A 72089-nucleotide genomic window follows, 5' to 3' on the forward strand; every position below is an offset into this window, starting at 1 on the left:
CTCGGTCATTGAGAATGCGAGTATGCTTCTTGGGTCGTTGTGCAATTGTGCTATCGGTGGCTTCAGTAAGGGCAGGATGTGGTGCACGTGTAGTTCCAGCCAAAGGATACACATGAGTGACTGCTTCAACTCCTTCAATGTTTTGAGAAAAACTTTGATGCTCCGCATTCCGAAGACTTAGAGGTTCCTTGGCAGGCTCAGGATAAATGGCTTCAATGGACATATCCACATCAGGCAGAAAGATCCGATGATTGCGAGCAGATGGCTGATATGAGATAGCGGAGTGGAGTTTGATCAGCCGCATCATCCATGGAGCGTAGAATTTCAAGCCAAAAAGATCAGAGCCTGATGCAGCAAGTTGGCAGATGAAGAAGTCATGTGCATTGAAGCATTTGCCATGAAGAATATAGAAGACCAAAGTCTTCATTGCACCTTCCAGCTTGGCATGTGGAGAATGTCCTTTGATGGGCCAGAGAGTTCGCCTTATGATGTGATAAATAGTTCTTGGTAGATACTCAAGTTCTTCAACAAAGAACTCCTTGGGATATGCAGCATCTTGGGGCAATGGCTTCATCACACTGAGCATCTGACTCATGTTAGGTTTAGGCTTTTGAAAGATGCTCTCCACAGCTTCATTGTGAAGCTGACAGCCATGTTTGTAGAGATCGCCAGGAGTGGGGAGACCAGTGAGCTCAATGATATCAAAGGCTTTGGCTTCGTGATGAACATTTCCTGTCATCCACTCTAGGACCCAAGTCTTCGGATCTCTGTTGTACCCACGGATGTGAAGTGTGGCATAGAATTGGAGCAGCAACTCTTCATTCCAGTGCTCTTGGTCGGTGACAAACGACAGCAATCCAACCTCTTTGAAGCAATCTAGAGCTTCTTCCAGACAGGGCAGGCCAGCTATTGCTTCAATGTCAAGACGCTTATGTGGGAAGATGCGACCTTGATTGTATAGAATGCAGGAGTAATAGCTTCACTGCGGATAGCTCCAGAACTGATCAGAAGATATTCTTTCCCTTGAGTAGGGGTTCCTGGAGCTATTGAAGAAAGTGGTGTCTGCTTTGAAGCCATTGACATTGGAGGATCCAGGTGCTGATGCAGGACCTGGAAACCTGGGCAATCTTGGGATTGGCTTCTGTACCTGAGGCCTGTGCTCAACATGATAGTCAAACTGAGGACTAGCAGTAGGCGCAGGAACAGAAGTAGTTGCATTAGTGGCTTCGCTGACTTCTGGTGCTTGGGTTGGTGAAGGCTCCACATTGGCTTCAGTCATGACAGTGTCAGTGGCGTCGGTGGCAGCCTCAAGATTTTTAACCTCCACTTGATGAGCTAGAGGGTCGGTCATAGTCACGTTCTCCTCGAGAACAGCTTCTTGGTGAGACGAGGGTGTAGCAGCGCTTGGGGTTTCTTCTTCATCGACTGATGCAGCCGGAATGTCTTCAGCAGTATTTGCTTCAGACTCAGAGATTGGAGGCCTTGGTCCTTTGCGAAGCCTGCATAACACTGGCGACGCCTGTGGAGTTGGAGTTGGCTGGGCCTCAAAGTCTTCTTCCTCTTGTGCTTGTGGGCGATCAACCCATGATGCATCCTAAGAAATTGGCGTCAGAGGACGACCAATGCTGATGAGCTTGCTGTGCGTTAGCACAGGCGATGATACCTGTTGGTGCTCGAGCTGAGGAAGAACTGCATCATCTTCAACATGGTCATGGGGACCAATGTCTTCAGCAGCAATGGGATCAGCTACTGGAAAGTCTTCAGCTTCATGAGCCTCTATGAAAGCAGGCTCATGGACAGTCAGTTGGCGCTCCTGAGGTTCAGCGTCAGGGCGAACCATGGAGATGGGTTCAACAATCAAGGGCTCTGTGGGAGCAGCCCGTTCTTCTTGGTCTTCCACTTCTTCTTGGAGGGAGCAATAGCAGAGGCTTCAGGATGTTTCCTCTTTCTAGCTTCAGCCTCAGCAGTCCTCGTCTTCTTCAGCTCTAAAGCGGTTGACCAGGCTTTTGGCTTCGAGCCAGTCATGCTAGTTGGGAAGACAATGGGATCTGCTTCCAGCCTTGGTGCGTCGGGTTCGGCCATAGCGGGCTTCTTCTTCTTCTTTGCAGCCATCCGAGGGTCGATGCCAGGACGCCCAAGGGCCTTGCGCTTCTCAGCCTCATTGTAGGCTTGCACACATTTGTCAGCCAGGCTCTTCATGCGCTCACGAGAACCCTGAGCTTCTGCACGTTTCTTGAGAAAGGCTTCTTTGAGCTCGTGCAACATAATCTTGAAGTTTTTCACCTCTTGCACGCTGAGCTTGGCCATATGCTTCTTGAACTGAGCTTTTTCATAGTCAATCTTTTGCTTCAGTTCAACAATGTGTTGGGCGATAGCTAATTCTGAAGCAATGGCGCCATGGAAGGCGACACTGAGACCAATGGGAAGTTGCAGATCTTCGAAGCTGAGGTTGGGCTTGTCAAACCACTCATCAATGAAGTTGTGGATGATTGCCACGTCAAAGAGAGGCAGATCATTGAAGATTTCTACCTCTTCTTTGCTCTTGATCAGTTGCTCAAGAGCGTCATCTGCAAGATCATCATCACTGGACAGATCAATGGCATCGTTGCACAGGATAGCAGCAGCTGTCAGTTCTTGGCCAGTGTGTGGCAGAGGCATCTTGACCTTCTGGGGCTTGGAGATGCGTGACAAATCTTCAGACTGCACACTGTCTTCAGGAGGTGCAGTGGCTAGTGGCTTCGCCCGTGAGATTTTTGGTGCAGAGGCAGGCTTTGAAGCTTTTGGCTGCTTCTGTTTCTTTGGCTTCGACGTTGCAGGCGCTTCATCTAATTCAGCATCATCGGCAAGCTCATTCACGGCAGTCCCTTGAACCACGATATGGGCAATGAGACCTTCAAGGTTGTAGAAAGGACCGATGACATTGGGTTCTGCATCGCGTGTGCCGTCAACCTGGGGAGCAGAAGGACCAGGGTTGAAGTCTAGTCCCAATGACTTCTTGTTTTCCTTGGTCGATGCCTTTGCGTGCTGGAAGTTGCGCTTGAAGAGGTTATCATCACGACACCATAGCAATGATGATGGGTCGGCTTCTTCAGGCTGAGGTCCACGGACCATACACGGATAGGAACCCTGAGCAATATCTTCAGCTTTGTTCTTGGGTGGAAGGCCTCGGAAGAGAATATCACCCCAAGGGCTTTTGATAGCACTCTTCTCAGCATATTCCTTGGTCACGAATCTGTATTTGTACCACTGTTCTGCCCAATATCTTCGAATCCACTGGATTCGGGTATTGCGCTGATTATAATCCTCTTCAGGATCTGTCTTGTAAAGTTCTGAGAGGTCATCAGGCAAATCTCTTGATGTTCCCCCACGACGCTGTCTGCCTCCCTTCCTTGCAGATTTATCTGAAGCCATGAACTTTAAACTGAAAGGCTTCAATACGTTCAAAGGCTTCAAAGGCTTTCGCTTGTTGCACAAACAGGAACTGGCTTCGGGAGAATTTATATGATGCTGTAAGAATTCTACAAATGAATGCAAACTATGAGAACCAAGGGATTCTCCCACGGACATGTACCTGTGACAGCATTAAGGTGCGAGGGAAGGGGAAGAGGTCATATGCATTCTCAGAAGATTTTGAAGATAAATCAGTTTAGAAGACATTGACCTCATCGTGCGAAGACATTCACTCATAGATAAAGAGTTGGTTCCAGATTTGTATGAATCCGGAGATCAGTACAAGTGAGGAATCTAACTACTTTGTGAAGCATAAGTGAATATACTAGGCACGTTATGAGATGCAGAATGAAAGAGATCCAACTTGTGTGAATAGAAACTGCTTGTGGTAGAAAGTGACGAAGCTATAGGATCAAAGGGGTCGTAAAAAGGAAGTTTTATTTACCACACGAAGAACTGCTAGACGGAGTGGAAGAGGAGGCCGAGCAGTTCGATCGTCCGTGCCCTAACTTGGTGACGGAGAACACCTACGGCGACGGCGGAGAAGACGATGTCGGCGGTCGGCGTGAAGACGGCGTCGGAGAGGTTGCAGCAGCGAAGCACTTCGTCGCTGGCGTCGTCGAGAGCTAGCTGTGGCGCTAGGGTTCGTGCGAGAGTGGAAGAAGAGATAATGATTGTGGTGAGGCGTGTATTTATAGGGACAGGGGCGGCTCAGTGTTATTACACAGGTGCCCCTGGCGATTCACATCTGAGGAACACGTGGCCATCATGCAGCATATCGGGGATTGTTCCACGTCCCACGCATGCCTGGATTGTCGGGTGGTCGTTCCCACTTCTCCGGGTTTCAGGTGAAGGAATGAGCATTGAAAACGGACTTAATGTTTGTCTCTGTACCTTCTGCTGCGAAGGACGCAGAGAAGACATTCGACAGTTTCAATAGAATGCATGTGATTTGGAGAGATAGAGTTTGAGATAGAAAGCATAGAGAGGTTAGGGTCCGATCACATTCACTTAGTTCAAAAGATTCAACAAGAAGACATAGCTATAAGTGAATGCTGTAGAGGACAGAACACTAGTATATATATATAATCAACACGGCGAAGATAATCATGAAAACATGTTGAGATTGAAGCCAAACCAAATGTGAAGACATAGCAAATGTAACGCCATGAGTGAAACACTTCAAACAGAACCTTTGGTGGTGGTGTTACCCACCGTATAGGAAGTATTAGACCCAGACACGGCGCACAATTATCGTGGCGCTCCGAAGTCAAATTCCACATTAATGTATTCACACTTAGAATGTATGTCTTCATTGATTGAAGATATACTTTACTTCGTGCGTTGCACATCTAAGTCATCAATATGCATAAGTGTTAGGATATGAGCCTGATCACAGGACATTTGAGGATTCCAAGATATTTAGCTCACACCGTAACTTGCAAAATCTCTTCTCATCCAAGGGCTTGGTGAAGATATCTGCCAATTGCTCTTCAGTGTTGACGTGTATGATATCAATGTCTTCCTTCACAACATGATCTCTGAGAAAGTGATGATGAATTTCAATGTGCTTTGTCTTCGAGTGCTGAACTGGGTTGTTGGCAATCTTGATGGCGCTTTCGTTGTCTCAGTAGAGTGGCACTTGCTTCAGATGAATGCCATAGTCCTTGAGTGTTTGCTTCATCCACAGAAGCTAAGCGCAGCAAGATCCAGCAGCAATGTATTCAGATTCAGCAGTGGAGAGAGATACATGGTTCTGCTTCTTTGAAGACCAACATACAAGTGATCGTCCCAGAAAATGACATGTGCCTGATGTAGACTTGCGATCCACCTTGTCACCAGCATAATCAGCATCCGAGAATCCAACCAGATCAAACTCTGAGCCCTTTGGATACCATAATCCTAGAGTTGGGGTGTGAGCCAAATATTGAAGAATTCGCTTCACAGCTAAGTGATGCGACTCCTTTGGTGCCGCTTGGAATCGAGCACACATGCCAACACTAAGCATAATATCTGGCCTAGATGCACATAGATAAAGTAAAGAACCAATCATGGAGCGATATACCTTTTGATCGAACTCTTTACCATTGTCGTCGGGACCCAGATGATGTTTGGCTGGCATTGGCGTCGTGAAGCCTTTGCAGTCTTGCATACCGAACTTCTTCAGGCAATCTTTGAGATACTTCTCTTGAGATATGAAGATGCCATTGCATTGCTGTCGTATTTGAAGACCGAGGAAGAACTTCAGCTCTCCCATCATGGACATCTGATATTGCTCTTGCATCATATATCCAAACTCTTCACTGTACTTCTGATTGGTGCAGCCGAAGATAATGTCATCCACATATATTTGGCACACAAACAGTTCACCATCATATGTCTTGGTGAAGAGAGTGGGGTCGAGGGAACCAGGTATGAAGCCTTTGCTCTTCAGGAAGTATTTGAGTGTGTCATACCAAGCCCGAGGGGCTTGTTTGAGGCCATACAATGCCTTGTTGAGCTTGTATACCATGTCAGGATGTTTTGGATCTTCAAAGCCAGGTGGTTGTGCAACATACACTTCTTCTTCAATCTTGCCATTGAGAAAGGCACTCTTCACATCCATTTGATATAGAAGTATGTTATGATGATTTGCATAGGCCAGCAGTATGTGTATGGCTTCAAGTCGAGCCACAGGAGCAAATGTTTCATCGAAGTCAATGCCTTCCACTTGAGTATATCCTTGAGCAACGAGATGAGCTTTGTTTCTGACAACTTGACCATGCTCATCTTGCTTGTTGCGGTATATCCATTTGGTGCCTATTATATTGTGCTTTCAAGGATCAGGACGCTTAACCAGTTCCCATACATTATTCAGCTCAAATTGTTGAAGCTCTTCTTGCATAGCTTGAATCCATTCAGGTTCCATGAAGGCTTCTTCAACTTTCTTGGGTTCTGTTATTGAGACGAATGCGAAGTGCCCACAGAAATTTGCTAGCTGAGTTGCCCTTGAACGAGTGAGCGGACCGGGTGCATTGATGCTATCAATTATTCTCTCAATCTGCACTTCATTGGCAACACGAGGATGTACAGGGCGAAGATTTTGCTCTTGCTGATCATTGTCATTGTTAGAGGGATTGTCTTCAGGCTGAGCATTGTCTTCAGGTTGATCAGGTGCGGAGATGATAAGTTCCTCTTCAGGTTGAGCTTCAGAGGGTATGATTTCTCCAGTTCCCATTAGCTTGATTGATTCGCTGGATGGAACTTCATCTAGCACATTTGGCAGGTGCTCTCTTTGTGAACCGTTAGTCTCATCAAACCGCACATCCACTGTTTCAACCACTTTATAATGAAAGAGATTGAAGACTCTGTAGGAGTGCGAATCCTTTCCATATCCAAGCATAAAACCCTCATGTGCTTTTGGTGCAAATTTTGAAGTGTGATGTGGATCCTTGATCCAGCACCTGGCGCCAAATACTCTGAAGTAACTGACATTTGGCTTCTTGCCAGTAAGGAGCTCATAAGATGTCTTGTTCAGAAGCTTGTGAAGATAAACACGATTGATTGTATGGCATGCAGTATCAATGGCTTCAGGCCAGAATTTTCTTGGAGTCTTGTATTCATCAAGCATCGTTCGGGCCATCTCAATGAGTGTTCTGTTCTTGCGTTCGACGACGCCATTCTGCTGTGGCGTGTACGGGGCTGAGAATTCATGTGTGATGCCCAAAGTATCAAGATATGTATCAAGGCCAGTGTTCTTGAATTCAGTGCCATTGTCACTTCTGATGTGCTTTATCTTGGCGCCATAGTTGTTCATTGCTCGATTGGCGAAGCGTCTGAAGACATCCTGCACTTCAGTCTTGTAGAGGATTATGTGCACCCAAGTATATCTAGAATAATCATCAACAATGACAAAGCCATAGAGACAAGCAGTAGTAGTAAGAGTTGAGTAATGAGTGGGACCGAAAAGATCCATGTGGAGCAGTTCGAAGGGTCGAGTAGTTGTCATGATTGTCTTCGAGGGATGTTTGGCCCTCGTCATCTTTCCTGCTTCACAGGCACCGCATAAGTGATCTTTCTTGAACTTGACGCCCTCGATGCCTATGACATGCTTCTTCTTTGCAAGGGTGTGGAGGTTCCTCATGCCAGCATGCCCTAGCCTCCGATGCCAGAGCCAGCATTCTGAAGCTTTTGCTAGAAGACATACGGCAAGCTGTGGTCCTGCTGAGAAATCTACCACGTACAAATCATCTTTCCGATACCCTTCAAACACTAGAGACTTGTCAGATTCCATTAGAACAAGGCAGCGATATTTTCCAAACATTACGATCATGTTCAAATCGCAAAGCATTGAGACAGACATTAAGTTGAAGCCAAGGGATTCAACAAGCATGACTTTATCCATGTGTTGATCCTTTGAGATTGCAACTCTACCTAGACCCAATACCTTACTTTTACCAGTGTCAGCAAATGTGATGTGACTCTTGTCGGATGGACGTAAGGTTGAGTCCATAAGAAGGCTTCTTTTGCCAGTCATGTGATTGGTACACCCACTATCAATAATCCATTCTGAAGACGCTGGTGTCGTACCCTACAGTGCAGTTAGGGGGATAGGCTTCACGAAGAGAATTGTGAAGCAAAAACATTTGACGAACCAGTGGGTTATGAAAGCTTAGATCCAGATTAGGACTGATAGGGAGAGTAGCAAGCGATTCAGGAACGAAGTACATAGTAAGACCATTCGGGCATTTGATCTTGCGCCCTACAAGATGTTTAAGGTCCCCAGCAATAGCGTCAGACGATTTTGGTTTTCTGCTGGAGACCTTTCCCTGCAAAAGAGAGTTAAGCTTTCTTAGCCACCCACATCTTCAAGGGTGGCTTAGAAGCAATAAGTCTAAGTGCAACGTCTGAGAACTTTGGCTTTGGAGCCCTAGCAAAAAGTCTTGCAGGCGGACAATAGTACTCATAAGAATAAGCAGAATAGTTCTTGGTCTTATGAACATGGCGGTTCGATGAACCGCGCTCATATTCATAGGCCTGAGTATGGTTTCCCTGCAAAACATTTGCGTTAGTGCGACTCAGGTGAGTCCTCTGTCTGTATGAAGCCTTTGGACCGTATGAAGCCTGTGGTCTGGGGTTTGTCTTCTTCACTTGTGGTGTCATGATGACATTCACAGGAAGATTCTCCAAACACTTTTTCGGCACCCAGATCTTCTTCATAGGCGGCCCATTCCTGCAGTTAGTACCAATATACCTGGCAAACACTTCACCATTCTGATTCTTAAACAGTTTATAGTTTGCATCAAAGGATTCATCAATGACAATGGGGTTAGCACACGTGAAGCCAAATAGAGTGGATGGATCTGCTGAAAGTTCCTTTGCAGCAACCCACGTGGTTTTGGGGTACTGCTCAGGTTTCCAGTAAGAGCCATCATCATTCATTTTCCTTACGAACCCAACACCCTCTTTCCTCGGGTTTCGGTTCAGGATCTGCTTTTTGAGGACATCACATAGTGTCTGATGCCCTTTAAGACTTTTGTACATCCCTGTTTCAAGCAATGTCTTCAACCTAGCATTCTCATCAGCAATAGCAGTGGTATTCTCAGCAGAGGGGTTAGTTCCCACATCAACAGTTGAAGATATTGCAACAGTAGCAGCAGTAGAACATTCAGCAACAGAAGTAGCATTATCACGCTCAATGCATTTAAGACATGGTGGTTCAAATCCTTCCTGAGCGGAACTGATCTGTTCGGCGCGAAGTGACTCGTTTTCCTTTTGAAGATCTTCATGAGCCGCTCTCAATTTCTCAAGATCTTGCTTCCTTTGAAGATAATCATAGGAAAGCTTTTCATGAGATGTTGAGAGCGTTTCATGACGACTTTCAAGTTCCTCATACTTAACGTGAAGATTTTTTATGTCTTCAATTAAGGACTCAGATCGAGTCATTTCAGCGCCTAACAGATCATCGCTTTTGTCTAACAGTTTTTGAATATGTTCCATGGCTTTCTGTTGTTCAGTTGCAATTTTAGCAAGTGTTTTGTAGCTGGGTCTTGAACCACAATCAGAGTCATCTTCACTAGATGTTTGATAGTGAGTAGTGCGTGTGTTTACCTTGGCACCGCGTGCCATGAAGCAGTAGGTAGGAGCGGAGTAGTCCTTGTCATTTGCATCGGTGTCGGTGATGAAGTCATTGTCTTCAGTGTTGAAGATGGACTTGGCAACGTATGCTGTAGCCAGACTTGCAACGCCAGAATCGGACTCCTCCTCAGACTCCACCTCCGCCTCCTCAGAAGCGGACTCCTCCTCTGAATCCATTTCCTTGCCAACAAACGCACGTGCCTTGCCAGATGAGCTCTTCTTGTGTGATGAAGACTTTGAGGAAGACTTGGAAGAAGACTTTGAGTATTTCTTCTTCTTCTTGTCGTCAGAGTCATATTCCTTGCTCTTCTTCTTCTTTTGTTCTCATTGTCCCACTGCGGACACTCAGAGATGAAGTGGCCAGGTTTCTTGCACTTGTGACATGTTTTCTTCTTGTAGTCATGAGCAGAAGCTTCATCATTCCTTGAGCTTGATCGTGAAGACTTTCTGAAACCTTTCTTCTTGGTGAATTTTTGGAACTTCTTCACAAGCATAGCAAGTTCCCTTCCAATGTCTTCAGGATCATCAGAACTGCTGTCAGATTCTTCTTCAGATGAGGAGACAGCTTTTGCCTTCAAGGCACGAGTTCGCCCATAGTTTGGACCGTAGATATCTCTTTTCTCAGAAAGCTGAAACTCATGTGTGTTGAGCCTCTCAAGTATGTCAGACGGATCGAGTGTCTTGAAATCAGGACGTTCTTGAATCATCAGGGCTAGGGTGTCAAACGAACTGTCAAGTGATCTCAGTAGTGTCTTGACGACTTCATGCTTGGTGATCTCAGTAGCGCCGAGGGCTTGAAGCTCATTTGTGATGTCAGTGAGTCGATCAAACGTGAGCTGGACATTCTCATTGTCATTTCTCTTGAAGCGGTTGAAGAGGTTGCGAAGGACACTGATTCTCTGATCTCTCTGGGTTGAGACGCCTTCGTTGACCTTGGAGAGCCAGTCCCAGACTAGCTTAGATGTTTCCAAAGCACTCACACGGCCATACTGTCCTTTGGTCAGATGACCACAGATGATATTCTTGGCAGTAGAGTCCAGTTGAACGAACTTCTTGACATCAGCAGCAGTGACACCTTCTCCAGCCTTGGGAACGCCGTTCTTGACGACATACCATAGGTCGACGTCAATGGCTTCAAGATGCATGCGCATCTTATTCTTCCAGTAGGGATATTCAGTTCCATCGAAGACGGGGCACGCAGCGGAGACTTTAATTATCCCTGCAGTCGACATAGCTAAAACTCCAGGTGGTTAAACCGAATCACACAGAACAAGGGAGTACCTTGCTCTGATACCAATTGAAAGTGCATTATATCGACTAGAGGGGGGTGAATAGGCGATTTTTATGAAAGTCTTCAAAACGTGGAAGTTTCGAAGACAAACGATAGAAATAAACCTATTACCATGCAGCGGAAGGTAGACTACACTAGGCAAACCATAGTCAAGTATTCAATGAAGTGAAAGCACAATGACTAATAGCAGCAATGTAGTAAGGATCAGGTAGGAAGATATTATGAAGCCAAACAGAACACGCAGTCACTCAGTGAAGACAAAAGATAGTGCAATCATACAATGACTTCACAAGGACCAACAGTAAGTAAAGGGAAGGGAAGGATGAAACCAGTGACTCGTTGAAGACAATGATTTGTTGGACCAGTTCCAGTTGCTGTGACAACTGTACGTCTGGTTAGGGCGGCTAGGTATTTAAACCTGAGGACACACAGTCCCGGACACCCAGTCCTGAACACGCAGCTCAGGACACCCAGTCCTCACCGTATTCCCCTTGAGCTAAGGTCACACAGACCTCGCCCAATCACTCTAGTAAGTCTTCAAGGTAGACTCCCAAACCTTCACAGACTTCGTTCACCGGCGATCCACAATGTCTCTTGGATGCTCAGAACGCGACGCCTAACCGGCTGGAGGATTCACAGTCCTCAAGTGTAATAAGTCTTCAGATCACACAGACAAGAAGACTTAAGTGATGCCTAACTCTCTTTGGCTCTGGGTGGTTAGGGCTTTATCCTCGCAAGGAATTCTCTCTCAAAGGCTTCGAGGTGGGTTGCTCTCAAACGACAAAAGCCGTACTCTAACTCTGAGCAGCCAACCATTTATGGTTGTAGGGGGTGGGCTATTTATAGCCACTTGGCAACCCGACCTGATTTGTCTGAAATGACCCTGGGTCACTAAGGAACGGACACGTGTTCCAACGGTCAGATTTCAAACTCACACGGCAACTTTACTTGGGCTACAAGCAAAGCTGACTTGTCCGACTCTGGACAAGATTCGCTCTCATAGTCTTCACTCGAAGACATAGGTTTTGGTTAAGCATCACTTCAGTCATTCTGACTGGTTCTCTTGGACCCCACTTAACAGTACGGTGGTTCCTATGACTCAACAGAGAAGAAAAAGAACTACGAAAGATCTAAGTCTTCGAGCTCCATAGGTTTCATGCGATGTCTTCTCTTGTCATAGTCTTCAATGAGAATATCTTCATAAACCACCTTTGACATCAATGTCTTCATACATTTTTAGGGGTCATCTCTGGTAGGAAAACCGAATCAATGCGGGACTTCTACCTGTGTTATCCTGCAATTCTCACAAACACATTAGTCCCTCAACTAGGTTTGTCGTCAATACTCCAAAACCAACTAGGGGTGGCACTAGATGCACTTACAAAATTATATATATATATATATATATATATATATATATATATATATCGGGATCCTCGCAAAAGCCAGGATCCTTATCGCGATTATGATCCTCCGGCTGAGGAGCAGGACAGTAGACGTCCTCAATCATCCTCTTCTATGACTAAAGGTGGTGGGAATGAAAGGCACATTTGATTAGTGTCTGTGATGCAGTAAAATAAGCATAGATGAATCGAGATCTTACCCATTCAATAGGGGTGTACATTGAATAGGCCTCCCAACAGTTTAAACAAAGAAAATCTTCTTTTCCGCCCTTATACAGATCGGCCAAAGTAGAGGCCAGTTTGGCTGGGGTATCCGGACCCTGCCGTCTGTAACGAGACGCATCGTCTTCTCCATTGTAACACCATAAAGGAGTTACTCTGGATTGGAGGGGCTGCACACACCTCTTTATTGCGATCACCATGACTTCGACTATTGAGAGTTCAGAGTGGGCCACCAGCCTGACCTTGCTGACCAAATGTTGTATCTCCGCGCTATCATCTTGTTTGGGACTTCGGGGACGCCAGTTGAGGCGCTTCCTTAAAGGAGCACTGGAGAATTCAGGGAGGCCACTATGAACTGGGTCTGGCAGTGGGACATCGTCCACATAAAACCATTCCGAAGTCCACTGCGGGTATACCTCTTTAGGTGTTCCTACAAGGTATCCGGACCTAGCTATATGCCATACTTCAGCACCGCCCACCTCAAAAATAGAGCCTCCTTGGTGGCAAGGAATGAGACAAAATAACTTCCTCCATAATTCAAAGTGGGCTTCAATACCCAAAAATAGCTCGCAAAGGGCAACAAAGCCTGAGATGTGCAAAGTCGAACCTGGGGCGAGGTTGTGTAGTTGGATGCCGTAAATTTCCAATAACCCCCCTGAGAAAGGGATGTATTGGAAATCCTAGGCCCCGCAACAAGAATGGGATGAAGCACACCCTCTCCTCCTTATTGGGGTTAGGGAAATTCTCGACCATTGTGTCGTTGCCTACTGAGTACAATCCCACTCGAAAGGAGACTAGATTCGCAGGAGGGAGGTAGCCTTGCGTCTGGAGCCGGCTTAATTGAAGAAGAGGCATGGAGCAACTCTGCCAATCGCCCTCTTGAGGGCCATAGGGACACGAGGAGGAGCCTAGGGTGCTGGCCATGGTGGAAGGCTTTGCTCGTGGCTGGATTTCGCGATTTCCTTTCTGCGCGGTGGGGGATGCCATTTGGAGATCTATATAACTTTATATAGATGCCATCCGAGCGTGGTAAAGGACTTATTTCCAAAGAGGACATGGACCGTTCGTATTCATCCTGCGCACGAAAGTCGAAGCGCCATCGGGGGGAATTGTGAAAGACGTTAAGGTTGTCACCGTATTATCGACAGTCCGGATTGTAATGAAGAACCCACCTTTCAAAGCCGAAGACTATGTCGTCATTAAAGGCGAGTTCGGGGGCTACTGAGGGAGTCCTGGATTATGGGGTCCTCGGAGGCCGGGCTATGCGGCATGGGCCAGATTGATGGGCCAAGAAGATACAAGATAGAAGGCCTTCCCCCGTGTCCAGGTGGGACTCTCCTTTGCATGGATGGAAAGCTTGGCGTTCAGATGTGAAGATTCCTTTCTCTATAAACCGACTATGTATAACCCTAGGTCCCTCCGTGTCTATATAAACCGGAGGGTTTAGTCTGTAGAGGCAATTACAATCATACAGGCTAGACATATAGGGTTTAGCCATTACGATCTCGAGGTAGATCAACTCTTGTAACCCCTATACTCATCAAAGTCAATCAAGCAGGAAGTAGGGTATTACCTCCATCAAGAGGGCCCGAACCTGGGTAAACATCGTGTCCCCTGCCTCCTATTACCTGCAATCCTCAGACGCATAGCTCGGGACCGCCTACCCGAGATCGGCCGGTTTTGACACCGACAACGATGATTGATCCAAAGATGAAAGAATGGTAAGAACTAAAATACTAAAACTTCTGGAAGCAAGTATAATCTATCCCATAGCTGATAGTAGATGGGTAAGTCCTGTTCATTGTGTCCCTAAGAAAGGAGGTATAAATGGTGTTCCTAATGATAAAAATGAACTTATCCCACAAAGAATTGTTACTGGCTATAGAATGGTAATTGACTTTAGAAAATTAAGTTAAGCTACTAGAAAAGATCATTACCCTCTGCCCTTTATTGATCAAGTGCTAGAAAGACTATCATATGCTAGTCAAGAGAAAGCCATGTTTACTTGTCCTTTTGGAACTTATGCTTATAGACATATGCCCTTTTGTTTATGTAATGCACCTGCTAACTTTCAAAGATGTATGACTAACATATTATCTGTTTTTTGTGAAAAGATGAGGTTTTCATGGATGATTTCTCTGTTTACGGAACTTCTTTGGATGATTTCTTAAGCAACCTTGGTCGAGTTTTGCATACATGTGAATAAACTAATATTGTCTTGAACTGGGAAAAGTGTCACTTTATGGTTAATGAAGGGATTGTCTTGGGGCATAAAATTTTTGAACGAGGTATTGAGGTGGATAAAGCTAAAGTTGATGCAATTGAGAAAATGCCATGTCCTAAAGACATTAAAGGTATTCGTAGTTTCCTTGGTCATGTTGGTTTCTATAGGAGGTTCATTAAAGACTTCTCTAAAATTACCAGGCCTCTTACTAATCTTTTAAAAAAGGATGTTCCATTTGTTTTTGATGATGATTGTGTAGAAGCCTTTGAAACACTTAAGAAAGCCTTAACTTCTACACCTATTGTTCAACCACTTGATTGGAACTTGCCTTTTGAAATTATGTGTGATGCTAGTGATTATGTTGTTGGTGTTGTTCTAGGACAAAGAGTTGATAAGAAATTAAATGTTATCCATTATGCTAGTAAAAGTGTAGACAGTTCCCAAAGAAATTATGCTACTACTGAGAAAGAATTTTTAGCAGTTGTGTTTGCTTGTGATAAATTCAGATCTTACATTGTTGATTCTAAAGTAATTGTTCACACCGATCATGCTACTATAAAATATCTTATGGAAAAGAAAGATGCTAAACGTAGACTCATTAAGTGGGTTCTCTTGCTACAAGAATTTGACTTACATATCACTAATAGGAAAGGAGTTGAGAATCCTCTAACTGATAACTTTCCTAGGTTAGAAAATATTCTTGATGACCCACTGCCTATTGATGATAGGTTTCCTGATGAATAACTAGCTGTAATAAATGCTTCTCATAACATTCCTTGGAATGCTGACTATGCTAATTACATTGTTGCTAAATTTACACCATTTAGTTTCACATACCAACAAAAGCAAAAATTCTTCTATGAATTATGACCCACATCTTTATAAAGGAGTAGATGGTATTATTAGATATTGTGTACCTGAGCATGGAAAGGAAAATATCGTACGAAAATGTCACTCTATAGCTTACGGAGGACATCATGCAGGAGATAGAACTGCGCATAAGGTATTACAATCTAGTTTTTATTGGCCTACTCTTTTCAAGGATGCCCGTAAGTTTGTTTTGTCTTGTGATGAATGTCAAAGAATTGGTAATATCGGTAAGCGTCAGGAAATGCCTATGAATTATTCACTTGTTGTTGAACCATTTGATTATTGGGGCTTTGATTATATGGGACCTTTTCCTTCCTCTAATGGGCATACATGCATTTTGGTTGCTGTTGATTATGTCACTAAGTGGGTAGAAGCTATTCCAACTAGCAATGTTGATCATAACACCTCCATTAAAATGCTTAAAGAAGTTATTTTCCCAAGGTTTGGAGTCCCTAGATATTTAATGACTAATGGTGGTCCACACTTTATTCATGGTGCTCTCCGTAAAATCCTTGCTAAATATGATGTCAAGCATAGAATTTCATGACCCTATCATTCTCAATCTAGTGGTCAAGTTGAACTTAGCAATAGAGAAATAAAATTAATATTACAAAAAATTGTCAATAGGTCCTGAAAGAATTGGTCAAAGAAACTTGATGATGCACTTTGGGCCTATAGAACATCTTATAAAAATCCTATGGGTATGTCTCCATATAAAATGGTTTATGGAAAGGCTTGTTATTTGCCTCTTGAGTTAGAACATAAAGCATATTGGGCAATTAAAGAACTCAATTATGATTTCAAACTTGCCGGTGAAAAGAGGTTATTTGATATTAGCTCACTAGATGAATGGAGAACCAAGCTTATGAAAATGCCAAAATATGTAAGGAAAAAGTTAAAAGATGGCATGACAAAAGAATCCAAAAGCGGGAATGCAAAGTTGGTGAACATGTTATATTGTACAATTCTCATTTCATATTATTTGCAGGTAAACTTATCTCCAAATGGGAAGGACCATATATCATCGAAGAAGTTTATCGTTCTTGACCTATTAAGATCAATAATGCCAAAGGCAGTTAATGGGAAAAGAATTAAGGACTATATCTCAGGTACGCCTATTAATGTTGAAACCAATATTATCCAAACCATGACACCGGATGAACACATAAAAGAAACCTTCCAGAACACTCCAGAACCCTGAAAAGGAAGAGGTACGTGATATGGTATGTAAACAGTCTCCAAAAAATCTGCAAAAATATTTTCTATGAGTTTTGGAATATTAGAAAAAAGGAAATTAAAAAACAACCGGGAAGTTAACCTAGGTGCCCACAAGACACCAGTGCGTGCCCTAGTGGGTAGTGGTCCCCTCGAGCACCTTCCCGACTCCGTTTTCCTTCCGTATACTTGTTTCCCAAGATAAAAAAATCTTTATATATACCCCCGGACGATTTGACCACCGTATCACGAAGAAATCCTCTGTTCTTGTTTCGTGCTGTTTTTCTGTCACATCTATCAAGCTAAGAATCATGTCTTCTCCCTCCTCCAACAATGTAGAAGACGATTCTTGGTTTCTACAGGTGGAGTTAAGGGGAGAAGGAATTGAGGAGGTTGCCATGGAAGAAGATGAAGGAAACTCTCTTGGAGACCAGCCCCCGGCCTCCAAGCGGGGCACATTGGCTGGCATCCCCACCCTTCCTAATCCCCATCAAGCGATGAGATCAACAACCGATCAAGATAGCCCTGAAGAGCAAGAAGGACTCCCTCCAAGGAGGCCATTACACAGGTTACATCGAAACAATTTTCACAATTTCATTCACAACTACGGGTTCGAAAACACTCCTCATATGCACATACCGTCCAATTGGGACATATATCGTCCAAGAGAAAGTGATGCAGGAACAAACTCTTGGGGACCAGAGAATAAACATATCATGGCTAAAGTGAAAAATAAAACTGAGTTGCTTCATCGAGATTTCTGTGAGATTCAAAGTTTAAATGAGACACTCATGGATATGTTGGAGAACAAGCACACTCCATCACCACCACCACCACCATCATCACCAAAGAAGGAGACTTGAGTACACGGGTATGGGCATTACCCTTGGATTGTGCCAAGCTTCGGGGAGATGCCCGGGTATCGTATCACCATCACTTTTATTAACTTTACCTATCTTAGTTTGATCCTTAGCTATTTCGTGATTTAGCTGAATAAAAGTTTAGTATGATCTATTTTTGAGTGCTAGTTTTGTGATCTATCTATCTATGTAATTGAGTGAGAGTTATATAATAAAGTTTAGTTTGAGTTTTTTCTCCTTTACTTTTAAGTTTCAATCAAAATAAAAGGAAATAATGAAAAAGGTCATATGCTAATCTTATGGTAAGTAATGACACCACATAAGAAAACATATAAGCGGCAAAATTTATTGAAGGTTGACAAACATAGCATTGTTCAATGATGCAACTCATGAAAGAATTAATAAGGGAAGGGAAGATTCACATGAAAATATACTATCTTGGACATCTTTTATGATTGTGAGCCCCCATTAGATATTTTATGCCAAATTTTTGAAGTTGGACAAGGAAGACAACATAATGATTTATGATTGTTCATATTCACATAGAAGTTATATTGTCATATATCCTTGAACATGTGGTGCTTGCCCAAAATCATTGCTAGCCAAAAATCCGCACCAAGTAGAGATACTTCTTGTGCATCCAAAATCCATAAACCCAAATCAATGTTTTGAGAGTCCACCATACCTACCTATGGCTTGAGTAAGATCCTTCAAGTAAGTTGTCATTGGTGCAAAAAGGGCAATATAAATTGCTCCTAAATGTGTTTGATCTTTTAGTGTAAGGGAAAATAAGCGTTGTATGAACTTGTGATGGCAAAGTAATAAAAGCGAAGGACTGCATAATAAAGGTTGCTATCATAAGGGGCAATATAACGTGCTGACCCACAAGTGTAGGGGATCAATCATAGTAATTTTGATAAATAAGAGTGTTCAACCCAACGAGGAGCAAAAGGAAATGACAAGTGGTTTTCAGCAAGGTATTTTCTGCAAGCACTCAAATTGTAGGTAACATATAGTTTGATATCAAGATAATTTGTAATGAGCATGTAATCGTAACAGCAAATAAAGTGCAGCAAGGTAGCGCAATCCTTTTGTGACAAAGGATGGGCCAAAACAGTCTCTTATGATAAGCAAAGTGTTCTTGAGGGTACACGGAAATTTCATCGTATCACTTTCATCATGTTGGTTTGATTCGTGTTCGCTACTTTAATAATTTGATATGTGGGTGGACCGGTGCTTAGGTGATGTTCTTACTTGCACAAACCTCCTACTTGTGATTAACCCCCTCGCAAGCATCCGCAACTATGAGAAAAGTATTAAGATAAAATCTAACCATAGCATTAATGTTTTGGATCCAAATGAGTCCCTTAAAAAATAGCGCATAAACTAGGGTTTAAGATTATGTCACTTTAGCAACCCATCATCTAATATCTACTCCACAATGCATTCCCTTAGGACCAAATATGGTGGAGTGCCATGTAGTCGACGTTCACATGACACCATTAAGGGAATCACAACATACATATTATCAAAGTATCGAACACATATCAAGTTCACATAATTACTTGCAACATGACTTCTCTCGTGACCTCAAGAACAAAAGTAACTACTCATAAATAATAATAATGCTCAAGATTAGAGGGGTATTAAATAGCATAATGGATCTGAACATATAATCTTCAACCAAATAAACCATATAGTAATCAACTACAAGAAGTAATCAACACTACTAGTCAGCTGCAAGTACCAATCTACGATTCTGGTACAAAGATTGAACACAAGAGATGAACTAGGGTTTGAGAGGAGATGGTGTTCTTGAAGATGTTGATGGAGATGGCCCTCCCAAAAATGGGGGAGTTGTTGGTGATGACGATGACGATGATTTCTCCCTCTGGGAGGGAAGTTCCCACGGCGGAATCGCTACGCCGGAGGGAAAAAGTTCTCCTGCCCAAGTACCGCCTAGAGACGGCATCGCTTCTTCCCGAAAGTCCTCTACTTACTTTTTCTAGGTAAAGTTGATTTATAAACCAGAAGAGGGGCACCGGAGGTGTACCGAGGAGGGCACAACCCACAAGGGCATGCCTAGGCTCCCTGGCGCACCCAGGTGGGTTGTGCCCACCTGGTGGGCCCCCTCTGGTAGTTATTTGCTCCAATATTCTTCATATGTTCCAAAACAATTCTCCGTAAATTTTCAACTCATTTCGAGATGTGTAGAATAGGTAAGTCTGACGTAGCATTTTTAGGTCTAGAATTCCAACTTTTGGTATTCTCCCTCTTTGTGTAAACCTTGCATATTATGAGAGAAGAGGCATTAGAATTACTCCCAAAAGCATTATTATGCATAAAAACATTTTAAATAGTAGTAGGAAAACATGATGCAAAATGGACGTATCAACTCCCCCAAGCTTAGACCTCGCATGTTCTCAAGCGAAAACTGAAATCGAAAAACATGTCCACATGCTTAGAGAGAGAGAGGTGTCAAAAAAATACAGACATAAAAGCATCATGCATATTATTATAATCAGCTAAGAACTTTAATATAAACTTTATGAAACAACTTTTATCAGATAGCTTCTCATGAACAAGTAACAATTCATCACAACACTAAAGTATAAAGCATAAACCTTATTGAAAACCAACAAACTATGTTCTGGGTCAACTTTGCAACTACAACTCATCATATTCTTAGGAAGGGTCACATATCGGAGCCTTTAGGCAAGTCCACATACTCAACCATCATTTAATATTCTATGATTTCTAACACTCACAGCATACCCATGAGCAAAAAGTTTCAACCAGATACATAGAAAGATAGAGGCTTATAGTTTTGCCTCCCAACGTACTCACCTCAAGGGTGATGGCAACAATAATAACTCATGCCTACACATATCCAAATGGATATATGTGCCTAGATCTTTCCTCACCACATGATGCTTGCAAAAAGATAAAATAAAAAGGAATAGGGAAGAAAACTTTTGACTCTTACATAAAAGTAAAGGCATAAAAGTAAAAGATAGGCTCTTTGCATAGGGAACCAGAGGTTGTCATGCACTTATTTGTTTGTATGCCAAATCCCTTAATGCAAAAGAACGTCACGCTATATTGCCCCTTATGATAGCAACCTTTATTATGCAGTCCGTTGCTTTTATTACTTTGCCATTACAAGTTTGTACAACCCTCAATTTTATCTTACACTAAATGATCCAACACATTTAGAAGAAATTTTTATTGCCTTATTGCACCGATGAAAACTTACTTGAAGGATCTTACTCCATCCATAGGTAGGTATGGTGGTCTCTCAAAATAGGATTTGGGTCAAGGGGTTTCAGATGCACACGTAGTATCTCTACTTAGTGCGGAATTTTTTGCTAGAAAAGATACTGAGCGAGCACCACATGTTAAAGGATCTATGAAAATATAACTTCTATGTGCATATGAACAAGCATAACTCATTACGTTGTCTTCCTTGTCCAACATCAACAATTTTGACACAAAATATTTAATAGGGGCTCACAATCATAAAAGACGTCCAAGATAGTGTATTTGCATGTGAATCTTCTCTTCCCTTAGTAATTCTTTCATGAATTGCATCATTGACTAATGCTATCTTAATCTCCAATAAATTTAGCACTTATACTTTTCATTATGTGATGCCATTACTTAACATAAGATTAGCATATCATCTTTTTCATTTATTTTCCTTTCTTTTATTGAAACATTAAAGTAAAGAAACAAAACTCAAAATACTCTTTATTATATATCTTGCACATGATTACATCGATAGATGGATCACTAAGCAAACACTCCAAAAGAAAGGATCGAACTAAACTTTTATTCAACTAAATCATAGGAAAACTAAAGATCGAACTAAAATAGATGAAAGCAAAGATAGTGGTGGTCATACGATACCGAGACACCTCCCCAAGCTTGGAACAAGCCAAGGGGAGTGTCCATACCATGAACTCAAGTCTCCTTTGGTGATGAAGAAGGTGGTGGTGGTGATGAGGTGGTAGCGATCTTATCCTTTTTCTCCAGCTTGAGTCTAAGAGTAAAATTATCTATCCTCAACTCATCGTGCTCCATCACAAGCTTTATTATCCTCTTGCATAATGCCTCCTTGCTTTCTTGCTCGAACCGAGGAGGGACTGGCTCATATTCATCTTCTTCATCGGTGAACCATATATAGGGATAGGTGTCCTTGAAGATATTTTTATCCAAGGGTTGATAAGAAACTAGGCAATTCTCTTCCGGATCTTGAGATGACATATTTTCAGATCTGCTAGAAACAGAAAGAAACAAGAATAGAAGATTTCTCCGCGATATGATGGACAATACATTCGGGGGCTATATAAAGATTTTTAATATTGGTAAACAAGCAAACCGGAGGAAAATGGAGTCGGGAAGGTTCCTGAGGTGGGCACAACCCACCTAGGTGCGCCAGGGGGCCAGGCGCGCCCTGGTGTCTTGTGCCTTCCTCAGGTGCCTTCCTGGTTGTTTCTTATTTTCCTAATTTTTAAAATACTCCAAAACTGATAGAAAATATTTTTGCGGATTTTTCCGGAGTCCGTTTACTTACCGTATCACATACCTCCTCTTTTTTAATTATTCTAGAGTGTTCCGGAAGGTCTCTTTTATGTGTTCCTTAGGTGTCATGGTTTGAATAATATTGCTTTCAATATTAATAGGCGTACGTGAGGTATAGTGTTTAATTCTTTTCCCATTGACCACCATCAGGTTAGTACCTTCGGCATTTTTTATTTTAATAGCTCTAGAGCGGTAAACCTGTTCAATTATATAAGGTCCTTCCCATTTCGAGAGAAGTTTCCCTGCAAAGAATCTAAAACGAGAGTTGTCAAAAAGGACATATTCTCCAACTTTGAATTCCCATTTTTGAATTCTTTTGTCATGCCATCTTTTAACTTTCTCTTTAAATACCTTAGCATTTTCATAGGCTTGTGTTCTCCATGCATCTAGTGAGCTAATATCAAATAACCTCTTTTCACTGGCAAGTTTGAAATCATAGTTGAGTTCTTTAATTGCCCAATATGCTTTGTGTTCTAACTCTAGAGGCAAATGACAAGCTTTTCCATAAACTATTTTATAGGGAGACATACCCATAGTATTTGTATATGCTGTTATGTAGGCCCAAAGTGCATCATTTAATTTATTTGACCAATTCTTTTAGGACCTATTAATGGTTTTCTGTAATAGTAGTATTATTTCTCTATTGCTAAGTTCAACTTGACCAGTAGATTGAGGATGATAGGGTGACGCAATTCTATGGTTAACATCATATTTAGTAAGCATTTTACGGAAAGCACCATGAATAAAGTGTGAACCACCATCAGTCATTAAATATCTAGGGACTCCAAAACCTTGGGAAAATAACTTTTAAGCATTTTAATAGAAGTGTTATGATCATAACTACTAGTTGGAATAGCTTCTACCCACTTAGTAATGTAATCAACAGGAACCAAAATATGTGTATACCCATTAGAGGAAGGAAAAGGTCCCATATAATCAAAACCCCAGACATGAAATGGTTCAACAACAAGTGAATAATTCATAGGCATTTCCTGACGCTTACCAATATTACCAATTCATTGACATTCATCACAAGATAAAACAGACATACGTGCATCTTTGAAGAGAATAGGCCAAATGACGCAATTCTATGGTTAACGTCATATTTAGTAAGCATTTTACGGAAAGCACCATGAATAAAGTGTGAACCACCATCAGTCATTAAATATCTAGGGACTCCAAAACCTTGGGAAAATAACTTTTTAAGCATTTTAATAGAAGTGTTATGATCATAACTACTAGTTGGAATAGCTTCTACCCACTTAGTAATGTAATCAACAGGAACCAAAATATGTGTATACCCATTAGAGGAAGGAAAGGTCCCATATAATCAAAACCCCAGACATGAAATGGTTCAACAACAAGTGAATAATTCATAGGCATTTCCTGACGCTTACCAATATTACCAATTCATTGACATTCATCACAAGATAAAACAGACATACGTGTATCTTTGAAGAGAATAGGCCAATAAAAACCAGATTGCAATACCTTGTGAGCCGTTCTATCTCCCGCATGATGCCCTCCATAAGCTTCGGAGTGACATTTCTGTAGGATTTGTTCCTGCTGATGCCCAGGCACACAACATCTAATAATACCATCTACTCCTTCTTTATAAAGATGTGGGTCATCCCAAAAGTAATGTCTTAAATCATAAAAGAATTTTATTTCTTTTGTTGGTATGTGAAACTAGGTGGTATGTATTTAGCAACAATATAATTAGCATAGTCAGCATACCATGGAGTGTTGTGAGAAACATTTATTGCAGCTAATTGCTCATCAGGAAAGCTATCATCAATAGGTAGTGGGTCATCAAGGATATTATCTAACCTAGACAAGTTATCAGCTACGGGGTTCTCAGCTCTTTTTCTATCAGTAATATGTAAATCAAATTGTTGTAGCAAGAGAACCCACCTAATGAGTCTAGTTTGAGCATCTTTCTTTTCCATAAGATATTTAATAGCAGCATGATCAGTATGAACAGTAACTTTAGAATTAACAATGTAAGATCTAAATTTATCACAGGCAAACATAACTACTAAAAATTCTTTTTCAGTAGTAGCATAATTTCTTTGGGCATCGTCTAGAGTTTTACTAGCATAATGAATAACATTTAGTTTCTTATCAACTCTTTGTCCTAGAACAGCACCAACATCATAATCACTAGAATCACACATAATTTCAAAAGGCAAGTTCCAATCAGGTGGTTGAACAATAGGTGCATAAGTTAAGGCTCTCTTAAGTGTTTCAAAGGCTTCTACACAATCATCATCAAAAATAAATGGAACATACTTCTGTAAAAGATTTGTAAGAGGCTTGGAAATTTTAGAGAAGTCTTTAATAAATCTCCTATAGAAATCAGCAAGACCGAGAAAACTACGAATACCTTTAATATCTTTAGGACATGGCATTTTCTCAATTGCATCAACTTTAGCTTGGTCCACTTCAATACCTCTTTCAGAAATTTTATGCCCCAAAACAATACCTTCATTGACCATAAAGTGGCACTTCTCCCAATTCAAGACAAGATTATTTTCCTCACATCTCCACAAAACACAATTAGGGTTGCTCAAGCAATCATCAAAAGAAGTTCCATGTACAGAAAAATCATCCATGAAAACCTCAACAATCTTTTCACAAAAGTCAAATAATATAGCTAGGAGTCATGCATCTTTGAAAGGTAGCAGGTGCATTGCATAAACCAAAAGTCATACGTCCATAAGCATATGTTCCGAAAGGGCCAGTAACAGTGGTTTCCTCTTGATCAGGTTGTGAAACAGGTATTTGAGAAAGACCAGAATATCCATCTTGGATGCAAAAGTGTGTGTGCTTTGATAATATTTCTAGCATTTGATTACTAAAAGGCAAAGGGTAATGATATTTTCTTGTAGATTTATTTAATTTTCTAAAATCAATTACCATTCCGTAGCCAGTAACAATTCTTTGTGGAATAAGTTAATTTCTATCATTAGGAACAACAATAATACCTCCCTTCTTAGGGACACAATGAACAGGGCTTACCCATCTACTATCAGCAATGGGATAGATTATACCCGCTTCTAGAAGCTTTGATATTTCAATTCTTACCACTTCTGTCATCTTAGGATTCAAACATAATTGATGATCAATAACGGGTTTAGCGTTAGGTTCCATATTAATCTTGTGCTGACAGAGAGTGGGGCTAATGCCCTCAAGATCATCAAGAGTATATCCACTAGTAGCATGGCGCTTCTTCAGATTTTTTAATAATACTTCTTCTTCATGTTCTGAAAGGTTAGCACTAATAATAACTTGATATATCTTTATCTCATCAAGATAAGCATATTTCAAAGTGTCGGGCAATTGTTTCAATTCAAACACAGGATCACCTTTAGGTCGAGGAGGATCTCCTAGAGTTTCAATAGGCAAATTATGTTTGAGCAGAGGTCATTGTTCAAAGAAAATTTATCTATCTTATTTCTTTCATGCATATGCATATCATTTTTATGGTCTAGCAAATATTGTTCTAGTGGATCAGTAGGAGGCACGACAATAGAATCAAGATCAATTATTTCATCCTTACTAGGTAATTCTTTCTGATGAGGTTGTCAACTTGGAAAAATTAAATTCATGAGACTCATCACCAAAGCTAACACTGACAGATTGTTTATGAAAATCTATAGTAGCGTCGACAGTGTTCAAGAAAGGTCTACCAAAGATAATGGGACATAAGTCATCTTGTGGGGAACCAAGAACTACAAAATCAGTAGGGTATTTTATTTTCCCAGACAAGACTTCAACATCTCTAACAATACCAAGTGGTGTGATGGTGTCCCTATTAGCAAGTTTAATAGTAACATATATGTCTTCTATTTCAGTGGCTGCTATGTCATTCATAATTTATTGGTATAAGGTAAAAGGAATAGCACTAACACTAGCACCTAAATCACATAAACCATGACAATGATCTCCTATTTTAACTGAGACAACGAGCATGCCAACAACAGATCTATGTTTATCTTTTTCATCGGGTTTGCCAATTCTAGCAGCTTCATCACAGAAGTAAATAACATGAACATCAATATTTTCTACGAGTAGATCTTTAACCATAGAAACACTAAGTTCTACTTTAATTTGTTCAGCAAGTTTTGGGTGCTCTAATATTACTTTACAAACCACAGTTGAAACCTTAGCATGTTCCTTTATCATAATAGGGAAAGGTGGTTTTCCAATATAAGCATTAGGCACAATTGGATCAACATTAGAAATAATAGATTCATCTTTAGCTATGTCGGGTTCTTTAATTTCTTCTTTGATAGGGGGATGATATTTAAACCACTTCTCATTAGGGAGATCAACATGATTAGCAAAAAATTCACAAAAGAGGCTACTATCTCAGAGTCAAGTCCATATTTAGTGCTAAACTTGTGAAAAGCATTGGTATTCATAAAATATTTAACACAATCAAATACAAGATTAATATCTGACTCTGTATCTTCGTCGAATTCCCAATCTTTAGAGTAGCGTTTAATTCTTCTAAGATCCAATATCATCGCATAGCCTATACCATGCCAATGCTTTTCCCTTAAAAGATAAAGGGAAAACCATATTCTTAGCTTCATTTCCGGGCAAACCTGCAAGCTTAAATAATCCACAAATTTCATCCACATATATCATGTGCATATCAGGATGTTCGGTTCCATCTCCTGCATAAGGATTAGCTAGCAGTTGTTCTATCATATACCCGAAGGAATTTCATAACCAATATTTTTAGTAGGTGCAGTAGGTTGAGGGGCAACTAATTGTGGTTCCGATCGAGGTGAAGATACCCTGAACAAACCCCTCAAAGGATGATTCTCCATAGTAACAAGTGACAATAAATTTCAGCACATATTAATAATTTTTCCTTACCAATTTCCACTTACCAAGAGCGCTTCACTCCCCGGCAATGGCGCCAGAAAAGAGCCTTGATGACCCACAAGTATAGGGTATCAATCGTAGTCCTTTTGATAAGCAAGAGTGTCGAACCCAACGAGGTGAAGAAGGAAATGACAAGTGGTTTTCAGCAAGGTATTTTCTACAAGCACTGAAATTGTTAGTAACAGATAGTTTAATATCAAGATAATTTGTAACGAGCAAGTAATGGTAACGGTAAATAAAGTGCAGAAAGGTATCCCAATCCTTTTGTGACAAAGGACAAGCCAAAACGGTCTCTTATGATAAGCAAAATGTTCTTGAGGGTACACGGGAATTTCATCATATCACTTTCATCATGTTGGTTTGATTCGTGTTCGCTACTTTGATAATTTGATATGTGGGTGGACCGGTGCTTAGGTGCAGTTCTTATTGAACAAACCTCCTAGTTATGATTAACCACCTCACAAGCATCCGCAACTATGAGAAAAGTATTAAGATAAAATCTAACCATAGCTTTAAACTATTGGATCCAAATCAGTCCCTTACGAAATATCGCTTAAACTAGGGTTTAAGCTTCTGTCACTCTAGCAACCCATCATCTAATAACTACTCCATAATGCATACCCTTAGGCCCAAATACGGTGAAGTGCCATGTAGTTGACGTTCAGATGACACCAATAAGGGAATCACAACATACATATCATCCAAGTACCGAAAACATATCAAGTTAACATAATTACTTGCAACATGACTTACCCCATGACCTCAAGAACAAAAGTAACTACTCACAAATAATAATCATGCTCACGATTAGAGGGGTATTAAATAGTGTAATGGGTCTGAATATATAATCTTCCATCGAACTAGGGTTTGAGAGGAGATGGTGATGTTGATGGATATGGCCCTCCCAAAGATGGGAGAGTTGCTGGTGATGACAATGAGGATGACTTCCCCCTCCGGGAGGGAAGTGCCCCCGTCGGAATCGCTCCGCCGGAGGGCAAAAGTTCTCCTGCCCAAGTTCCGTGTAACGCCCTCGATGCGGCTATATCTCCCACGTGTCGAAGCACGACTTAGAGGCATAACCGCATTAAAAGCAATGTCGCAAGTGAGGTAATCTTCACAACAACCTATGTAATAAATAAGGGAAAGAGATACATAGTTGGCTTACAATCGTCACTTCACACAATACATGAATAAAGCATTACATCATCCAGATACAATCAAGGTCCGACTATGGAACCAAAATAAAAGAAGAGTACCCCAAATGCTACACAGATCCCCGATCATCCCAACTGGGCTCCACTACTGATCAACTGAAAACGAAACAACACAGAGAACGAGATCTTCATCAAGCTCCTCCTTGAGCTCGGTTGCGTCACCTGCATGATATCATTGGCACCTGCAAACTATATTTGGAAGTATCTGTGAGTCACAGGGACTCAGCAATCTCACACCCTCGCAATCAAGACTATTTAAGCTTATGGAAAGGGTAAAAGGTATGAGGTGGAGCTGCAGCAAGCGACTAGCATATATGGTGGCTAAACTTACGCAAATGAGAGCGAGAAGAGAGAGCAAAGGCACGGTCGAACAACTATGATCAAGAAGTGATCCTAGAACAACCTACGTCAAGCATTACTCCAACACCATGTTCACTTCCCGGACCCTGCCGAGAAGAGACCATCATGGTAACACACACGATTGATGCGTTTTAAATAAGATAAACTTTAGGTTTTCTACAACCGGACATTAACAAATTCCCGTCTGCCCATAACCGCGGGCACGGCTTTCGAAAGATCAATCCCTGCGGGGGTGCCCCAACTTAGCCCATCACAAGCTCTCACGGTCAACGAAGGATATTCCTTCTCCCAAGACATTCCGATCAGACTCGGCATCCCAGTTACAAGACATCCTCGACAATGATAAAACAAGTCCAGCAACACCGCCCGAATGTGCCGACAAATCCTGATAGGAGCTGCACATATCTCGTTCTCAGGGCACACTCAGATTGTCCAAACTTCCCGTAGGCCAGCCCAGAGTTGCCCCTGGTGGCCACCGGTGGTGACAAGGTGGACCAACACTTAGAGGAGCACTAGCCCGGGGGGTTTAAATAAAGATGACCCTTGAGTTCGTGGAACCCAAGGGAAAAAGAGGCTAGGTGGCGAATGGTAAAACCATTATTGGGCATTGCTGGAGGAGTTTTATTCAAGGCGGATGTGACGCCCCCGATTTAATCGTACACTAATCATACACACAAACATGTACGATCAAGATCAGGGACTCACGGGAAGATATCACAACACAACTCTACAAATAAAAATAAGTCATACAAGCATCATATTACAAGCCAGGGGCCTCGAGGGCTCGAATACAAGAGCTCGATCATAGACGAGTCAGCGGAAGCAACAATATCTGAGCACAGACCTAAGTTAAACAAGTTTGCCTTAAGAAGGCTAGCACAAACTGGGGTACAGATCGAAAGAGGCGCATGCCTCCTGCCTGGGATCCTCCTAAACTACTCCTGGTCGTCGTCAGCGGGCATCACGTAGTAGTAGGCACCTCCGGTGTAGTAAGAGTCGTCGTCGAAGGTGGCGTCTGGCTCCTGGGCTCCAACATCTGGTTGCGACAACCAGAAAGAAAGGAAAAGGGGGAAAAAGGGGGGAGAAGCAACCGTGAGTACTCATCCAAAGTACTTGCAAGCAAGGAGCTACACTACATATTCATGGGTATCAAATGGAATAAGGGTATCATATGTGGACTGAACTGCAGAATGCCAGAATAAGAGGGGGATAACTAATCCTATCGAAGACTACGCTTCTGGCAGCCGCCGTCTTGCAGCATGTAGAAGAGAGTAGACTGAAGACCTCCAAGTAGCATCGTATAGCATAATCCTAACCGATGATCCTCCCCTCGTCTCCCTATGAGAGAGCGACCACCGGTTGTATCTGGCACTTGGAAGGGTGTGTTTTATTAAGTATCCAGTTCTAGTTGTCATAAGGTCAAGGTACAACTCCAAGTCGTCCTGTTACCAAAGATCACGGCTATTCGAATAGTTTAACTTCCCTGCAGGGGTGCACCACATAACCCAACACGCTCGATCCCATTTGGCCGGACACACTTTTCTGGGTCAAGCCCGGCCTCAGAAGATCAACACGTCGCAGCCCCACCTAGCCCAATAGAGAGTTCAGCACGCCGGTCTAAACCTAAGTGCCCAGGGGTCTGGGCCCATCGCCCTTAGCACACCTGCACGTTGCGAACGCGACCGGAAGCAGAACTATCCCCCTTAATACAAGAGCAGGCTTACGGTCCAATCCGGCGTGCGCCACTCAGTCGCTGACGTCACGAAGGCTTCGGCTGATACCACGACGTCGAGTACCCATAACTGTCCCCGCGTAGATGGTTAGTGCGTATAGGCCAGTAGCCAGACTCAGATCAAATACCAAGATCTCGTTAAACGTGTTAAGTATCTGCGAACGCCGACCAGGGCCAGGCCCACCTCTCTCCTAGGTGGTCTCAACCTGCCCTGTCGCTCCGCCATAAAGTAACAGTCGGGGGTTGTCGGGAACCCAGGCCCACCTCTACCGGGATGGAGCCACCTGCCCCTTCAGCCCCCATCTCCGAACAGTATCACAGGTAATGTAACTGTGTAAAGTATATTGTAAATGCCCGTGATCACCTCCCGAAGTGATCACGGCCTAGTAGTATAGCATGGCAGACGGACAAGAGTGTAGGGCCACTGATGGAACACTAGCATCCTATACTAAGCAGTAGGATAGCAGCTAATGGTAACAACAGTAGTAGCAAGGACAGGCTATGCATCAGGATAGGAATAACGGAAAGCAGTAACATGCTACACTACTCTAATGCAAGCAGTATAGAGAAGAGTAGGCGATATCTGGTGATCAAAGGGGGGGGCTTGCCTGGTTGCTCTGGCAAGAGAGAGGGGTCGTCAACACTGTAGTCGTACTGGGTAGCAGCGGCGTCGGTCTCGGTGTCTAGCGAGAGAAGAGGGGGAAGAAACAATAAATATAATGCAAACAGCTGCATAATGATGGATAACATGACAAAACGTGATGCTAGGTGTGCCCTAACGCGGTACGAGGTGGTACCGGTGAAGGGGGAAAACATCCGGAAAGTATTCCCAGTGTTTCGCGTTTTCGGACAGGTGAGCCGGAGGGGGCAAGTTGCGTGTTTGCTATGCTAGGGATGCGTGGCGGACGAATTTCTGGAATTTAATTAATTATTTAATTTAATTCGAAATTTGGATTTATGACATCAGCATGATGTCATGCTGACGTAACCAGTCAACAGGGGTTGACTGGGTCAACTGATGCGTGGGTCCAGTGGGACCCACCTATCATACTCTGTTAGGTTAAATAGGGTTTAATTATCTGCTTAGGCTAATCTAACCAGGATTAATTAGTTTAGTTAATCACATTAGTTATGTTAATTAATCAAAGTTAATTAGGTGAAACTAGTTAATTAGGCTAATCTAATTAGGATTAATTAAGTTAATTAATTAATTAATTAATTAATATTTTTATTTTTATTTTTATTTAGTTTTTTTAATCTTTTTTTTTTATTAAACGTTCTAGGGCGGGGGGGGGGGGCCGGCTGTCATTGGGCCAAAGGCCTATCGGGTTCGGGCGATTGGGTGCAGCCCGAGCGGGCGGGCAAGCCCGGCAGGGCGCCGGAGCAGGGGGAGGCCGGTGGCCATGGCGAGCTAGGCAGGGCGCGAGGAGCAGGGGCATGGGGTGGGGCGCACCAAGGCGGGCGCTGCCAGGCGGCGGCGCGCAAGCACAGCAAGCAGCCGCAGGAGCAGCGCGCGAGGCTGCAGGCGAGGCTAGGGAGCGGTGCGGGCAGCGGAGAAGCGACGGCAGGATCGGCCGGGCACGGCCGGCAGCGCGCGACGGCAATCAGCGTGGCCACGACGGCTGGTACGAGCGGCGAGGCAAGGCTGTGGCCAGAGCGGGGCGTGAGGCACGGGAGAGAGGGGGTGGAGGCCGAGCCTCACCGTAGATGTAGGGTCAGGGCAGCGGGGCTCGGGGTGGTCGACGGCGACGATCGGGCGACGAGGAGGCAGGCCGTTGAGGTGGTCCGGCGACGAAGGCCGCTGCAGTGGCGTTCCGTGCGGCGGCGGCGGGTTGATCCCCCCTATCCAATCGGGGGCGCAGAGGAGGGGAGAGGGGGAGGCTTGCGGAGGGAGGCGAGGCGATGGCAGCAGGGCGGCGAGGGCGCCCTCCGTCGAGGTCCAGCGGTGGGGGCGTCGGGCGTCGAGCGAGGGCGTCGCGGCGATCTCCCCCTCCGTTCCCGATCCAATCGGGGAGAGAGGAGATATTTTCGTGGGGGGGAGTGGGGTGTCGGTGGAGAGTGGGGGGGAGTGGGGAATGGTTTATGGGTGTGGGGTGGGCCGGTCGGTTGGGCTGGTAGAGGCTAGCTGGGCCTGTTGGCCCAATTGGCCAAGGGGTCTCCTTTTTTTTCGTTTTTTTGTTTTCTTTTATTATTTCTTTCTTTTCTGTTTTAATTCAACTTAAAATATTTATGCATTTTATAAAAATGTGTTTACTTCACCATAATTACCGATGCAATAATAGACATAGCCCGAACATTTTATTTTAATATTTGAAAACTTTTGTCGTTTGACTTATTTAGGATTTAAATTTGAAACGGTTTTGAATTAACCCGAGATTAATTACAGTGACAGAGGTGACGTGTCACCATTAACGTGAGATCACTGTAGCATGATTATCCGGGCGTTACAATTCTCCTCCACTACAAGAAATCTCGTCCCGAGATTTAGGAGGTAGAAGGAAACAGTGCAGGGTATTCATCGCGAAGACGATCCTCGCGTTCCCAGGTGGCTTCGTCTTCAGAGTGATTCGACCACTGGACCTTGAGGAACTTGATCGCCTTCTGACGGGTGCGGCGTTTAGCTTGGTCGAGAATGCGGACCGGATGCTCTTTATAGGAGAGGTCCTGTTGCAATTCGAGCACTTCATGGTCCACTACTCGGATTGGGTCCTTGAAGCAGCGTCGAAGTTGCGACACATGGAACACATCGTGAACCTGAGAAAGGTTTGACGGAAGCTCCAGTTGATATGCCACTTTTCCACGCCTTTCGAGAATAGTGAAAGGACCAATTATAGCGGGGAGCTAACTTTCCTTTGATCCCGAAGCGGTGTGCACCCTTCATTGGTGTAACTCGAAGATAAGCCTTTTCGCCAGGTTGATAGACCATGTCTTGGTGATGACGGTCATACTGACTTTTCTGATGTGACTGAGCAGTCTTGAGATTCTCGCGAATAATGCAAACTTGTTCTTCGGCATGTTGGATAATATCCGGACCGAAGAGTGGACGTTCCCCAGTTTCTGACCAGTTCAGAGGGGTTCGACACTTTCGTCCATATAGCACTTCGAAGGGGGACATCTTCAGACTAGCTTGATAGCTATTATTATAAGAGAACTCGGCATATGGAAGAGATTCCTCCCATTTCTTGTCGAATGAGATTACACAAGCTCGAAGCATGTCTTCGAGAACTTGGTTGACATGTTCAACTTGCCCTTGTGACTGTGGATGAAACGTAGTACTGAAAGATAAGTGAGTCCCCATAGCTTCTTGGAAACTTGCCCAGAATCTTGAAGTGAATAAGCTGCCACGGTCTGAACTGATAACCAGTGGAATACCGTGAAGTGAAACAATTCTGGACATGTAGAGAGTAGCAAGCTGACTAGCAGTGATTGTCTCTTTGACCGCCAGAAAATGGGCAACTTTGGAAAGCCGGTCAATGACGACAAGAATAGCATCATTACCTTTCTGCGATTTGGGAAATCCAGTGACGAAGTCCATTTCAACATGGTCCCATTTCCATTCAGGAATAGAGATAGGTTGCAGAGTTCCGGCAGGCCTTTGATGCTCTGCTTTGATTCGGCGACAAACGTCACACTCAGCAACATAACGAGCAATGTCCTGCTTCATATTAGACCACCAGAATCTTTGACGAATATCCTGGTACATCTTCGTACTACCAGGATGGATGGACAGAGGCGTATCATGAGCTTCTTGCATAACCCTTTTAGTCTTATCCAGGTTTTTCTTCGAACATGGTACCACTAGGCGGCCTTTGAAATAGAAGGCGCCATCGTCGGTGATAGTGAAGAATGAGGGCTTTCCTTCTGCTAGATGGCGTTTAATCTTATGGACTTCAGAGTCATAACCTTGAATAGTCTTTATACCAGCTATGAGATCTGGTATGACAGCCAGGGTATTTAGAGAACCCTTAGTAACAACAAGAAGATTCATCTTGCGGAACTCCGGGGGAGGGGGAGCGAGTGCTCCAGGAGGAACAATATGGAGGTTCAGCTTTCTAAATTCTTCGACAAGCGAGGGCTGAACTTTGTGAACCTGGAGGTGGTTGCAGTAAGACTTGCGGCTCAAGGCATCAGCCATTACATTAGCCTTGCCGGGGGTATAGGATATACCCACGTCAAAGTCTGCAACAGTCTCCATCCATCTTTGCTGACGGAGGTTCAGATCTGGCTGAGTAAACAGATACTTCAGACTTTGGTGATCGGTGAAGATCTCGCAACGATTACCGAGAAGGTAGTGTCGCCACTGCTTCAGTGCATGAATGACAGCAGCAAGCTCGAGGTCGTGAACTGGGTAGTTTTCTATGTGAGGGCGCAGTTGACGAGAGGCATAAGCAATCACTCTGCGCTCCTGCATTAGGACACAGCCTAATCCTTGACGGGAAGCGTCGCAGTAAATGACAAAGTCCTTCTTAGTATCAGGTGGAGCAAGCACGGGGGCAGAAGTCAACTTGTCTTTGAGCGCCTGGAAACTTTCCTGACACTTGTCTGTCCAGTCAAACTTGACACCCTTATGCAACAGATTAGTCAGGGGCCTGGCAATCTTGGAGAAGTTCTCGATGAATCGACGGCAGTAGCTGGCGAGACCGAGGAAACTTCGGACTTGCTTCACATTCTTCGGAGGAGTCCAATCGAGAATAGCCTGAACTCGTTCAGGGTTGACGGCAATACCATCCTTGGAGATGACATGCCCAAGATAGGTTACTTCGGGGAGCCAGAATTCACACTTGGAATACTTAGCATACAGCTGATGCTCCCGAAGCTTTTCCAGCACAAGACGAAGATGTGCAGCATGTTCTTCTTCGTTCTTGGAAAATACAAGGATATCTTCCAGATAAACCACGACAAACTTGTCGAGGTAATCCATGAATATATAGTTCATCAGACGAGAGAAGGTGGCGGGAGCATTCGTTAAGCCGAATGACATGACGGTGTACTCGTATGATCCATACCGAGTCACGAAGGCGGTTTTTGGGATGTCCTCCTCATGAACACGGATCTGGTGGTAACCCAACCTCAAGTCGAGTTTGGAGAACACTGATGAGCCAGCCAGTTGATCATAAAGATCATTGATTCAAGGAAGAGGGTATTTATTCTGAATGGTAGCTTGGTTTATAGGACGGTAGTCTTGGACTAATCGGTTTGTCCCATCCTTCTTCTTAACAAAGAGAGAAGGTGCTCCCCAAGGAGAGCAACTTGGGCGAATGAAACCTTTGACAAGAGATTTGTCGATTTCCTCCTTAAGCTCAATGAGTTCATGCGGAGGCATCTTGTAGGGTCGTTTAGCTATAGGGGTAGTGTCGGGTTTCAAGTCGATGATGAATTCGACAGCTCTAGCAGGGGGAATCCCTGGAAGTTCTTCTGGGAAGACATCTTGGAATTCACGAATGACGGGAATGTTTCCAATGCCCTCGAGTGGTGCAGCGTTCAACGCATTCAAGGCATAAAGACGTGCCTCGGCGTTCTGAACTAGATGAGCTTGGTAAGCAATTATTTCATCAGTAGGGTGTAGCAGATGGACGACCTTAGTGGCGCAAACTATAGAAGCAGTATGCGCTTTCAACCAATCCATTCCCAGAATGAGGTCGATGCTATAGGACTTCAGTACGATGGGAGAGGCAAGGAATTCCAGCCCTTCAATTTCAACAAGAACATCGTGAAACCATAGAGGTTTGACACTGGCCCGCAGGAGTGTGTACCACAATCGCAGTGTTCATCTCTTCGTATTTAATGCCATGCATGAATGCAAACTCAGCTGATATGAATGAATGCGATGCTCCCGTATCAAATAAAACAGATGCTGGTACTGAATTTACGAGGAGTGTACCCATCACGGTAGCAGGCTGGTCTAGAACTTCATTGAGATCAACGTGGTTGGCATGAACACGACCATAAGACTTGGCATTGTTGTTGCGAGACTGGTTGCTTCCACGGCTAGTTGCTGGGAGGGCCAGTTGATTTTGGTTCTGATTGCAATCCCTAGCACGGTGACCTGGTTGACCACACTTGTAGCAGAGACCATTATTGGGAGTGGGAACAGGAGCTTGTGGTGGTGGAGCTGGAAGTCTTGGCTGCCTAGTTGAAGGAGCAGGCAGACGAGGTGCAGCATAGGTCTGCCTTGGGGCAGGTGCATTTGGCTGGTACATACTATTGGGAATCCATATCTTACGCTTCTGCGAAGACGGGCCCGAAGATGAGCCTGTGTCACGGTTGCGCCTGTGAGAGCTCTGGTATTCATGCAGACCAGTTTCGACATTGATGGCTTTGTTCACCAGAGTGGCGAAATCAGCAAAGTCATGCACTAGAAGTGCGAGCTTGATGTCAGCTTGAAGGCCATCACGGAACTTCTCCTGTCTGCGTGCATCAGTTGCAATGTCTTCTTCAGCATAGCGGGACAAGTCAAGAAACTCCCGCTAGTAAGCTTCCACAGTTTTGTTGCCTTGGGTGAGGTTGTGGAACTCACGCTTCTTCCGGTCCATGACTCCCTGAGGAATGAAGCGAGCACGGAAGGTAGCTTGGAAGTCTGGCCAGGTGATGATTGTTCCAGCTGGCAGAGTACGCCTGTGGCTTTCCCACCATTGAGCCGCGGGTCCTTTGAGGAAGAAGGAAGCAAAGGTGACATAGCTGGCAGGGGCTACATCAGCAGACTCCATCTCATAGGTGATGTCACGGAGCCAGTCGTCAGCATCCAGAGGCTAAGTTGAGCTGCAGTACACGGTTGGGTTGAGGCGCATGAAATCTTGTAGAGTCACTCGGGTTGGCTGCTGGTTCATATTGGGGCGAGGAAACTGAGCCATAATATTCTCCATGAACTGACGATTCAGCTCAAACTGTTGCATCATCCCAGCCATGTACTCAGGCGGTGGTGGGGCGTTGCCACCACGACCACGATCACCTGGTCTAACCATCCTGATAATATTTAACAGGGGTAGTTCAGCATTGAGAAATTTGCAAAAACAAGAATCATTCATGATGAAACATGCACAACGAAAGCAGCACGATAGATACTACATAGTAGTCAGCATATCTTACAGAAGAGATCATGCATAGAGTTCGTTACACAGTGTTCAGTACATAGGCTAAGACATCATAGGCGGCACACAGGCTCGCGGTGAATGCATCTAACACTAATAAGCAAGTCTACGTCAGTCCCATGCGGTACTGCGGAGGTAGGTGTAGCCCGACAGCTGGTAGTGACGCGAAGGGAAGAACTCCACGCGAGTAGCCTGGGGTCCGCGGATACTCTGGTGCGGAACCCGATGCGTAGGTGGCAGGAGAGGGCCCAATGCAGGAGAGTAGCCTCCCACATCTGGCCAGCCGACGCCCTGGGGCATCACGGTCCGGGCAGGGTAGATCGCAGAACGCGACAGATCACCAGAGCGGATAGAGGGGTGCAACAGCGTCAGAGCACGATACAGGTGCTGACGGGTGGTGTACAACTCGTGGCGAAGAGTTCGGTTAGCTCTATCCAGCCCATCAGCATGCAGAACCAGGTTCTGATGGTAGAAGGGCTCTCGGGTGACAGTGGAGTAGGCAGCAGTGTAGTATCCCTCCGCACCAACATTGGATGCGATAGCAATGTGCCTGAAGGGGGAGTTATCCAACTCCTGATACTCTCCACGAAGACGTGTCAGAGCAGCATAAGCAGCATCGTGGACCGCCATATCGATAGTCACTCCAACACCATGAGCAGTGTGCAGCACGGTAGTGGAGTCATACTCCCGAGAGTAGAGGTGGATGATGGCACGGTACTGCTCCTAGTTGAAGTCCTGATACTCCTCATAGACGGTGTACTCAGGGTGCCAGCGATAACCCAGATAGGTCATCATCTCAACCAACACAGTAGGTGATCCTGAGGCACCAATGGCCGTCGTGTGGCGCACGACCTGCCTCGTGGGTTCCATCTGAAAACAAAGATGTTTTCACAGGAGTCAAATGACAATGTGGATAATGTCCAGATACTACTCTAAAGAATAACTAGGGCTTATCCAACTTTGGGGTGAACGTGGTCACGGGATCCTAGTGTTAGAGTTAGTAAAATCGTTTAACCCGAGTAGGAGAGAGTTCAGTGTCCCAGAGTAAGGATCGAGGAGTAAAAGAGCCTAATACCACCCAGATGGCGATGTGGGCCCATAAGGCACACAGCCATGTTAGTAAAAGTTTTTGTAATGTCTAGACTCAACTTCGGCCAAGGAGTGTGGAAGGGGAATTCCTACAGGCAGTCGGCTCTGATACCAACTTGTGACGCCCCGATTTAATCGTACACTAATCATACACGCAAACGTGTACGATCAAGATCAGGGACTCACGGGAAGATATCACAACACAACTCTACAAATAAAAATAAGTCATACAAGCATCATATTACAAGCCAAAGGGCCTCGAGGGCTCGAATACAAGAGCTCGATCATAGACGAGTCAGCGGAAGCAACAATATCTGAGCACAGACCTAAGTTAAACAAGTTTGCCTTAAGAAGGCTAGCACAAACTGGGGTATAGATCGAAAGAGGCGCAGGCCTCCTGCCTGGGATCCTCCCAAGCTACTCCTGGTGGTCGTCAGCGGGCATCACGTAGTAGTAGGCACCTCCGGTGTAGTAAGAGTCATCGTCGAAGGTGGCGTCTGGCTCCTGGGCTCCAACATCTGGTTGCGACAACCAGAAAGAAAGGAAAAGGGGGGAAAGGGGGGGAGAAGCAACCGTGAGTACTCATCCAAAGTACTCGCAAGCAAGGAGCTACACTACATATGCATGGGTATCAAATGGAATAAGGGTATCATATGTGGACTGAACTGTAGAATACCAGAATAAGAGGGGGATAACTAATCATGTCGAAGACTACGCTTCTGGCAGCCGCCGTCTTGCAGCATGTAGGAGAGAGTAGACTGAAGACCTCCAAGTAGCATCGTATAGCATAATCCTAACCGATGATCCTCCCCTCATCGCCCTGTGAGAGAGCGACCACCGGTTGTATCTGGCACTTGGAAGGGTGTGTTTTATTAAGTATCCAGTTCTAGTTGTCAAAAGGTCAAGGTACAACTCCAAGTCGTCCTGTTACCGAAGATCACAGCTATTCGAATAGTTTAACTTCCCTGCAGGGGTGCACCACATAACCCAACACGCTCGATCCCATTTGGCCGGACACACTTTTCTGGGTCATGCCCGGCCCCGGAAGATCAACACGTCGCAGCCCCACCTAGACCAACAGAGAGGTCAGCACGCCGGTCTAAACCTAAGCGCCCAGGGGTCTGGGCCCATCGCCCTTAGCACACCTGCACGTTGCGAACGCGGCCGGAAGCAGAACTAGCCCCCTTAATACAAGAGCAGGCTTACGGTCCAATTCGGCGCACGCCACTCAGTCGCTGACGTCACGAAGGCTTCGGCTGATACCACGACGTCGAGTGCCCATAACTGTCCCCGCGTAGATGGTTAGTGCGTATAGGCCAGTAGCCAGACTCAGATCAAATACCAAGATCTCGTTAAACGTGTTAAGTATCTGCAAACGCCGACCAGGGCCAGGCCCACCTCTCTCCTAGGTGGTCTCAACCTGCCCTGTCGCTCTGCCACAAAGTAACAGTCGGGGGGGGTCGGGAACCCAGGCCCACCTCTACCGGGATGGAGCCACCTGCCCCTTCAGCCCCCATCTCCGAACAGTATCACAGGTAATGTAATTGTGTAAAGTATATTGTAAATGCCCGTGATCACCTCCCGAAGTGATCACGGCCCAGTAGTATAGCATGGCAGACGGATAAGAGTGTAGGGCCACTGATGGAACACTAGCATCCTATACTAAGCAGTAGGATAGCAGGTAATGGTAACAACAGCAGTAGCAAGGACAGGCTATGCATCAGGATAGGAATAACGGAAAGCAGTAACATGCTACACTACTCTAATGCAAGCAGTATAGAGAAGAGTAGGCGATATCTGGTGATCAAAGGGGGGGCTTGCCTGGTTGCTCTGGCAAGAGAGAGGGGTCGTCAACACTGTAGTCGTACTAGGTAGCAGCGGCGTTGGTCTCGGTGTCTAGCGAGAGAAGAGGGGGAAGAAACAATAAATATAATGCAAACAGCTGCATAATGATGCATGACATGACAAAACGTGATGCTAGGTGTGCCCTAACGCGGTACGAGGTGGTACCGGTGAAGGGGGAAAACATCCGGAAAGTATTCTCGGAGTTTCGCGTTTTCGGATAGATGAGCCGGAGGGGGAAAGTTGCGTGTTCGCTATGCTAGGGATGCGTGGCGGACGAACGGGCTGCGTATCCGGATTCGTCTCGTCGTTCTGAGCAACTTTCATGTTGAAAATAATTTAATCCGAGTTACGGATTAAAAGATATGATTTTCTAAAGATTTTACTAATTTCTGGAATTTAATTAATTATTTAATTTAATTCGAAATTTGGATTTATGACATCAGCATGATGTCATTCTGACGTCACCAGTCAACAGGGGTTGACTGGGTCAACTGATGCGTGGGTCCAGTGGGACCCACCTGTCATACTCTGTTAGGTTAAATAGGGTTTAATTATCTGCTTAGGCTAATCTAACCAGGATTAATTAGTTTAGTTAATCAGATTAGTTATGTTAATTAATCAAAGTTAATTAGGTGAAACTAGTTAATTAGGCTAATCTAATTAGGATTAATTAAGTTAATTAATTAATTAATATTTTTATTTTTATTTAGTTTTTTTAATCTCTTTTTTTTTATTAAACGTTCTGGGGCGGGGGGGCGGCTGTCATTGGGCCAAAGGCCTATCGGGTTCGGGCGATTGGGTGCAGCCCGAGCGGGCGGGCAAGCCCGGTAGGGCGCCGTAGCAGGGGGAGGCCGGTGGCCACGGCGAGCTAGGCAGGGCGCGGGGAGCAGGGGCATGGGATGGGGCGCACCCAGGCGGGCGCTGCCAGGCGGCGGCGCGCAAGCACAGCAAGCAGCCGCAGGAGCAGCGCGCGAGGCTACAGGCGAGGCTGGGGAGCGGTGCGGGCAGCGGAGAAGCGACGGCAGGATCGGCCGGGCGCGGCCGGCAGCGCGCGACGGCAATCAGCGTGGCCACGGCGGCTGGTACGAGCGGCGAGGCAAGGCTGTGGCCGGAGCGGGGCGTGAGGCACGGGAGAGAGGGGGTGGAGGCCGAGCCTCACCGTAGATGTAGGGTCAGGGCAGCGGGGCTCGGGGTGGTCGACGGCGACGATCGGGCGACGAGGAGGCAGGCCGTTGAGGTGGTTCGGCGAGGAAGGCCGCGGCAGTGGCGTTCCGTGCGGCGGCGGCGGGTCGATCCCCCCGATCCAATCGGGGGCGCAGAGGAGGGGAGAGGGGGAGGCTTGCGGAGGGAGGCGAGGCGATGGCAGCAGGGCGGCGAGGGCGCCCTCCGTCGAGGTCCAGCGATGGGGGCGTCGGGCGTCGAGCGAGGGCGTCGCGGCGATCTCCCCCTCCGTTCCCGATCCAATCGGGGAGAGAGGAGATATTTTCGTGGGGGGGAGTGGGGTGTCGGTGGACAGTGGGGGGGGAGTGGGGAACGGTTTATGGGTGCGGGGTGGGCCGGTCGGTTGGGCTGGTAGAGGCTAGCTGGGCATGTTGGCCCAATTGGCCAAGGGGTCTCCTTTTTTTCGTTTGTTTGTTTTTTGTTTTCTTTTATTATTTCTTTCTTTTCTGTTTTAATTCAATTTAAAATATTTATGCATTTTATAAAAATGTGTTTACTTCACCATAATTATCGATGCAATAATAGATATAGCCCAAACATTTTATTTTAATATTTGAAAACTTTTGTCGTTTGACTTATTTAGGATTTAAATTTGAAACGGTTTTGAATTAACCCGAGATTAATTACAGTGACAGATGTGACGTGTCACCATTAACGTGAGATCACTGTAGCGTGATTATCCGGGCGTTACAGCGAACTGTCAAGGGGTTCCCATTATAACCCAACCGTGTAAGGAGTGCAAAATCCGGGAACATAACACTGATATGACGGAAACTAGGGCGGCAAGAGTGGAACAAAACACCAGGCATAAGGCCGAGTCTTCCACCCTTTACCAAGTATATAGATGCATTAATTAAATAAGAGATATTGTGATATCCCAACAAAATAACCATGTTCCAAACATGGAACAAGCTCCAATCTTCACCTGCAACTAGCAACGCTATAAGAGGGGCTGAGCAAAGCGGTAACCTAGCCAAACAAGGGTTTGCTAGGACAAGGTGGGTTAGAGGTTCGACATGGCAATATGGGAGGCACGATAAGCAAGTGGTAGGTATCGTAGCATAGGCATAGCAAAAAAGCGAGCAACTAGCAAGCAAAGATAGCAGTGATTTCGAGGGTATGGTCATTTTGCCTGAATCCCGCAAGGAACAAGAACGAGTCCATGAAGAAGACAAACGGACGTAGTCGAACGGATCCTCACACACGTGACGTTAACGGAACTAACCCAAAGAGGCAACACCGGAAAGGAGCAGACAACATAGTAAACAATCATCACCTCAACATGGCATGATGCACAATCAAATATGATGCATGTCCGATTTAATGACGCATGGCATGGCAAAGTGCAACAAACAAAACTACAAATTAAGTGGAGCTCAATATGCATTGGGATGCATGTTGACGAAACACCACATCGATTATTTAGTTCTCTCCCGGTTAGGTACTCAGCAATATTAAATGTTGTTAAGCATGTCAAGAGATGATACATAACAAAACTATACCATCTAAACAATGTAAATGGGGCCGGGTATAACAAACAACAAATCCGGTAAATCCCCATATGCATTTAGCAAATTAATACAAACAACAATTTTATACATTTTATTTGTTGTTATCATGATGCAAATGACATGAACAAGTTTATGCAATTTTTATTAAAAGTTGACAAGAGCAATATGAAGCATTTGTCACCGTGGCGGAAACGAAAGGGTGCCACGGCAACGATAACGAAAACGGTGCCACGACAGCGTTCTGGTTCCGGTAACTCGATTGAGATACCGATGTAAAGGAGAAGTGTGCGGATGCATGCAAAAGATGGTGGGTCGCTCCCGGATTCCGGGTGTCCCACGAGTTAATGGCATGGAAACGGGTGACAATACGGACACGGTGCAGACAAAGGGTGCATCTCATCCAACATGCATTCATTCATTCACGGGCGTCGTCTCGGGGTTATACCTTCAAAGCGAGCGTTTCAAGGCGGACGGGTTCGATGGGATGTAGTGGTACTTTCGGTTCTCGGCGACGGAAGAGGTACAAACGTTCTACATGGCAAACGTCGTGCTACTCGGCGTCTTGTCAAAACCCAAGCGACGGTAGTCGTACACAGCGCGTTGTGGAAGTAGTTGTGTTCGCGGACTTCGGTGGCGGTAGTCGTACACGGTTCGTAGGGGTACTTGATGTCAACGGGGTCGACGGTAGGCGTTCTACGCATCGGGCGTCTGGGTACTCGGTGAAATCTTCGGAGATGGACTTGGCGGTCCGGGTACGGAGTGGTTGTAGACGTTCTCAAGATGTTCTAGGGTCGTTGGTACTTGGCGGGGAGGTAAACATCGGGCTGCCATTTGTTGGAAACGAGCTGCACCAAGGAAGATCGAAGCAGCGGTGGCAACAACAGAGTTGGCCGAAGGGGACGGCTCAGGCAGGAGCTCCATAACACAGCTATGAGGCCGACGGAGATGCAGCAAGGGATGCGCGCGGGGGAGCCAAGAAGGCGCGGTGGCGACGGACTTGGGGTGCAGGGACGCACGGGGTCTGCTGGCGGGGTCGGACGCGGAGGAAGAGGAGTGCCTTGGCGCTAGCGAGCAGCCGGAGGCGCGCAACGGAGAAGGATGGCAGGGACAGGCGAGCTCGCGGCTGCCGGCGAGCTTGGCGAGGCCAAGGCGGCGAGGCGGGGCGCGATGGCCATGGAGGTGGGGTGCAGCTCGGCGGCAGAGAAGAAGGAGGAGTAGCAGAGGAAGGGGGCTCCGCGCGGAGGGCGCCATGCTCGCCGGCGTGAGGAAGGAGATCCGGCGGGGCGCGAGGGAACCAGGCGGCGGCCTGCAGGATCCGGCGAGGGGCGACTGCAGGGAGCGGGCGGCGTCCATGGCGCTCGGGAAGGCGCTGGGAGGAGAGGGCCAGGCGCGGGGAGGACGAGAGGAGAGGTTGGGGAATCGGGCAGAGGGGGAGAGGTTGAGCGCGGTGCCTCTCCTGGCGGCGCGAGGGAGGGATCGAGAGGGAGAGGGAGATGGAGATGGGGGAGCGGGCTCCCTGGCGGCTAGGTTAGGAAGGCACGGGCTGGCCCTTGGTGGAAATGGCCAGCCTGGCTGCGAGGGAGTTTGGGGAGGCCCAGTTAGGCTGGCCCTCCTTCCCTCTCTCTATTTCTTTCTTCCTTTGTTTTTTTCTTTAAACAGAAAAATGGAAGAAAAGAAAGGCGAGAGTAGATGTGGAATTCGGCAGAGATGAAGATATTTATGGGGTCCTGGAAATATATACAATTTGATTAAAATGTTTTGGACATTTTAGAGATAGAAAAATAATTCAAGTTTGAATTAGATTCAAACTTGAGCTATTTTTGAACCCAACCAAAACAAGTCCAAATGAGAAAAGAAGTTACAGAGAGGGTGTAGGCATCATATTGGATTTATAGGGATAGGTTGAACATTTTTCCGAACAGGGAAAATGCCACAAGAAAAATAAATGGAATAAAGAGGAAATAGAAGTTTGGATGGGATAGAAACTTGGGTGAAACCAAGTTAAAGTTGGGCAATAAGTGAAAAGGAAGGATCAAGGACAAGAAGAAGGAGTTGTAATGCACATGAACAAGTAAAAGAAACAAGCATATGGAGACGAATGCATGATGCAAAATAATAATAATAATAATAATAATAATAATAATAATAATAATAATAATAATAATAATAATAATAATAATAATAATAATAATAATACTAAAACATCACAAGCAAGCAAGCAAACATGAACATGATGGATGCAAAAGCACATGGCAACGGCAAAATAAATGGAAGACATCTGGAGCATCGGTCTCGGGGCGTCACATTCCGCCTCGAGACGACGGCGCTTCGTCCCCAAAGTCATCTGCTTATTTTTTTCTAGGTCGAAATGACTTATATACCAGAAGGTGGGCACCGGAGGTGAGCCGAGGAGGGGACAACCCACCAGGGTGCGCTTGGGCTCCCTGGCGCGCCCAAGTGGGTTGTGCCCACCTGGTGGGCCCCCTCTAGTAGTTATTTGCACCAATATTTTTCATATATTCCAAAACAATTCCCCGTAAATTTTTAGCTCATTTGGAGATGTGCAGAATAGGTAACTCTAACATAGCTTGTTCAGGTCCATAATTCCAACTGTCGGTATTCTCCCTCTGTCACACCCTCGATGCGACTATAGCTCCCATGTGTCGAGGCACGACTTAGAGGCATAATCGCATTGAAGGCATATGTCGCAAGTTAGTCAATCTTCACAACATCCCATGTAATATAATAATAAAAAATGAGATAACATAGTTGCCTTACACTCGCCACGTCAATCAAGTACATAAATAACATTACATCATCCAAAACACTCATGGCCCGACTACGGCGCCAAAATAAAAGAGAACCCAACATGCGACACGGTCCCAATCACCCCCAACTGGGCACCACTACTGATCATCGGGAAAGGAAACATAGTAACGTTGAGAGTCTTCGTCGAACTCCCACTTGAGCTCATACGCATCTCCTGGAGCAGAATCATCAGGCCCTGCATCTGGTGATATAGTAGAGCCACAGGGACTCAGCAATCTCGCACCCTCGCGATCAACACTATTTAAGCTTATAGGTATGGCAAGGTAAAATATGAGTGGAGCTGCAGCAAGCGACTAGCAAGTATGGTGGCTAACTTATTCGCAAAGGGGAGCTAGAAGAGGAGGCAAAGCACGAGCGAGAAGCTAGAGAACAACCTGCGCAAACATTACTCCAACACCGTGTCCACTTCCCGGACTCCGCCGAGAAGAGGCCATCACGGTAACACACTCGGTTGATTCATTTTACATTAATTAAGGTTCAAGTTATCTACAACCGGACATTAACAAATTCCCATCTTCCCATAACCGCGGGCACGGCTTTCGAAAGTTCAATCCCTGCAGGGGAGTCCCAACTTAGCCCATGACAAGCTCTCACGGTCAACGAAGGAATAGACCTCCTCCCAAGACGTTCCAATCAGACTCGGTATCTCGGTAACTCAAGACACTTCGACAGGTTAAAACAAGACCAGCAACACCGCCCGAATGTGCCGACAAATCCCGATAGGAGCTGCACATATCTCTTTCTCAGGGCACACTCAGATGAGCCAGACGTCGGGTAGGCCAGCCCAGAGTTGCCCCTGGTAGCCCCGGACATCGCTCAGTTGGACCAACACTCAGAGGAGCACTGGCCCGGGGGGGTTAAAATAATGATGACCCTTGAGTCTGCAGAACCCAAGGGAAAGAAAAGGCTAGGTGGCAAAAGGTAAGACAAGGGTTGGGCATTGCTGGAAAAGCTTTAATCAAGGCGAACTATCAAGAGGTTCCCATTATAACCCAACCGCATAAGGAACGCAAAATCCGGGAACATAACACCGATATGACGGAAACTAGGGCGGCAAGAGTGGAACAAAACACTAGGCGAGAGGCCGAGCCTTCCACCCTTTACCAAGTATATAGCTGCATTAAGATAACAAGATAATATAATGATATCCCAACAAGAAAATAAATGTTCCAACAAGGAACAACCTCCAATCTTCACCTGCAACTAGCAACACTATAAGAGGGGCTGAGCAAAGCGGTAACATAGCCAATCAATGGTTTGCTAGGACAATGGTGGGTTAGAGGTTTGACATGGCAATTTGGGAGTCTTGCAAGCAAGTGGTAGGCATCGTAGCATTGGCATAGCAAAAGAGCGAGCAAACTAGCATAGCAAAGATAGTAGTGATTTCGAGGGTATGATCATCTTGCCTGCACAGTTGTCAGAGTTGACTGGATCCTCGAAAGCAAACTCAACGGGCTCCTCGTTAGCAAACTCGTCTACTGGCTCTACCCAAACAAGACAAACAAGCAACAAGGATACAATCAACCACGTGCAAGACCAAGCAATATGATAAAATGATGATATGCTATGCGGGATGCGATGCGGGATGCAAAATGCAAGATATGACAAGAAAGGCATGAACCTGGCCTCAACTTGGGAAACCAAGTGATCCACTGGAAAGATGAGATGAAATCGCTTGAAAACGATATAAAGAACGCTGGAATCGGAGTTACAGTTTGGAAATGGCAAGCGATTCAAATATGACACCAGTCTGCGATTTACAGCAAGTAGGCATCTAAATGCAACGAAATGAACATGCTACAGCACCCAAACATGACAACAAAATGCATGTCAGGGAAGCATTCAAGATGCTTAACAAAAGTCTAGCACTGAGCTACGGCCAATTCATCCATTAGGAGGTTCAAACAAGCATGGCAAAAAGGCAAATGGTAAAACAGATCTCATACTTAGTGAAATTAACACTTGTCTGGAATTTCAGATCATATAGCCCTCTTCGGAGCAACAAAACAACATGCTATAGGACCTGAACATGACAAAGAAATACATGGCATGGAGCTACTCAACAAGCTTAACAAAAGTCCCTTAGTGACCTTGAGCCAAAAGGGATCAGAAAATACAATTACAAGCACGTGAACATAGCAAAAACATAATCAGTTTTCAGACTTAGTGAAAACTGGGACATGCTGAAACATAACTCACGAAGGCATGTTTACGAGCTCGATGCACTCACCATGGTGCAAGTCATGGCAAGACAAGCATACATCCCTTAGGAAGGCACAAAATGCAAGCTAGACATGGCAAGAACAATGGCATAGCATGCACGGAGAGATGACATAATTCCCTGAAAACAGAATTAGCAAGTGCACCACTTTGCAAGCTTGCACAAGTCACCACACACATCCTAAAAATACATGGGTTGCACCTTTGGAGAGATGACAAAACCCTTAACAAAACATATGTAGAACTCACGGGCATATCATGCACACAATAATCATGGCAAAAATGACAAAAGTCTAAGATGAAGTAGCAGATCTGACAATTAACTCAAGTAGCCCTCTTCTAACAGCATTTCGGGCGTCAAGATTAGCTCAAATGAAAATGATGCAATGGAATGAAATGGTGTACTCTCTGAGTTGAACATTTTGATATGCTATATGCATGAATCGGAGCTACGGATGCAAAGTTACGGGGCCTCGAACAGGAGCATATGGACTGAAAATTTAAGGACTTAGAGAAAAAAAAACCAGATCTAGGGTTCTTCGGCGGGCACGCGAACCGATGCCGGATCTTGAGCTCGTCGGAGCTTCTCGCCGGAGTAGGAGGGAGGACCGGCCGGGGCTTGCCGGAGATGGGGAGGAGCGGGGCCGGCGCGGCGCTCCTTGGCGGCGGGCTCCCGCCGCAGAGGCGGCGAGGCAAGGCGGGCGGGGCGGCAGCGGCCGGCGCGCGCGGCAGGCGAGGCGAAGGGCGGCGGCGGCGGCGGCTGGCGTGGCAGCGCCGGAGCCGAGGAGGGAGGCGGCGCGACGCGGGTTCTCCGGGCGCGGGCGGCGAGGCGGCTTTGGGCCGGGGAGGGCCCGCAGCGGGCTTGCGGGCCTCGGGCGGCGGCGGTTCGCCGGGGTGCCACGTGGCACGAGCTGAGAGGGCGGCGGATCTGGGATTTTTAGGGTTAGAGGGGAGAGGATCCGCGAATTCCAAAGGGGGGTGTATATATAGGCATAGAGGGAGCTAGGAGAGTCCAAATGAGGTGCGGTTTTCGGCCACGCGATCGTGATCGAACACTCTAGGACATGGAGCAGAGTTTGGTGGGTTTTGGGCCAAAATGGAGGGGTGTTTGGCTGCAACACACACGAGGCCTTTTCGGTCCCTCAGTTAACCGTTGGAGTACCAAATGAAGTCCAAATGGTACGAAACTTGACAGGCAGTCTACCGGTAGTAAACCAAGGCCGCTTGGCAAGTCTCGGTCCAATCCGGAAATGTTTAATCCCCACACACGAAAGAGAGCTAGAAATGACCACCGGAGGAGAACGGAGCGCCGGAATGCAAAATGGACAACGGGGAAAATGCTCGAATGCACAAGATGAACACGTATGCAAATGCAATGCACATGATGACATGATATGAGATGCATGACAACGACAACAACACACGAAGACAAAGACCCGAACCCGAGGAAATAAAATAACTTAACGCCGGAAACGGCAAGAGTTGGAGTACAAATAGGGAAAGTTACATCTGGGGTGTTACAACACTCCACCACTACGAAAGGATCTAGTCCCGAGATCTAGGACTGAAAGAATGCCGGGTACTCAGAACGGAGGTGGTCCTCGCGTTCCCAGGTAGCTTCACGATCGGAATGGTGTGACCACTTGACTTTGAGAAATTTGATTGACTTGTTGCGAGTCTTGCGTTCAGTCTCTTCAAGAATAGCAACGGGGTGCTCACGATAAGAGAGATCTTCTTGGAGCTCAATGTCCTCGAAGTTGACGGTGCGGTCAGGAGTCTTGAAGCACTTTCGAAGCTGAAAGACATGGAACACGTCATGAACATTTGCAAAGTTTGAAGGAAGCTCGAGTTGATAGGCGAGGTCGCCTCTCTTGCTGACGATCTTGAAAGGTCCCACGTATCTAGGGGCAAGCTTCCCTTTGATACCGAAGCGACGAGTACCTTTCATAGGGGAGACACGGAGGTAAACATGATCTCTGATCTCGAAAGCCAAATCGCGGTGCTTACTATCATAGTAGCTCTTCTGGCGGGATTGGGCCGCTTTGAGGTTATCTCGAATGACTTTGCACATTTCTTCTGCCTCTGTGATTAAGTCATTACCCAAAAGCTGACGTTCACCGGTTTCAGACCAGTTGAGAGGGGTACGGCACTTCCTGCCATACAGAATTTCAAAAGGGGCCTTGCCCGAACTTGCTTGAAAACTGTTGTTGTAGGAGAATTCAGCATAAGGAAGACAATCCTCCCACTTCATGTCGAAGGAGATCACACAAGCCCTGAGCATATCTTCAAGAATCTGGTTGACACGCTCGACTTGACCGCTTGTTTGAGGATGGAAAGCTGTGCTGAAGCGGATGTTGGTGCCCATGGCCTTCTGAAAAGAATCCCAAAACTTTGAGGTAAAGATGCTGCCACGGTCTGAAGAGATCACTTGAGGAATACCGTGCAGAGAGACAATACGAGAGGTATAGAGTTCCGCCAATTGAGCTGCAGTGATCGACTCTTTGATAGGCAGAAAGTGAGCCACTTTGGTGAGTTTGTCGATGACAACAAATATAGCATCATTGCCACGCTTGGACTTTGGAAACCCAGTCACGAAGTCCATTTCAATGTGGTCAAACTTCCATTCTGGAATGGCAAGAGGTTGGAGGAGACCAGCTAACCTTTGGTGTTCTGCCTTCAGTCTTCTGCAGACATCACATTCATTCACGAATTAGCGATCTCGCGCTTCATTCGAGTCCACCAATAAGCTTGCTTAAGGTCTTGATACATCTTCATGCTCCCAGGGTAGATGGAGAGGAGAGAATTGTGAGCCTCGTTCATGATCACTTTACGGAGGTCACCTTTGGGAACAACAATACGATCCTCGAAGAAGAGAGTGTCCTTGTCATCAAGGCGGTAGCACTTGTACTTGGACTGACTCTTGGCAATCCCAATCTTCACCTTTTTCACCATAGCATCAAGAAGCTGGGCTTGGTGAATCTGGTCTTCCAAGGTAGGAGAGACTTGAAGGTTGGCGAGGAAACCTTGAGGAACAACTTGCAGATTAAGTTTGCGGAAAGCTTCACAAAGCTCGGGTTGATAAGGCTTGAGAATCAGACTGTTGCAGTAGGCCTTTCTGCTCAATGCGTCAGCAATCACATTGGCCTTGCCTGGAGTATACTCAATACTCGGATTATACTCTTGAATCGTTTCGACCCATCGAGTTTGCCTGAGGTTGAGATTAGGCTGAGTGAAGATGTACTTGAGACTCTTGTGGTCAGTGAAAATATCCACTTTTCTTCCCAATAGAAGATGTCTCCAAGTCAAAAGAGCATGCACAACTGCCGCCAACTCGAGATCATGAGTGGGGTAGTTCTTCTCATTAGGCTTCAACTGGCGAGATGTATAAGCAACAACTTTCTTCTCTTGCATCAATACTGCGCCAAGACCTTGGAGAGAGGCATCACAAAAGACCTCGTACGGCTTGGATTCATCAGGCGGAGTCAGAACTGGAGCAGTGATCAATTTCTCTTTCAAGGTGTTGAAAGCAATATCACACTCCGGAGACCAAACATACTTGACGTGCTTTTGGAGAAGATTAGAGAGAGGCTTCGCGATCTTGGAAAAGTTTTCAACGAATCTTCGGCAATAGCTTGCGAGACCGAGAAAATTGCGGAGTTGCTTCACGTTCTGACGAGGTTCCCAATTCACAATTGCAGACACCTTCTCAGGATTCACGGCAATGCCCTTGGCAGAGATGATATGACCAAGATAAAGAACCTCATCGAGCCAAAATTCACACTTGGAGAACTTAGCGTAGAACTGATGTTCCCTGAGCTTATCAAGAACCAAACGCAAATGCTTGGCATGATATTCCTTGTTCTTGGAGAAAACCAGAATGTCGTCGAGATAGACCAAAACGAAGTCATTGGTGTAGGCATTGAAGATGAAATTCATCATGCGAGAGAACGTCGGAGGAGCATTGGCGAGGCCAAAAGACATGACAGTGTATTCATATGAACCAAAGCTTGTTCTGAATGCTGTCTTGGGAATATCTTCTTCACGAATGCGAATCTGGTGATAACCCATACGGAGATCAAGCTTGGAGAATACTTGGGCACCTTTGAGTTGTTTGAACAGCTCATTGATGTTGGGAAGTGGGTATTTGTTCTTGATGGTCTTCTTGTTCACTGGACGGTAATCAACACAAAGTCGGTCCGTTCCATCCTTCTTCTTCACAAAAAGAACACCACAACCCCACGGAGAAGAACTAGGCCGGATGAGACCCATTTTCTCTTGCATATCGAGTTGCTTCTTCAGCTCCTTCAACTCTTCAGGTCCGAGCTTGTAAGAACGTTTGCACACAGGTTCCGTACCAGGCTCAAGATCAATAACGAATTCAACTGGCCAGTGCGGAGGCATTCCTGGAAGCTCTTCTGGAAAGACGTCTTGATATTCGCAAACAACTGGAATTTGAGAGATGGCATCCAATTCACCCTTCTCATTGAGAGAAAACAGACGGATAGTATCATCACGAGCGGCAAAGACAATTACATCCTCAGACAAATGAGTCAATTGAATCTGCCTGGCAGCACAATCAAGATGTGCCTTGTGCTTAGAAAGCCAATCCATTCCGAGAATAAGATCAACATCCGAGTTACCAAGAACCACCGGAGAAGAGAGAAACTTGTAATCGCCCAATGTGATAGAAACATCTGGGGTAAAAGCGCTTGCATTCATGAATTTACCCAGAGAAACAATAGATAACTGTCTAGGCAAATCTTGCAAAGGTAACTCATGCTTAGAAACAAATGGCCTTGAAATGAAACAATGCGATGCACCCGTGTTAAAAAGAACTTTAGCTGGAATATCATTAACAGGAAGGTTACCCATGATCACATCTGACGAGTCCTCTGCCTGAGCTGCATTCATCAAGTTGACCTTGGCGGACTTGGGGTTATGCTTGACCACAGCTGTACTTGCCGATCTGACAGGAGGAGGAGGAGGAAGACGCCTCTGGTTGAGACACTTGTTGGCATAGTGACCCTTCTGTTGGCACTTGTTGCACGTGACCTCTGAAAGCAGACGGTGATACGGAGCACTCGATCTTGGAGCTTGAGACGAAGTCTTGTTCTGAAAGCCAGGGTTGGGTGGGTGGGAAGAACCACTGCCACCTTTGCTCTTCTGCTGATACGGCTGACGGAATGGAGGAGGAGGAAGCCAAAACTTCTGCTGCTTGGTCACTTGAGTAGAGGAAGAAGGAGTAACATCTCTAACTCGCTTCTTGGAAGCATCACACCTCAACTGAGCAGCCTCTTGCTTCAGTGCCATGTTGTAGAACTCATCGTACCTCAAGGGCTCAAAGAGAACAAGAGCGAGCTGAATTTCTTCTCTGAGACCACCCCTGAACTGATATATCATGCTCTTCTCATCAGGCACGTCCTGCTTGGCAAAGCGGGCGAGCTTTTGAAACAACTTGTTGTAGTCATAGACAGACAAAGAGCCTTGCTTCAGATTGCGGAATTCCTCACGCTTGCTTTCAACCACGCTCTGGGGAATATGATGAGCTCGGAAATCTCGACAGAAATCATCCCAAGTGATAACACGTCCACCTCTGGAGTCCTTGTACTGCTGGAACCATTCTACAACTTGATCTTTGAGTTGGAAGGAAGCGAACTTAACAAAGTCCTCAAGCCTGATGTTACTGCACTCAAAATGCTTACACAGATCCACAAGCCAATCGTCAGCATCGGTTGCCTCAACATAATTGCTGAAAGTCTTTGGCCCATTAGCAAGGAACTGGTTGAGTGTAGCAAAGTGACTCTGATTGCTGCCTTGATTCCCTTGACTGCCTTGATTGCGCTCTTGGAGAATTTGCATGATCAGCTGTGTGTTTGCATTGGTTGCGGCCATCACAGCTTGCCATGCCTCCGGAGGAGGTGGAGGTGGTGGCGGATCAGGATTTGGAGTCGTGCGCGTTGGAGGAGCCATCCTGAAGAGGTTGACCACCATTAGCACATTGATAGATAAATATTGAAGCTGAATCCAACGGAATGAAAATTGCAACATATAGTCTTCACATCCAGACAAAATGAACGAATGCATTCCTCTTGAAATGGTCACATATCCATAAATTGAGAAGCCATGTAGAATTAAGGTAGAGAAATAAATCAACAAGGTACGGATCAAGAACGAATAATCGGTAAGAAATTCCAATCTCAAACCAATATCTGTGGAAGAAGAACTAGAGCTACAAGAATTCCCACCTATGAAACTCCCGAACTTTTTCGGTTATGCAATCAGGTGTTGGGGATACAGGGGAAGCATAATATCTCACCCAAACTAGCAAATCCTACATCCAGCTGTATCCATCCTTCAACACATAACCAAGAAAACTTCGGAAACCATCTACCTCAACCTTCGAAAAGCATCCGTTATACAAGTTATGGCGATACTCCCGAACTCCCGCCCTAGTACTGGGTGGCGTCGAGGTTATCTCACCAACGAACTGCATAAAAGAGATTTTCGATGTCGGCGTACTAAACTCAGGTATTCCAGAACTGCAACGATAAAATTATGATGACAACACCTCAGAGCTCAACTCCCCGGGAAACTTCCACTAAACCCCTGACAGGAGGCACCAAGAAAATGTTCTCATCATAAAACCATCGGAACGATTCCAAGATACCCGCGTGATCCTAAATTTTTTTAGTGAAATTGAGAAGAGAAGAGTCAAAACTCTACGTCAGGATGCCTTACCAGAGCGATGAGGAGACTGGGAAGTAAAAAGAATTCCTAATCTCTCTGATATATAATTCCTAGAAGACTCAAAACATTTTTCTAGACACAACTCGGCCTCTAAAAACAATCAAGCAATGGGGCTCCTAAGGTCGGGGAAGGCTCTGATTACCAACTTGTAACACCCTCGATGCGACTATAGCTCCCACGTGTCGAGGCACGACTTAGAGACATAATCGCATTGAAGGCATATGTCGCAAGTTAGGTAATCTTCACAACATCCCATGTAATATAATAATAAAAAAGGAGATAACATAGTTGGCTTACACTCGCCACGTCAATCAAGTACATAAATAACATTACATCATCCAAAACACTCATGGCCCGACTACGGCGCCAAAATAAAAGAGAACCCAACATGCGACACGGTCCCAATCACCCCCAACTGGGCACCACTACTGATCATCGGGAAAGGAAACATAGTAACGTTGAGAGTCTTCGTCGAACTCCCACTTGAGCTCATACACGTCTCCTGGAGCGGAATCATCAGGCCCTGCATCTGGTGATATAGTAATCTGTGAGCCACAGGGACTCAGCAATCTCGCACCCTCGTGATCAAGACTATTTAAGCTTATAGGTATGGCAAGGTAAAATATGAGTGGAGCTGCAGCAAGCGACTAGCAAGTATGGTGGCTAACTTATTCGCAAAGGGGAGCGAGAAGAGGAGGCAAAGCACGAGCGAGAAGCTAGAGAACAACATGCGCAAACATTACTCCAACACCCTGTCCACTTCCCGGACTCCGCCGAGAAGAGGCCATCACAGTAACACACTCAGTTGATTCATTTTACATTAATTAAGGTTCAAGTTATCTACAACCGGACATTAACAAATTCCCATCTGCCCATAACCGCGGGCACGGCTTTCGAAAGTTCAATCCCTGCAAGGGAGTCCCAACTTAGCCCATGACAAGCTCTCACGGTCAACGAAGGAATAGACCTCCTCCCAAGACGTTCCGATCAGACTCGGTATCTCGGTAACTCAAGACACTTCGACAGGTTAAAACAAGACCAGCAACACCGCCCGAATGTGCCGACAAATCCCGATAGGAGCTGCACATATCTCTTTCTCAGGGCACACTCAGATGAGCCAGACGTCGGGTAGGCCAGCCCAGAGTTGCCCCTGGTAGCCCCGGACATCGCTCAGTTGGACCAACACTCAGAGGAGCACTGGCCCGGGGGGGGGTTAAAATAATGATGACCCTTGAGTCTACAGAACCCAAGGGAAAGAAAAGGCTAGGTGGAAAAAGGTAAGACCAAGGTTGGGCATTGCTGGAAAAACTTTAATCAAGGCGAACTATCAAGGGGTTCCCATTATAACCCAACCGCGTAAGGAATGCAAAATCCGGGAACATAACACCGATATGACGGAAACTAGGGCGGCAAGAGTGGAACAAAACACTAGGCGAGAGGCCGAGCCTTCCACCCTTTACCAAGTATATAGCTGCATTAAGATAACAAGATAATATAATGATATCCCAACAAGAAAATAAATGTTCCAACAAGGAACAACCTCCAATCTTCACCTGCAACTAGCAACGCTATAAGAGGGGCTGAGCAAAGCGGTAACATAGCCAATCAACGGTTTGCTAGGACAATGGTGGGTTAGAGGTTTGACATGGCAATTTGGGAGGCTTGCAAGCAAGTGGTAGGCATCGTAGCATTGGCATAGCAAAAGAGCGAGCAAACTAGCATAGCAAAGATAGTATTGATTTCGAGGGTATGATCATCTTGCCTGCACAGTTATCAGAGTTGATTGGATCCTCGAAAGCAAACTCAACAGGCTCCTCGTTAGCAAACTCGTCTCCCGGCTCTACCCAAACAAGACAAACAAGCAACAAGGATACAATCAACCACGTGCAAGACCAAGCAATATGATGAAATGATGATATGCTATGCGGGATGCGATGCGGGATGCAAAATGCAAGATATGACAAGAAATGCATGAACCTGGCCTCAACTTGGGAAACCAAGTGAGCCACTGGAAAGATGAGATGAAATCGCTTGAGAACGATATAAAGAACGCCGAATCAGAGTTACGGTTTGGAAATGTCAAGCGATTCAAATATGACACCGGTTTGCGATTTACAGCAAGTAGGCATCTAAATGCAACGAAATGAACATGCTACAGCACCCAAACATGACAACAAAATGCATGGCAGGGAAGCATTCAAGATGCTTAACAAAAGTCTAGCACTGAGCTACGGCCAATTCATCCATTAGGAGGTTCAAACAAGCATGGCAAAAACGCAAATGGTAAAACAGATCCCACACTTAGTGAAATTAACACTTGTCTGGAATTTCAGATCATATAGCCCTCTTCGGAGCAACAAAACAACATGCTATAGGACCTGAACATGACAAAGAAAGACATGGCATGGAGCTACTCAACAAGCTTAACAAAAGTCCCTTAGTGACCTTGAGCCAAAAGGGATCAGAAAATACAATTGCAAGCACATGAACATAGCAAAAACATAATCAGTTTTCAGACTTAGTGAAAACTGGGACATGCTGAAACATAACTCACGAAGGCATGTTTACGAGCTCGATGCACTCACCACGGTGCAAGTCATGGCAAGACAAGCATACATCCCTTAAGAAGGCACAAAATGTAAGCTAGACATGGCAAGAACAATGGCATAGCATGCACGGATCAACTACCAGAGGCGGCTGTGTAACACCCCGGATGTAACTTTCCCTATTTGTACTCCAACTCTTGCCATTTCCTGCGTTAAGTTATTTTATTTCCTCGGGTTTGGGTCTTTGCCTTCGTGTGTTGTTGTCATTGTCATGCATCTCATATCATGTCATCATGTGCATTGCATTTGCATACGTGTTCATCTTGTGCATTCGAGCATTTTCCCCGTTGACCGTTTTGCATTCCGGCGCTCCGTTCTCCTCCGGTGGTCATTTCTAGCTCTCTTTTGTGTGTGGGGATTAAACATTTCCGGATTGGACCGAGACTTGCCAAGCGGCCTTGGTTTACTACTGGTAGACCGCCTGTCAAGTTTCGTACCATTTGGACTTCGTTTGGTACTCCAACAGTTAACCGAGGGACCGAAAAGGCCTCGTGTGTGTTGCAGCCCAACACCCCTCCATTTAGGCCCAAAACCCACCAAACTCTGCTCCATGTCCTAGAGCGTTCGATCACGATCGTGTGGACGAAAACCGCACCTCATTTGGACTCTCCTAGCTCCCTCTATGCCTATATATACACCCCCTTCGGAATTCGCGGATCCTCTCCCCTCTAACACTAAAAATCCCAGATCCGCCGCCGCCGGACGTGTCCGGAGCGGGCCGGACAACGTCTGCCGCCCCCCGCCCCCCTCTCAGCTCGTGCCACGTGGCACCCCGGCGAACCGCCGCCGCCCGAGGCCCGCAAGCCCGCCGCGGGCCCTCCCCGGCCCGAAGCCGCCTCGTCGCCCGCGCCCGGAGACCCCGCGCTCGAAGCCGCCACGCCAGCCGCCGCTGCCCGCCGCCCTTTGCGTCGCCCGCCGCGTGCGCCGGCCGCTGCCGCCCCGCCCGCCGTGCCTCGCCGCCCCTGCCGCAGGAGCCCGCCGCCAAGGAGCGCCGCGCCGGCCCCGCTCCTCCCCATCTCCGGCAAGCCCCGGCCGGTCCTCCCTCGTACTCCGGCGAGAAGCACCGGCGAGCTCAAGATCCGGCCTTGATTCGCGTGTCCGCCGAAGACCCTAGATCTGGTTGTTTTTTTTCTCTAAGTCCTTAAATTTTTAGTCCATATGCTCCTGTTCGAGGCCCCGTAACTTTGCATCTGTAGCTCCGATTCATGCATATAGCATATCAAAATATTCATCTCAGAGAGTAAATCATTTCATTCCATTGCATCATTTTCATTTGAGCTCATCTTGATGCCCGAAATGCTGTTATAAGAGGGCTACTTGAGTTAATTGTCAGATCTGCTACTTCATCTTAGACTTTTGTCATTTTTGCCATGATTATTGTGTGCATGATATGCCCGTGAGTTCTACATATGTTTTGTTAAGGGTTTTGTCATCTCTCCAGAGGTGCAACCCATGTATTTTTAGGATGTGTGTGGTGACTTGTGCAATCTTGCAAAGTGGTGCACTTGCTAATTCTGTTTTCAGGGACTTAGTGATTTCACTAAGTCCTGGGATTGTTTATCTCATGATGCCATATGTTCTTGTTGTTTCCTAGTGATCCGTGCCTCTTTTGAGGATGATCAGTAAGGATGTTTGATTAATATTGTAGCGTTCTATCCATCCATGTCTTTGTTTGCAATTATGGAGCACCCTAGCTTGAGTCAATCGAGCTCTACTTTTGCTTCGTTGCGATTCTGGGCAGATCGTCAACTTGTTTGTGATTTTGCCGGTGATGTTGTAGTTGATCCGTGCATGCTATGCCATTGTTCTTGCCATGTATAGCTTGAATTTTGTGCCTTCTTAAGGGATGTATGCTTGTCTTGCCATGAATTGCACCGTGGTGAGTGCATCGAGCTTGTAAACATGCCTTCGTGAGTTATGTTTCAGCATGTCCCAGTCTTCACTAAGTCTGAAAACTGATTATGTTTTTGCTATGTTAACGTGCTTGCAATTGTATTTTCTGATCCCTTTTGGCTCAAGGTCACTAAGGGACTTTTGTTAAGCTTGTTTAGTAGCTCCATGCCATGTCTTTCTTTGTCATGTTCAGGTCCTGTAGCATGTTGTTTTGTTGCTCCGAAGAGGGCTATATGATCTGAAATTCCAGACAAGTGTTAATTTCAGTAAGTCTGAGATCTGTTTTACCATTTGCGTTTTTGCCATGCTTGTTTGAACCTCCTAATGGATGAATTGGCCGTAGCTCAGTGCTAGACTTTTGTTAAGCATCTTGAATGCTTCCCTGACATGCATATTGTTGTCATGTTTGGGTGCTGTAGCATGTTCATTTCGTTGCATTTAGATGCCTACTTGCTGTAAATCGCAAACCGGTGTCATATTTGAATCGCTTGCCATTTCCAAACCGTAACTCCGATTCGGCGTTCTTTATATCGTTTTCAAGCGATTTCATCTCATCTTTCCAGTGGCTCACTTGGTTTCCCAAGTTGAGGCCAGGTTCATGCCTTTCTTGTCATATCTTGCATTTTGCATCCCACATCGCATCCCGCATAGCATATCATCATTTCATCATATTGCTTGGTCTTGCACGTGGTTGATTGTATCCTTGTTGCTTGTTTGTCTTGTTTGGGTAGAGCCGGGAGACGAGTTCACTAACGAGGAGCCCGTTGAGTTTGCTTTCGAGGATCCAGTCAACTCTGACAACTGTGCAGGCAAGATGATCATACCCTCGAAATCACTATTATCTTTGCTATGCTAGTTTGCTCGCTCTTTTGCTATGCCAATGCTACGATGCCTACCACTTGCTTGCGAGCCTCCCAAATTGCCATGTCAAACCTCTAACCCACCATTGTCCTAGCAAACCGTTGATTGGCTATGTTACCGCTTTGCTCAGCCCCTCTTATAGCGTTGCTAGTTGTAGGTGAAGATTGGAGGTTGTTCCTTGTTGGAACATTTATTTTCTTGTTGGGATATCATTATATTATCTTGTTATCTTAATGCAGCTATATACTTGGTAAAGGGTGGAAGGCTCGGCCTCTCGCCTAGTGTTTTGTTCCACTCTTGCCGCCCTAGTTTCCGTCATATCAGTGTTATGTTCCCGGATTTTGCATTCCTTACGCGGTTGGGTTATAATGGGAACCCCTTGATAGTTCGCCTTGATTAAAGCTTTTCCAGCAATGCCCAACCTTAGTCTTACCTTTTGCCACCTAGCCTTTTCTTTCCCTTGGGTTCTGCATACTCAAGGGTTATCATTATTTTAACCCCCCCCCCCGGGCCAGTGCTCCTCTGAGTGTTGGTCCAACTGAGCAATGTCCGGGGCTACCAGGGGCAACTCTGGGCTGGCCTACCCGACGTCTGGCTCATCTGAGTATGCCCTGAGAAAGAGATATGTGCAGCTCCTATCGGGATTTGTCGGCACATTCGGGCGGTGTTGCTGGTCTTGTTTTAACCTGTCGAAGTGTCTTGAGTTACCGAGATACCGAGTCTGATCGGAACGTCTTGGGAGGAGGTCTATTCCTTCGTTGACCGTGAGAGCTTGTCATGGGCTAAGTTGGGACTCCCTTGCAGGGATTGAACTTTCGAAAGCCGTGCCCGCGGTTATGGGAAGATGGGAATTTGTTAATGTCCGGTTGTAGATAACTTGAACCTTAATTAATGTAAAATGAATCAACCGAGTGTGTTACCATGATGGCCTCTTCTCGGCGGAGTCCGGGAAGTGGACACGGTGTTGGAGTAATGTTTGCGCAGGTTGTTCTCTAGCTTCTCGCTCATGCTTTGCCTCCTATTCTCACTCCCCTTTGCGAATAAGTTAGCCACCATACTTGCTAGTCGCTTGCTGCAGCTCCACTCATATTTTACCTTGCCATACCTATAAGCTTAAATAGTCTTGATCGCGAGGGTGCGAGATTGCTGAGTCCCTGTGGCTCACAGATTACTATATCACCAGATGCAGGCCTGATGATTCCGCTCCAGGAGACGCGTATGAGCTCAAGTGGGAGTTCGACGAAGACTCTCAATGTTACTATGTTTCCTTTCCTGATGATCAGTAGTGGTGCCCAGTTGGGGGTGATTGGGACCGTGTCGCATGTTGGGTTCTCTTTTATTTTGGCGCCGTAGTCGGGCCATGAGTGTTTTGGATGATGTAATGTTATTTATGTACTTGATTGACGTGGCGAGTGTAAGCTAACTATGTTATCTCCTTTTTTATTATTATATTACATGGGATGTCGTGAAGATTGCCTAACTTGCGACATATGCCTTCAATGCGATTATGTCTCTAAGTCGTGCCTTGACACGTGGGAGCTATAGTCGCATCGAGGGTGTTACAGGCTGCCAGGTACCCACAAGACACTAGGGCGCGCCAGCCCCTCTAGGCACGCCCTGGTGGGTGGTGGGCAGCCGGGCCCACCTCTGTTGCGCACCTTCTGGTATATAAGGTCTTTTAACCTAGAAAAAACAAGGAGAGTTCTTTCGGGACGAAGCGCCATGATACGTCTCCAACGTATCTATAATTTTTTATTGTTCCATGCTATTATAATGTCTGTTTTGGATGTTCAATGGGCTTTATTATGCACTTTTATGTTATTTTTGGGACTAACCTATTAACCAAAGGCCCAACGCAAATTGCTGTTTTTTGCCTATTTCAATGTATCGTAGAAAAGGAATATCAAACGGAATCCAAACGGAATGAAACCTTTGCGAGGATCTTCTTTTGGAACAAACGCAATCCAGGAGACTTGGAGTGGACATTAAGGACGCAGCGAGGCGGCCACGAGGTAGGGAGGCGTGCCCCCACCCTCGTGGGCCCCTTGTAGCTTCACCGACCTACTTCTTTCGCCTATATATACTCTTATACCCTGAAAACATCCAGGGGAGCCACGAAACCACTTTTCCAACGCCGCAACCTTCTGTACCCATGAGATCCCATCTGGGGACCTTTTCCGGTGATCTGCCAGAGGGGGATTCGATCACGGAGGGCTTCTACATCAAGAACATAGCCTCTCCGATGATGTGTGAGTAGTTTACCGCAGACCTTTGGGTAAATAGTTATTAGCTAGATGGCTTCTTCTCTCTCTTTGGATCTCAATACAAAGTTCTCCTCGATGTTCTTGGAGATCTATTCGATGTAATTCTTTTTGCGGTGTGTTTGCCGAGATTCGATGAATTGTGGGTTTATGATTAAGACTATCTATCAACAATATTTGATTCTTCTCTGAATTCTTATATGCATGATTTGACATCTTTGCAATTGTTTTCGAATTATCAGTTTGGTTTGGCCAACTAGATTGATCTTTCTTGCAATGGGAGAAGTGCTTAGCTTTGGGTTCAATCTTGGGGTGCTCGATCCCAGTGACAGAAAGGGAACCGACACTTATTGTATTGTTGCCATCGAGGATAAAAAGATGGGGTTTATATCATATTGCGTGAGTTTATCCCTCTACATCATGTCATCTTGCCTAATGTGTTACTCTGTTCTTATGAACTTAATACTCTAGATGCATGCTGGATAGCAGTCGATGTGTGGAGTAATAGTAGTAGATATAGAATCGTTTCGGTCTACTTGACATGGGCGTGATGCCTATGTTCATGATCATGCCTAGATATCACCATAACTATGCGCTTTTCTACCAATTGCTCGGCAGCAATTTGTTCACCCATCGTAATTTATGCCATCTTGAGAGAAGCCACTAGTGAAACCAATGGCCCAGGGTCTACTTCACATCATATAAGTTTCCGATCTACAATTCTAGTTTACCGTTTATTTTGAAATCTTTACTTTTCAATCTATACAACAAAAATGTTTATGTTATTATCTCTATCAGGTCTCACTTTCATAAGTGACCATGAAGGGATTGACAACCCCTTTATCGCGTTGGTTGCGAGGTTCTGGTTTGTTTGTGCAGGTACAAGGCGACTTGCGTGTAGTCTCCTACTAGATTGATACCTTTGTTCTCAAAAACTGAGGGAAATACTTACGCTACTTTGCTGCATGACCCTTTCCTCTTCAAGGGAAAACCAACGCATGCTCAAGCAATAGCAAGAAGGATTCTTGGCGCCGTTGCCGGGGAGATCTATGCCAAGTAAAGACATACCAAGTACCCATCACAAACTCTTATCCCTTGCATTACATTATTTTCCATTTGCCTCTCGTTTTCCTCTCCCCCCTTGCCATTTTATTCGCCTCTTTTCTGTTCGCCCTTTTTCTGTTCACCTTCTTTTGCTTGCCTCTTGTGTGACTATTTGTTGGATTGATTGTTTGTCACGATGGCTCAAGATAATACTAAATTATGTGACTTTTCCAATACCAACAATAATGATTTTATTAGCATCCGATTGCTCCTCTTACCGATGCTGAATCTTGTGAAATTAATACTGCTTTGGTGAATCTTGTCATGAAAGATCAATTTGCTGGCCTTCCTAGTGAAGATGCCACTACCCATCTAAACAGCTTTGTTGATTTATGTTATATGCAAAATACGAAAGATGTGGATAATGCTATTGTTAAATTAAAGCTATTTCCATTTTCGCTTAGAGATCGTGCTAAAACTTGGTTCTCTTCTTTGCCTAAAAATAGTATTGATTCATGGAATAAGTGCAAATATGCTTTTATCTCTAAGTATTTTCCTCCCGCTAAGATCATCTCTCTTAGAAACGATATTATGAACTTTAAGCAACTTGATCATGAGCATGTTGCACAATCTTGGGAGAGGATGAAATTAATGATACGTAATTGCTCTACACATGGTTTGAATTTATGGATGATTATACAGAATTTTTATGCTGGATTGAATTTTGCTTCTAGAAATCTTTTAGATTCGGCCGCGGGAGGCACTTTTATGGAAATCACTTTAGGAGAAGCCACTAAACTCCTAGATAATATAATGGTTAATTATTCTCAGTGGCACACCGAAAGATCTACTAATAAAAAAGTTCATGCGATAGAAGAGATTAATGTTTTTAGTGGAAAGATGGATGAACTTATGAAATTGTTTGCTAATAAGAGTGCTTCTTGTGATCCTAATGATATGCCTTTGTCCACTTTGATTGAGAACACTAATGAATCTATGGATGTGAATTTTTTTGGTAGGAACAATTTTGGTAACAACGCGTATAGAGGAAACTTTAATTATAGGCCGTTTCCTAGTAATTCCTCTAATAATTATGGTAATTCCTACAACAAATCTTATGGAAATTTTAATAAGATGCCCTCTGATTTTGAGACTAGTGTTAAAGAATTTATGAATTCTCAAAATAATTTCAATGCTTTGCTTGAAGAAAAATTGCTTAAGATTGATGAGTTGGCTAGGGACGTGGATAAAATTTCTCTTGATGTTGATTCTTTAAAACTTATATCTATTCCACCTAAGCATGATATCAATGAGTCTCTCAAAGCCATGAGAATTTCCATTGATGAGTGCAAAGAAAGAACCGCTAGGATGCGTGCTGAAAAATATTGCTTTATGAAGGTGTGTTCTTCTAGTTTTCAGGATAATAATGATGAAGATCTAAAACTGATTGGTGTGTCTCCTATTAAATCTTTGTTTGCCAATATGAATCTTAATAAAGATGGGACTGGAGATGAGTCAACTTTAGTTAGAGGGTGTCCCAATGATTCAGATTTTTTAGATCTTGATGCAAAAATTGGTGAAAGTGGGATTGAAGAGGTCAAAACTTTACATAGCAATGAGCCCACTATTTTGGATTTCAAGGAATTTAATTATGATAATTGCCCTTTGATATATTGTATTTCCTTGTTGCAATCCGTGCTAAATTCTCCTCATGCTTATGATCAAAACAAAGCTTTTACTAAACATATCGTTGATGCTTTAATGCAATCCCATAAAGAAAAGCTTGAATTAGAAGTTTCTATCCCTTGAAAACTTTATGATGAGTGGGAACCTACTATTAAAATTAAGATTAAAGATCATGAATGCTATGCTTTATGTGATTTGGGTGCTAGTGTTTCCACGATTCCAAAAACTTTGTGTGATGTGTTAGGTTTCCGTGAATTGGATTATTGTTCTTTAAATTTGCATCTCGCGGATTCCACCATTAAGAAACCTATGGGAATGATTAATGATGTTCTTATTATTGTAAATAGGAATTATGTGCCCATAGATTTCATTGTTCTTGATATAGATTGCAATCCTACATGTCCTATTATTCTTGGTAGACCTTTCCTTAGAACGATTGGTGCAATTATTGACATGAAAGAAGTAAATATTAGATTCCAATTTCCATTAAGGAAAGGCATGGAACACTTTACTAGAAAGAAAATTAAATTACCTTATGAATCTATTATGAGTGCCACTTATGGATTGCATACCAAAGATGACAATACCTAGATCTATTCTTGCTTTTATGCCTAGCTAGGGGCGTCAAACGATAGCACTTGTTGGGAGGCAACCCAATTTTATTTTTGTTCCTTGCTTTTTGTTCCTGTTTAGTAATAAATAAGTCATCTACCCTGTGTTATGATTGTGTTTTTTATGTTTTAATTAGTGTTTGTGCCAAGTAAAGCCTTTAGGATCTTCTTGGATGATTGTTATTTGATCTTGCTGAAAAAAACAGAAAGTATACGCTCACAAGAATAATTTTAATTTTTAACACAAGAGCGATAAAATACTGATTCAAACCTAAGTAACTCAATATATAAATTATTTAGGATTCCCTAATTTCTCAGGATTTTTGGAGTTACAGAAGTATTCGAAACCTACAGATTACTACAGACTGTTCTGTTTTTGACAGATTCTGTTTTACGTGTGTTGTTTGCTTATTTTGATGAATATATGGCTAGTATCGGGGGGTATGAACCATAGAGAAGTTGGAATACAGTAGGTTTAACACCAATATAAATAAATAATGAGTTTATTACCATACCGTAACGTGGTGATTTGTTTTCTTATACTAATGGAGCTCATGAGATTTTCTGTTGAGTTTTGTGTTGTGAAGTTTTCAAGTTTTTGGGTAAAGATTTTATGGATTTCGTAACAAGGAGTGGCAAGAGCCTAATCTTGGGGATTACCAAGGCACCCCAATGTAAAATTTAAGGACAACCAAAAGCCTAAGCTTGGGGATGCCCCGGAAGGCATCCCCTCTTTCGTCTTCATCTATCGGTAACTTTACTTGAGGCTATATTTTTATTCACCACATGATATGTGTTTTGCTTGGAGCGTCTTGTATGATTCGAGTCTTTGCTTTTTAGTTTACCACAATAATCCTTGCTGTACACACCTTTTGGGAGAGTCACACATGAATCGGAATTTATTAGAATACTCTATGTGCTTCACTTATATCTTTTGAGCTAGATAATTTTTCTCTAGTGCTTCACTTATATCTTTTTAGAGCACGGTGGTAGTTTTATTTTATAGAAATAATTGATCTCTCATGCTTCACTTATATTATTTTGAGAGTCTTTTAGAACATCATGGTGATTTGCTTTGGTTATGAAATTAGTCATAATATGATAGGCATCCAAGATGGGTATAATAAAAACTTTCATATATAGTGCATTAAATGTTATGAGAAGTTTGATTCTTGATAGTTGTTTTGAGATATAAATATGGTAATATTAGAGTTGTGCTAGTTGAGTAATTTTTGAATTGAGAAATACTTGTGTTGAAGTTGGCAAGTCCCATAGCATGCACATATGGTAAAAGTTGTGTGACAAATTTGAAGCATGGGGTGTTCTTTGATTGCTTTCCTTATGAGTGGCGGTCGGGGACGAGCGATGGTATTTTCCTACCAATCTATCCCCCTAGGAGCATGTGTAGTGCTTGGTTTTGATGACTTGTAGATTTTTGGAATAAGTATGTGAGTTCTTTATGACTAATGCTGAGTCCATGGATTATATGCACTCTCACCCTTCCATCATTGCTAGCCTCTCCGGTACCGTGCATTGACCTTTCTCACCTCGAGAGTTGGTGCAAACTTTGCCAGTGCATCTGAACCCCGTGATATGATACGCTCTATCACACACAAGCCTCCTTATATCTTCCTCAAAACAGCCACCATACCTACCTATTATGGCATTTCCATAGCCATTCCGAGATATATTTCCATGCAACTTTCCACCGTTCCGTTTATTATGACACGCTCCATCATTGTCATATTGCATTGCATGATCATGTAGTCGATATCGTATTTGTGGCAAAGCCACCTTCATAATTCTTTCATACATGTCACTCTTGATTCATTGCATATCCCGGTACACTGCCGGAGGCATTCACATAGAGTCATATTTTGTTCTAAGTATCGAGTTGTAATTCTTGAGTTGTAAATAAATAAAAGTGTGATGATTTTCATTATTAGAGCATTGTCCCATGTGAGGAAAGTTCTTCAAAACAAATAGAGAGGACAAAGAAAAAATAAAAGAAAAAGAGAGAAGGGGCAATGTTACTATCCTTTTTCCACACTTGTGCTTCAAAGTAGCACCATGATCTTCATGATAGAGAGTCTCTTATGTTGTCACTTTCATATACTAGTGGGAATTTTTCATTATAGAACTTGGCTTGAATATTCCAATAATGGGCTTCCTCAAAATGCCCTAGGTCTTCGTGAGCAAGCAAGTTGGATGCACACCCACTTTGTGCATCCGTTGCATGGAAATCCCTGCTCCTTGCATTGACATCAATTGATGGGCATCTCCATAGCCTGTCGCCGCGTCAATGTGAGACTTTCTCCCTTTTTGTCTTCTCACACAACCTCCATCATCATATTCTATTCCACCTATAGTGCTATGTCCATGGCTCGCGCTCATATATTGCGTGAAAGTTGAAAAAGTTTGAAAAGGCTAAAGTATGAAACCATTGCTTGGCTTGTCATCGGGGTTGTGCACGATGGGAGCATTTTGTTTGACGAAAATGAAGCATGGCCAAACAATATGATTTTGTAGGGATAAGCTTTCTTTCGCTATGTTATTTTAATAAGACATGATTGCTTGGTTAGCATTGCTTGAAGTATTATTATTTTTATCTCAATATTAAACTTCTGTCTAGAATCTTTCGGATCTAAACATTCATGCCACAATAAAGAGAAATACATTGAAAATTATGTTAGGTAGCATTCCACATCAAAAATTCTGTTTTTATCATTTACCTACTCGAGGACGAGCAGGAATTAAGCTTGGGGATGCTTGATACGTCTCCAACGTATCTATAATTTTTGATTGTTCCATGCTATTATATTATCTGTTTTGGATGTTTAATGGGCTTTATTATGCACTTTTACATTATTTTTGGGACTAACCTATTAACCGAAAGCCAAGTGCAAATTGCTGTTTTTTTTGCCTATTTCAGTGTTTCGCAGAAAAGGAATATCAAACGGAATCCAAACGGAATCAAACCTTCACGAGGATCTTTTTTGGAACAAACACAATCCAGAAGACTTGGAGTGGACGTCAAGGAAGCAGCGATGCGGCCAGAAGATAGGGCGGCGCACCGAGGCGGGCCAGGCATGTCCCCCACCCTTGTGGGCCCCTCGCAGCTCCACCGACCTAATTCTTTCGCCTATATATACTCATATACCCTGAAAACATCCAAGGGAGCCACGAAATCACTTTTCCACCACCACAACCTTCTATACCAATGAGATCCCATCTGGGGACCTTTTCCGGTGATCTGCCGGAGGGGGACTCGATCACGAAGGGCTTCTACATCAACACCATAGCCTCTCCGATGATGTGTGAGTAGTTTACCACTGACCTTCAGGTCCATAGTTATTAGCTAGATGGCTTCTTCTCTCTCTTTGGATCTCAATACAAAGTTCTCCTCGATGTTCTTGGAGATCTATTCGATGTAAGTCTTTTTGCGGTGTGTTTGCCGAGATCTGGTGAATTGTGGGTTTATGATTAAGATTATCTATGAACAATATTTGATTCTTCTCTGAATTCTTATATGCATGATTTGATACCTTTGCAAGTCTCTTCGAATTATCAGTTTGGTTTGGTCTACTAGATTTACTACAAAAAATACACTTCCGTGATGATACATGTTTGTCATAGTAGGTCATGTTTTCTGTCATGCATGTACATCAATGACAAATTTATGACAGAATGAAGATAGTCATACATGTGCTGTCGTAGAAGTGTTCCATGACATTACCAAAATTATCATCACGGAAGTGTCCACTTCCATGATGATAAATCGCGCGTCATGGAAGTGCTTTTGTCAAGGGTGACCGACACGTGGCATCCACTGTAACGGAACGCCGTTAAGCTATCAGGTCTGGTTTTGGATCCGATAACCCGCTAACAGCCCGGACCAATGATGATTTTCCACGTGTAAAATTCTCATTGGCTGGAGGAAACACGTGTTGGCTCACCATTGGCACAGATGTCATCCATTCATTGGACAGGAGGCGCCTATGATACATTGACACAAGGCACGACCCAACAGATGCCCATTCCGATGAAAAGGCCGGCCCATTGACTTGGTCAAAAGGTAATGGGTCGGCCCATGGAAAGCCTGTTAATGACACGTTCGTATATAGCCCATTTACGGCCCGCTAACTCACGGCCCGTTATGGCCTATCCGAATTAAGCCCAGTAGCTTCATCTGGGACTTCCAATATGATTCCAGCCCGTTGTAACTTCCGGCCCATGTATGGCCCATGATGTCTTTCGGCCCATACGAGACCATTTGTAACTCTTGGCCCATTAACGACCCGTGGTGAATCTAGCCCGCAATGAACAGTGTACCCCTTTATACCCATTAACGGCCCATTATTCCATTGGGCCGTTTCCAACCCGTGTTATCTTTCGGCCTTCTCAGGGCGCATTTATTCTTGGGCTCATTTCTAGCATTCGCTTACTTACGGCCCGTCATTGGCCTTTTCTGCCTGTGGGCCAAATTCAGCACCAAGGTTACAATCGGCCCGTTTACGGCCCGTTACTCCGTTGGGCCATTTTCCTAATGTCATCAAATATGGCCGATTAACGACGGACTGTTATTGTCGGCCAATGAACGGACGATTCCAAATCTAGCCCGTTTATGGCCCATAATGCGGTCTATTATTGGCCCATGTTTGGCCTATCGATCATATGGCACGTGGAAGGCCCATTGATGCTACGGCCCATAGAAGACCCATTCTTTCCACGGCCCTAAGAAGGCCCATTGTTTCTACGGCCCGTAGGAGGCCCATGGTCACTACAGTAAATATGTAGCCCATGGTTATTGTGGCCTAGTTTTAAAAAATAGGTTATTGCGGCCACTAGCAAACCGCGGAAAAAGAACTGCACTTACTACAAGCAAACAAATAAACAAGACAACAAGGAAATAAATAAGCAAGCAAATTATGCTAGGCTATCACGGCTATTACACATATTACATCCACTGGGCATCAAAGTTCACCACCAGTGCAAATATAGGGAACAAAGAAGCATATCATATACACTGGTTGTCAAAGTTCGTGACCAGTGCAAATAAACGCTGCAGCAAAACAAGTCCAGAACTGAAACCACTTCAGAAGAGCTCAAGAAACAATATACTGGGTACCCATAATGCTGGCAAGATGCTTAGCAAGCTTATTAACTTTCTCTTGTTTGGCTCTTAAATCCTCCAGCACTTGCTATTGCACCAGAAAGTATGCATCTGAATTATGCAGGGACTTCCTCAGTCCTTCGGCTTCCTGTCGCGTAACATCTGATTGATGTCTTTCAACTTGAAGTTGAGACTCAGCCGAACTGATTCAGGTAGCGTGTTCGAAGAGCTGGTGCCAGCAGTAGTAGCCAGTAACTCAAACACTACATCAAGATAGGACTTTGGGGGTTGTCTCAGTGTCTTCAATATAGTTTTTATCAGCTTTCTTGGAGACCAACAGGGATGTCTCACTATCTTGAACCTTATCTGCATTACTTCATTTACCATTGCATAACGTGGTACTCTTCTCCAATATTTTATCCACGTTCTAAAAGAGAAACAAACAAACACACCACAGGTTTACAATGTAGCATATGAAACTCATTTTGGTAAACCAGTTCAGTAGTAAGGTGGATAGGATAACAGCATGAAACAAACATATATCTATGTAGTATGGTCACTGTATGGTCTATATCATTCTAGTTTATGTTTCCAAATCAAGATAGATACAGTTTGAATCATATCTATTTAAGACAAAGCAGCATAGATAGAATATAAGTGTGGGAAACTACACAGCACTAACAACACTTGTAATGTGCATGGCATGATATCATAACTGTTTATTCAATTGAAACTGAAATCAACATATAGCAAGTTACAACAGCAAACACATTAAAGAAACAGGTTTAAAACATACCTATTGCGCCATTGGATTTTCAATTGCATCCTTCAATTTGAAATTGGTTGGTATGAGTAAATACAGTGATGCACGAGCAAAGTAGTATGAACCATAGGAATCTGACCTGAGAATAATTCTTCTTCTGCCTTAAGCATTGACTTGGGGTTCGGAGTGGTGGTCCTCATGCTTTGGGCACTGCAGTTGCCTTACTAACTGCTCGTGTTTGGGTGCTCTGTGGTGGAGAC

Source organism: Triticum aestivum, chromosome 2A (genome assembly GCF_018294505.1).
Source record: "Triticum aestivum cultivar Chinese Spring chromosome 2A, IWGSC CS RefSeq v2.1, whole genome shotgun sequence".
Taxonomy (NCBI): domain Eukaryota; kingdom Viridiplantae; phylum Streptophyta; class Magnoliopsida; order Poales; family Poaceae; genus Triticum; species Triticum aestivum.